This window comes from Rhineura floridana, chromosome 7 (assembly GCF_030035675.1).
Source record: "Rhineura floridana isolate rRhiFlo1 chromosome 7, rRhiFlo1.hap2, whole genome shotgun sequence".
NCBI lineage: Eukaryota > Metazoa > Chordata > Lepidosauria > Squamata > Rhineuridae > Rhineura > Rhineura floridana.
Genome location: NC_084486.1, coordinates 8,983,184 through 9,055,272, shown reverse-complemented (window position 1 = coordinate 9,055,272; position 72,089 = coordinate 8,983,184). Strand labels below are relative to the sequence as shown.

Below are 72,089 nucleotides of genomic sequence, written 5' to 3'. Positions count from 1 at the left end.
TGATCCTTAGTGTAGCAGCACCCACACTTTGGAACTCCCTGCCTGTTGACATTAGGCAGACACCTGCATTGTACTGTTTTCGGCACCTGCTAAAAATAATTTTGTTTAGGCAAGCCTAGCCAGGCATGTGGAAGCTATTATGTTTTTATCTGTTTTTAACTCATGGTTGGTTTTATTATTTTGCATGTTTTTAAATACCTGTCTGTAATTGTTTTTGCCAATAATTTTGTGTTTTAATTTCCTTCTGTAAATCGCTTTGGGGTTTTAACAATAAAGCAGTATATAAATGTTATAAGTAAAAGACATAAATAAATTTCGGAGTCACTGTGGCCCTTGGGTCTCTTCCCACTTTTAGGAACAAAGGAATCTGCCTTATACTGTCTCAGGCCATTTGGTACCATCTAGCTCAGTACTGATGACATGGACTAGCATTGGCTCTCCGGGATTCCAGGCAATAGTCTTTTCCAGAGATTGGATTTTGGACTTTTGCATGCAAAGCATGTGCCATAACACTGAGTTACAGCCCTTCCGTTGTTAAAAAATTATCTCAATGCACAACTTTTAAAGATACAGAAGACCTCTTGGTTGCCAGGCCCAGCCTCCCAGAGGTCTTCTGTATCTTTAAAAGTTGTGGAGGGGGGAGGGAGAATTCCACCTTGTGGTTTTTCCCGTTACAGAGTTGCAAGAACACCTGCACTTGGCTGACTTCCTCTTCTCCTAAAGATACAGAATCAGTCTCAGGCCATGAACCTGGCAACCTTAATATATATATATCCCTGAAAAATAAGTGGCTTTTAAAAAAACACTGAAAATATACCAAACAAACATATTAAAGTTATGCTCATAATCTCTTAACTTTGCCTGTAGTTCTCCATCAAATTGGGCCAGAACTAGCCAAAGTTAAGCCCTTCTACATCCCAGTGATTTAAGGGATATATAAATACATACTTCACTCTTCCGTTTAAATCAATAGAATTTAGCCTGCTTTTCTGTGTAAAAGAACAAACTGAGGCAAAAACATGAGTGTTGAGGTTAAGTATTATAAATAAGACACAATAAATCATGTATTTATTATTATTATTTATTTATTTATTTAATTTAATTTATATACCGCCCTAAGCCCAAGGGCTCTCTGGGCGGTGTACATAATAATAAAACAATCAGAGAATATCAGAGAATATATAAATACAATAAATACAATACTGTATTTATTACTGTGCAGCTTATGAATACATAGTCTGTCAACCGAACAGTATGAACATTTATTTTCCATATGCTGGAGAAATACTGTTCTGCCTTGTAACTAGTAGAACCCTTGCTTTGGGGATGTTCTGGGGACAGAGTCTTCAAGTGAGTGATTTTGCTTAGTGCATGGACTGGAAAGCAGAATGCCTTAATTTAATAATTGCTACCCTAAAGATATATACTGTAGATCAGCCTTTCCCAACTAGTGGGCCACCAGATGTTGTTGGACCACAACTCCCATCTTTCCTGACCATTGGCCACCAGATGTTGTTGGACCACAACTCCCATCTTTCCTGACCATTGGCAACACTGGCTGAGGCTGATGGGAGTTGTGGTCCAACAACATCTGGTGGCCCACTAGTTGCGAAAGGCTGCTGTAGATTGTAACATAAGAACTGAGAGGGGGCTGCATGACCAGAAGTTTGGGGGCCCACTCCTGGGGAGTATAAAGGATCCATTCAGATTCCAGTTGGTATGTATACATCTTCAAGACATATATGGAATAGAAAGTTGGAAACCTGATTTTAGCCAATAATTTTAATTAGATCTTGGTGATCTAAGTTATTATTTCAATTGTTATTTCAGTTAATCCATCCGGTGTCTCACATGCAACCAGTGATTAGGGATGAAAAGAAAGATGTGTCAACTTCGGTTCTCTTGGCTTCTAGTTTTTCCAATCTTACAGAGTAATCCAACTCAGGGGTAAGTGGTGTGGGCACAAGAGATGCCGGTGTAAAGTTCCGCCACATCCAACTCCTGTTCAGGAGCCTCTGGGTTGGCTAAACACCAGCTCAGCTGGGAGCAGTGTGCAGGGACCGGAAAATAAAAACCTGCTTTCTCAAATACCCCTACCAGGGAGTAAGCCCTCTGCATAGATTTCTATTGTATTAATTTTCTTAGACCGACCTTTTTCCCAGCGTAAATTTTGCCAGAACTGGGACCTGCGGGAGCGCTCTGAACATGAGTTGGAAGTGGCCTAAGTCCCCTCACTTCGGCCCCTCCCCAACACACCCCTGGAATGCCCCTTTTTGGGGACTTATGCTGGCTTCACTTACGTTGGTCTCAGCTGAGCTGGGACTTAGCTGGCTCAGCTGGAGATCCACTGCATCCATCTCCCCACAGCCCAGAGTAAATGCAAGTTGGAGTGCACATTTCAGTTAAATACAATTCTCCACATTTCTGCAGCAATTTGTGGTTTTTTAAAAAGGAATCATGAAAATTCTCCAGCATTTTGGGGAGAATTTCTCCTACTAAACATATTTGTATGCAATTTTAACTAACGTACAAATTTTTACAAGCAGCTTGTCCTAATATAATACATTTTTGCATGTTATTGTTACCAATATATTAACGTCTATGTACACATTCTCCTAATTTTTGTAAATATTGTTTCATTGGAGAATGGCATTGCAACATTTGGATAAGTGCGGATTTTGAAGGGTAGCTGTGTTCTAATTCTTCTATTGCTTCTGAGAGCGTGAATTTGATAGATTTGGTTTTAAATGTAAACTGAATCAACTTTCTGATCTTTGAAATGAGGAGGAAATGAACTGAGATTGTGGAAGTGAACATCCAAAACGGTAAGCCTTCTCCCAAAACTAGTGAGCTTAACAAAAATGTGTGCATGTTCCCCAATGTTTGAAACAATCCCCACACACACATACGCACAAACACTTTTCAAGCCCAGCCACACCATCAGTGATGCTACTGGGCTGCCTATGCCACCATGTGGGAGAGTGTGTGGCCTCAGTCCTGTTCTACTGGCCTGAGAGCCTGCAGGGCGCTGGCCAAGGTCTGAGAGGCAACTCAGCAGAGAAGGCACAGCATCAAGGTGTTGGCTGGGGGTCTGGAGGCAGTCCAGCCAGGAAGCTGTTGAGCAGATAAGGAGGGCAAGGCCATCCCAGGACACTTCTGGTTGAAATAATGCCTTCTAAAGTGGCCATCCTGTATAGAGGGGGAGGGGAGAGAAATTTGATTTTGTTTACATTTTCATGAGAAACTACCTAATTTGCACTTCTTGAACCAATAGGCAAACCAAAACACAGCTATCCTTTGAAGATTGCACTTCTCCAAATTTTACAGTGCATCTCTCCAGCCAATCAGTACGTACAAAAATGTGTATACTGGGGAAAGTGTGCATTAAAATGCATATATGAAAATAGTACACAAAATGCATCATATTGGTGAAAAATGTGTGCAACAATATGTATATTGGTCAAAACTGCATACAAAAAATGTGTACATTAGGAGAAATATACACTAAAATGCTAGTGAGGGTTTTTTCTAAAAAAAAGAATCCTGAAATTGCTATGGAAAACTATATTTCAGGTTGGAAAAATGAGAAACTGAAACAAACATTTACAGATTTGACCATCCCTAATCCTGTAACTGGGTTGTGCCATTGTGAACTACATGTAAATATCCTGCCATTATGTGAGTGAGCCCCCACCCACAGTATGAAGTGGTGACGCCCAGATACAAGCTTGACACCTTAAGGGCGAGAGAACTGGGCAGTTGCTCAGACTGAGCAGCTAGGCCAAGCACAGGAGCTTTACAAGATGGGGTGGAATGCTATTAGTCTGATCTCTGCTAAGCTGGTTGCTGCAATATCAACTTCTGGCCATCAGCAGTGATAATGCTGAAGCACAGCAGAGAGCAGAACAACCGCTGGCAAGCCATTGTGGTGACACATTGTTTATTTGTGTATTTCAGGGGTGGGGAACCTGTGACCCTCCAGATATTGTTGGACTCCAACTCCTGTCAGTCCCAGCCAACATGGTCAACAGTCCATGATGATGCTTAATCCAAGGATGATGGTTGGCACACCAACATCTGGAGGGCCACTGGTTCCCCATCTCTGGTATATTTCATCAGGGACTATTAGGGTTCAACTAGCCCTGTAGCTAGCTACACACTCTGTCCTGGTTCCTTGCTCAGAGTAACTTCTCACTAAGGGACAGGCTGGCCCTGCTTGCTTGCTTGCTTGCTTGAGAGCATGGTGCCTTAAATCCCATGGTTTGAGTCTCTGATTTGAGAAACCTGCCATCTTACACAATGAACAGGAAGCTGATTACTGAAACTTAGTTGCACCACTAGACACTGTTCTTCAACCTTGGGTCCCCAGATGTTGATGGACTACAACTCCCATCAGCCCTGACCATTGACCATGCAGGACCTGAGAATGTCACTGAAGACTTAAGAATGAAACATAGCGGCTCCAATACACACACCATATGATTGTCAGACAAGACTCACTAATGAAGGAAATTTTAGATAAAAATGAACTTGATTGGGCTGACTATTTATTTTGATGTGGAGTGAAATCTAGGACCAGAAACATATTTCAGGACCGTGTAAATTTAAGTTGCATCATCAGGCTATTTAAAAGCAAAATGTTATGAAAGCTGTTGTTTTTTAATTACATGGTAGGAATTCGTTAATTGAGGGGGAGATATCTTGCACAGTGACGGTGAGACCCACAGGTTATAAGACATTTCAAAGCCAGTTACTGCAGTAGTAATATCTTCTGTAGGCAAGTTGTCCCCATGATCAAATTTTCCTGGAGCAACTGCTGCCTTCACAACTGACCTCTGTGGGCAGAGCCATTAATTAGATTTCATCATGGCAATCACACAGTTGAAGCCAAGATTGTTTGGTGATCATTTTGGAATGAAAGGCCAGCTGAAAGATGCTGAGCCACAGTTGTATCCCTTGTAATTTTCTGTTGTGTGGGATATCACCCCAAACTCTTCTCTCTCCCCCCCATCTTTTTGCATAGAGACTTACTGCAAAATAGATCTCATGCAGGGCAAGAAGGGTCATTTGCTGCTGTAGTTAAACATTAAAGACCATGCTGGACTGTCACTTGCAATTTGGATTTACAAACAACTATACTGGAATCATCTATGTCCAGCAATAAAGCTTTCTCCTTTGCACACATACAAAAACTGTTCATCCAATTAGCAATGAATTATCTAGACTTAACTTCATTAGTGAGCAGCATTTTTTTTCCCTGACCCAAAGGGCTAGGAAAGCAGAAATTAAATCCTAGTCCAGCCAGGCTGCTATGGATGCAACAATTACAGAAAAAGGGATGTGATCTACATTTATCTTTATATATAAATTGTGGATATTTATTAGTAGTGATGACAACGACGACAATAATAATAACAATCATATAGCACCATCAGTGTATAAGGTGTTTTTTGGAGTAACATAAACAAAAGGCCGAGAAACTTCATTCTAATTTTTTAACACTATTTTTAATTGCATTTTCTCATATTACCTGTTCTCATTACACAGATTTTCCGTGCAGAATAACAAGAACAACAATATCAAAAACAAACAAAACAAAACAAACTAAAATCATGAGAATGTGCAATCTTCCAAGAGCATACAAAGTTTTCAGAGAGCTCAGATACCTCAAACAGCAAAACTGCATAAAAAGACTGCTGTTTCTTGGCCAAGGGGCTTTCAGGGAGGATTCAATCAAATACCAGCAAATTCAGGTTGCACAATTATAGCTGACTGGAAGGTCTTGAGCAACAAAGCAGCTTCTCCGAAAGATGGGACTTTTTGTAATAAGGAAAGTGACAGGAAAATGCACTGGAAAAAGTGAAATAACACTTGCTTGACATATCATCTAACCTCCCCACAAATAAATTAGATGCTCAATAAATAATCAATATTGTCTAATCTCCTTGCAAAAAAAATCAGCAATAAGCAGGTTGTCTGGAAGTACCCAAACAAAAGAGGAAAGAAGAAAGGAATAGACTAATGTAACAAGGAGTCCAGAATAGATATGTGCACAGCACAGGAAGCTTGTTTCTGTTCTGGTGAGGCCTAAGGTGGCCAGCTGGAGAAAGAAGACAGGGCTCCCGCACCTTTAATATTTGTGCAGAAGAGAGGATTTCAGCAGAGGTGGCTTTCATGACAAGTTACACTTACAGAAATTCTGTGCTCTGCCCAACTATTAAAGGTGCAGGAGCTCTGTCCTCTTTTTCCCACCCTACGGAGGAGACGAAAAGATGGAGCCCCAGGTTTCTTGGAAGAGGATGGCTTTGAAGGTCACTCTTACCGTTATTATTTGTACACCACCATTAGTGTGCCTGGCCATTAGAGACATCACATAAGCTACAAAGCCAGGTCTATTCCCTAACAAGCTTTCAATACTGACAGCAGAAGAGACATAGACAAGTTTCAGATTAGCTTTTTTTTACCAGCATTGCTCTCACTGCATGCAACACGCACCCCCATCTGTGTTAACGCTGCTGCTTCTGACCCTTTATTGAGATGGTTCAGATGGTTTTAAGGTGACTTTTTTAAAAACATTGCATTTGACTTCTCTTGCGCCTCGTATGTGAGCCAGCAGGGTGGCATTGCAGCTCCAGCCCTGCAGAACTGGTTCAGTCTCCTCCCGCCCCCCATCTTTTACCTCAGGACAGAGGGGAGGGAGGGAATCTGTGGGAAGGAAATTCTATCCTTCATTTTACACTCAGTGACTGAGTGGTGTTATTTATTTAGTCGGGCGCTACTCCTCAATGCACACAGATGTGCTTAACTTTAAAGTCCTTTTCTCCTTCCTCACCTTTTTCCTCTCCTTTTTCTCACTGAGAGAGCAATCCTTCCACTGACTGGGAGTGGGGGGAGAACATGGATCTCCAAGAATGACTTGGGTAGGAAAGAAGTCACACAAAACCCAACAAGGACCCTGTTACCCTAAATGTTCATGATGAGGCGTTGGCTTTTCCTCCCACCATACATTTTCAGGTGACTATTCTGTTCCGCATGCACGCACACACGCGCACGCGCTAATAGACAAATTGCTTTTGCATTAACTTACACAGGAAGGGGGGAGGAAAGGAAGAGTGTGCTCCATAAATGGGTGATGGGGGGAAATATACCCCCTCCCTGAAAGGAACCAGGAAACCAGCATTTCCCCCTATGCAAGTTAATGAGAAATCACTCTCTCAATTAACTTGCATTAATTAACCAGCACAGGTGTGCATGCATTTTCTGGAGTAAAAAAAGTGACATTTAATGCACCACTCATTTACCATGCAATTACAACTAATTACAGTTATGTTTGCCACAGATCTGTGTGATAAACAAAGACAATGACTGAGAATCATAGAATAGTAGAATTGGAAGGGGCCTATAAATCCATTGCGCCAATCCCTGGCTCAATGAAGGACTCCAACTTAAAGCATACCGACAGGTGGCTGTCTAGCTACATCTTGAAGGCATCCAGCATTGGAGACCCTACCACCTCCCTAGGTAATTGGTTCCTTTGTCCTACCGCTCTAACTGTTAGGAAGGTTTTTCTGATGCTCAGTAGAAATATAGCCTCCTGTAACTTGAGCCCATTGTTCCATGTCCTGCACTCTGGGATGATCAAGAAGAGATCCTGGCCCTCCTCTGTGTGACAACCTTTCAAGTACTTGAAGAGTGCTATCATATCTTTCATCAGTCTTCTCTTCTCAAGGCTAAACATGCTCAGTTCTTTCAGACTTTCCTCATAGGGCTTTGTTTCCAGTCCCCTGATCATCTTTGTTGCCCTCCTCTGAACCTGTTCCAGTTTGGCTGCATCTTTCTTAAAGTGTGGTGTCCAGAACTAGATGCAGTATTCAAGATGAGGCCTGACCAATGCTGAATAGAAGGGGAACTAGTACTTCATGCAGTTTCAAAGCTATGCTTCTGGTAACGCAAGTTAAATACCATTTGCCTTTTTTGCAGCCACATTACATTGTTGGCTCATATTCAGCTTGTGATCAATAACAATTCCAAGATCCTTCTTGCAAGAAGTATTGCTAAGCCAAGTATTCCCCATCTTATAACTGTGAATTTGGTTTCTTTTTCCTAGGTGTAGAACTTTGCACTTATCCCTGTTAAATTTCATTCTGTTGTTTTCTGCCCAATGCTCCAGCCTATCAAGATCACTTTGAATTTTGTTTCTGTCTTCCAAGGGCGCTATCCCTCCCAATTTTGTATCATCTGCAAATTTGATAAGCATTCCATGCACCTTCTCATCCAAGTCATTAATAAAAATGTTCAAGAGCACTGGGCTCAGGACTGAGCTCTGTGGTACCTCGCTCATTACCTCCCCCCACTTTGAGAAAGTACCATTGATAAGCACTACTTGAGAACAATTCTGAAGCCAACTGTGAATCTACCTGAGAGTTGTTATTTATTTATTTATTTATTTATTTATTTAATTGCATTTCTAAACCGCCCTATAGCTAACAGCTCCCAGGGCGGTGTACAACACGATAAAACCACAATATTTAAAATACAAGCAAGTGTGTATTGCGCATACAATTATAAAACATATTTAAAAACAGAGTAAAAGAAAATAAACATAAGATTAAATTAAAATAAAAAGCTTAAAATGCCTGGGTGAAGAGGTGGGTTTTTACCTGGCGCCGAAAAGTTGACAGAGAAGGTGCCAGGCATATCTCATCTGGGAGGGCATTCCATAATTCAGGGGCCACCACCGAAAAGGCCCTAGATCTTGTTACTGTTCTCCGGGCCTCTGTATGAGTTGGGACCCGGAGAAGGGCCTTAGACGTCGAGCGGAGTGAACGGGTAGGAACATAGCGAGAGAGGCATTCCATCAGATATAGCGGTCCAGTGCCGTTAAGGGCTTTATAGGTAAGGACCAACACTTTGAATCTGGCCCGGAAACGTATTGGAAGCCAGTGCAGTTGGGCCAGAATAGGTGTTATGTGGTCAAATTTCTTCGTCCCAGTAAGAACTCTGGCCGCGGCATTCTGCATTAGCTGAAGTTTCCAAATCGTTTTCAAAGGTAACCCTATGTAGAGAGCATTACAGTAATCCAATCTAGAGGTTACCAGAGCGTGAATAACTGAGGCTAGGTTCTCCCTGTCCAGATAGGGTCGTAGTTGGGCTACCATCCGAAGCTGGTAGAACGCATTTCGTGCCACCGAGGCTACTTGGGCCTCGAGTGACAGAAGCGGATCTAATAAGATCCCCAAACTACGGACCTGTTCCTTTAGGGGGAGTGTAACCCCATCTAGGGCAGGTCTGACATCAACCATCTGAGCAGAGGGCCGCCCGACCAACAGCATCTCAGTCTTGTCTGGATTGAGCTTCAGTTTGTTAGCTCTCATCCAGTCCATTATCGCGGCCAGGCAGCGGTTCAGTACAGCAACAGCCTCACCTGAAGAAGATGAGAAGGAGAAATAGAGCTGCGTATCATCAGCATATTGCTGGAAGCGCACTCCAAAACTCCTGATGACCTCGCCCAGCGGCTTCATATAGATATTAAAAAGCATGGGGGACAGAACTGAGCCCTGCGGGACCCCATATTGTAGCACCCAGGGACTCGAGTAATGTTCCCCAAGCATCACCCTCTGGAGACGATTCCCAAGATAGGAGCACAGCCACCGCCAAGCAGTGCCTCCAACTCCTAAATCTGCGAGTCGCCCCAGAAGGATACCATGGTCGATGGTATCAAAAGCCGCCAAGAGATCAAGGAGAACCAACAGAGTTACACTCCCTCTGTCTTTCTCCCGACAGAGGTCATCATACAGGGCGACCAAGGCTGTTTCTGTACCAAACCCCGGCCGAAAGCCGGATTGAAATGGATCCAGATAATCAGTTTCATCCAAAAGGGCCTGGAGTTGGCGAGCGACCATGCGCTCTAGAACCTTGCCCAGAAATGGAACATTTGCTACCGGCCTATAGTTGTTAAAATTGTCAGGGTCCAAGGAGGGCTTTTTTAGGAGCGGTCTCACTACCGCCTGTTTCAGGCAAAGTGGGACCACTCCCTCTCGTAAGGAGGCATTAATCACCTCCTTGGCCCAGCTGGCCGTTCCATTTCTGCTAGCTTTTATTAGCCACGAGGGGCAAGGGTTCAGAGCGGAAGTGGTCGCCCGTACCTGTCCAAGCACCTTGTCCACATCCTCGAGCTGTACCAACTGAAACTCATCCAATAAAACAGGACAAGACTGTGTTCTGGACACCTCATTAGATTCAACTGTTGCAATATTGGAGTCAAGGTCCCGACGGATGTTTATGATCTTATCTTGGAAGTGCCTCGCAAACTCATTACAGCGGGCTATTGATGGTAATATTGCGTCTGGAGGACCAGAGTGTAAAAGTCTCCGGACAACTTTGTAAAGTTCCGCTGGGCGGTTACAAGATGACTGAATAGAGGTAGCAAAGTATTGCTTCTTCGCCATCCTCACCGCCCTCACATAACGTTTAGTGGAGGCCTTCACAAGTGCATAATTACAGCCGTCAGGAGTTCGTCTCCATTTGCCCTCCAACCGTCTCCTTTCTTGCTTCATCACTCTTAGCTCCTCGGTAAACCAAGGAGCCAATTGAGCTCTGCAATGGAGAGGGCGCACCGGGGCGATTGTGTCAACTGCCCGGGTCATTTCCGTATTCCACAGAGTGACCAGGGTTTCTTTTTTTTTTTTTTTCAATAATTTTTATTCAAATTTTCATAAAACATACAAGACAAAATCATAAAACATTCAAAGACAAAAAACAAAATCAAAAACAGTCAAACAAAAAGAAAAAAAGAAAAAAAAAAAAACAAAAAGAAAAAATAAAGAGTAAAATATTGACTTCCCATTTGTCAAAGATCAAATCAGTTATAAGTCTATAATATATAGCAATCCTGTCTCTTAAGTCATATTATAAAATCACTTTCCTCCAGTAGTTATCTTACTTAATCATCAAATCTCATAAACATTACTTTATTCTTTCCACAAAAAGTCAAAGAGAGATTTCAATTCTTTAAGAAATATATCTATCAATTTTTTTTTCCAGATAAGCATATCGATTAATCCATCTCATTACTAATTATGATAATCTTATTGTCATAACCATAGTCAAAATAAACATTTCAATTAATCCATCACATCAGAATCTGTTAGGTTCAGTAATTTCAGTAGCCATTGTTCTATTATCTCTATTAGTTCCATTTTCCATCTTCCATCTTCAGTAGTCTTGTTAAGTCCAGTAATTTCAATATCCAATCTTCCATTATCAGTATTCCATAATAATCTTGCTGTCAAAGCCATAGTCATATAGTAAGAGTCTGATGGGAATTACCTCTATCCCAAATATTTTCTTGCCATCCATTCTGAATAGGTTGCTGAAATACTGCTGTAAAATCATATCTCTGTTCTTTTTTTCAAAATACACTGGGTCATCTCTTAAAAGTTTTTCCATTGTCACATGGCTGCAGTTAATTCCATAGATTTTCTCTATATTGGGCTCCATCACATCATTCCAGTCCAGAAGATAATCCATGCCATTGATAACTTTATCTCTAGAATCTTCATTAATTTCTTCAGAGATAACATTGAGTTCCAAACAATAGATTTTATTTCTAAAGTCCATAGACTCCAAATCTTGTTCCTGTTCCACGTTTGTTCCAATCTCCGGGATCTCCTCTCTCACAGGGACCCCTATTCCAGTCTCCAGGGTCTCCTCTCTCACAGGGACCCCTGTTCCAATCTCCGGGGTCTCCTCTCTCACAGGGACCCCTTCCAGGGTCACCTCTCTCACAGGGACCCTTATATCTTTAATCTCCTGCTTCATTTTACTCAATTCAATTTTCGTTATCTCAATCTCATCCATTATTTTCTGAAACATAGTTATTTCCAGATTCTCAGCCACTTTCTTAATTGCCATTTTAAAAGAAAAATATAGGAAAACCACTTCTTATTTCAGCAACAATTGGGTTAATACTCCAAACTTGGTGACATCACAGTATAAACAGAGCAGACAGCCTTATCTCTCCAATAGTTAAGTAAACAAAATGCAGTTCCCAGGATCGAAACAATTAATGGCAATCGTCAAGAAACAGATTCGTCAAAATAAAATAGACCAAAAAGAGAGTAGTCTCAAAACAGTATAATATTTTTCAAAATAAAAATCTGGAATAGAAATCCCTCTTCTGTGTGTATCTTTAGAATGCAAATCCAGGACAGCTTTTTGCAACAAAAACAGAGATAAGCTATTAATTAGTGCGTAGCAGAGAGAAGTTACGGCTCCCCAGTGAGATGTCAAAAACCGATCAATCTGGCAAATCTCTTTTAAACAGCAACAATTTAAGTCAAGTAAAAGAACAATATAGAAAGAAGGGTGCTTGCCTGTTAATGCGTTCTCTCTTAGAAGATAAGATGAACGTTCGCTTTAACAGATAGAGCTTGCTGTTGAAAATCCGTCCCACCTTCGTCGGCTGGACCTCGTCCCATAAATTAATGAGATCTGGTCGTCCCAACAAAAATAGGCTTTGAGGTTAATCTCTTCGTTTCTCCCTACCCGGGAGAAGTTTAATCAGTCAAAAAAAAAAGAAAAAACTGACTGATATATCTGAATAAGCTTCTTTTGAGGCAGGAGCCCGTCTCAAAAGCAGGCACAGGCTAAGTCACCCTTCCCGGAAGTCCAGAGTGACCAGGGTTTCGACAGAATCGTCAGTTTTATCAGCCGGAAAATCCCCCAGAGCCCTCTGAAATCCTTCAGGATTCATTAGTCTCCGGGGACGGACCATCTTAATTGGTCCTCCACCCTTGCAGAAGGGAGAAGACAATGTGAGTCTAAATCTCAAGAGGCGATGATCTGTCCATGACAAAGGAATAGATGTAAAATTCCTCACTCCCAGATCACCTTCCCCCATTCCAGTGGCAAAAATCAAGTCTAGAGTATGTCCTGACACATGCGTCGGGCCAGTAACAAATTGAGACAGCCCCATGGCTGTCATGGAGGTCATGAAGTCCTGAGCCGCTCCAGACAAGGCGGCCTCGGCATGAATGTTGAGATCCCCCAATACCAAAAGTTTGGGAGATCGCAACACCAAGTCCGAGACCACCTCTGTCAGCTCAGTTAGGGAAGCTGTTGGGCAGCAGGGTGGACGCTACACCAACAGTATTCCCAGTCTGTCTCGCTGACCCAACATAATGTGCAGACACTCCAGGCCATTAGCCACCTGGATGGGGTGCCTAACAAGAGGGATGGAACTTCTATAGACCACAGCGATTCCCCCTCCCCGACTCTCGGATCTACCCAGATGCTGAACCGAATACCCAGGTGGGCACAACTGGGAGAGATTAATACCTCCCAGATCGCTCACCCAGGTTTCGGTAATACATGTCAGATTGGCCACCTCATCCACGATTAAATCATAGATGAGGGAGGTTTTATTATTTACCGATCTGGCATTAAAGAGCAGCAACTGGAGATCCGAGAGTTGGCTGATAGAACTACCAGCAATCCTGTGGATGTGAGGAGGACCGGAACACGGCACAGCCACCAATTGTCTGGGCCGAGTTCCCCTTAAATGGCGTGTCCTCCTCACAACGCCATACCTCCCATTACCTGTCACTGCACTAATTGGGGCCCCCTCTGGTCCTCCCTCCCAACGCCCTATCCTCTCACCCAGGCACATAATAAAAATAAAATAAATAAAAAAACTCATACTCTATACACAATCACACACTCACTTGTTCCATCCAGCGCACATTTAGCTAGCTTGCTAATCAGAATATCATTGATTGATTGATTGATTGATTGATTGATTGATTGATATCTTGCCCTTCCTCCCAGCAGGAGCCCAGGGAAGCAAACAAAAGCACTAAAAACACTTTAAAACATCCAAAAAATGACTTTAAAATACAATAAAAAACTTCTTTTAAAAAAATATCTTGAGTCATTTTGTCAAAAGCTTTGCTGAAGATACAGTATGTTATGTTCATAGCATTCCCACAATCTACCAGGGAGGTTACGCAATCAAAAAATGAGATAAGATTAGTCTGGCAGGATTTGTTCTTGATAAATCCATGTTGGCTTCTAGTAATCATTGCATTGTTTCCAAGGTGCTTGCAGACTGACCACTTTATAATCTGCTCCAGAATTTCCCCAGGGATTGATGTCAGACTGACTAATCTGTAGTTCCCAAGTTTTTCCCTTTTGCCTTTTTTGAAGATAGGGACAACATTAGCCCTCCTCCAATCAACTGGCACTTCACTCATCCTCCATGATTCTGCAAAGATAATAGACAGTGGTTCTTGGAGTTCTTCAGCCAGTTCCTTCATTAGGATGCAGTTCATCAGGCCCTGGAGATTTGAACTCTTTCAAAGTGTTTAGTTATTCCTTGACCATTTGTCTATCAATCTCAAGCTGCAATTCTGCCCCTTCAACTTGTACTTCATAGTTGCCACGAAGGACATAGAGCCTCTTTTGGGAGAAGACTGAGCCAGGGTAGGAATACCCTAACACTTTTTATTCCACTTTGCAGTGGCATGTAGCACAGAATGGTGTTATAAAAAAGGGAGACATAATTTTTCATTCCCTATAGTGTGTCCCTTGAGCAGTAACTGTTTGGGCAAAATATACCTGTACAGCAATGCCTCACAAACAAAAAAGGTCTCTGTGTAGATCTGAATACAGACAGTAGGGAGAGACGAGAGGTTAGGCCGTTAGAGTAATGGAAATGAATCCAGTTACACACACTTGAGCTTCATTTGGTTGTCGGAATGGTTCCTGCACCTTTGTGCATAAGAGGAAAACTAAAAAGTGATGCAGCTATTAAAGGTGCAGGAGTCCTATCCTATTTTCCAACAGGATACTCAATTTAAAAAGTCTGTGTCCATGCTAAGAATTAGTAGCCAGATTATTTAAAAAGTTTAAATGACAATTTCAACACAAAATTATAGGCACTTAAACATTTTTGTTCACTCACTTCTATCCATTTCAGTGAGACTGACACAGAGAAAGTCCCTGGAGGATTGTACCCAATGAGTTTACATCTAGATACCAGAATGAGTAGGCTTGCCACACACATTACATGAGTAGATTAACTCACTTTTCCTGTAACACAACTATTGAAGGAAAGAGCTCTCTTGAGAAACATCTTTTAAGCCTCTGATCAGCTTTTCCAAGTCCATGCCAGTTTCCTCATCAGTTTCAAGCTGATAACTTCGCAATTCCCCTTCCAGAAAGTCAGTTATATGCCAAGGCAGCCAGGGAAATTTTAAAAGGCCCTCTCTGAAAAGACAAAGTATGTTCTATTTTGTAGAAATGGGAGTGGTGTCAAATATAGAGCTTAATGCAGCCTGTTGATATTGCAGCATATACCAGGCAAAATTATTTTCTGTATCATGTAAGGTTGGAATATTGTTGCAAAGGTCAGATCCTAAATGTGAGCTGGTATCTCCAAATGGATTGTCTCAGCTCTGCCTGTTGTGCACTATGATATTTAGTAAGCACCCTGAGAAATCCAGGAAGATCCAGGGAATTCTTTACACATAAAGCCCATCATTCTCTGAACTGCCTCCCTGCCCCCTTCCTGGATCAACCACTTAGATGCAATGTTGTCACTTTTTACTTGAAAAGAAAATTTACTTAGTTATTGACTGGACATTTTAAATGGCTTTGTCAAATTGGCACATGCTTTCTACAATGTAATTTTGCCAATGTCTACAAAGATGGTAGTGATGATCATATCATGAAGCAACATCTAAAGAGCAACGTATGAATTAGAAGCTCATCTTTGAGAAAGTACTATGCCTATAAATATTTATAAATAGAATCTGCTTGGATTCATCCCATCTCAGTAGATTATTTCCAAAACCAGTAATAACATTTACAGTAATGTTCAGCTACACTGAAAATTCTCCCGTTTCAGGAAAAAGTGAACATTTCTCCCCCTCCCAATAAACACACAGCTTGCATGAATATTCATCTGTATTTATCTTGTCCAGAGAAATCAGATGGGTAATCCTATTTAATCAGGGATTGCCGTGACCGGAATGATATCACAGTGTTACATGGCCAATAGAATTTGTCTATGTAATGAATTCACTGAGGACAATGTAAATGGTTAATTTGAAAGGGACACTGAAAAATAATCAAATTGGGGATTGGATGGATGGGGCACTTAAAGTATTTTCAGTTTGTTGTTGTTGTTATGTGCCTTCAGGTCGATTACGACTTATGGCAACCCTATGAATCAGTGACCTCCAAGAGCATCTGTCATGAACCACCCTGTTCAGAGGTTGTAAGTTCAGGTTTGTGACTTCCTTTATGGAATCAATCCATCTCTTGTTCGGCCTTCCTCTTTTTCTACTCCCTTCTGTTTTTCCCAGCATTATGGTCCTTTCTAGGGAATCATGTCTTCTCATGATGTGTCCAAAGTATGATAATCTCAGTTTCATCATTTTAGCTTCTAGTGACAGTTCTGGTTTAATTTGTTCTAACACCCAAGTATTTGTCTTTTTCGCAGGGTATGCGCAAAGCTCTCCTCCAACACCACATTTCACATGAGTTGATTTTTCTCTTATCCACTTTTTTCACTGTCCAACTTTCACATCCATACATAGAGATCGGGAATACCATGGTCTGAATGATCCTGACTTTGGTGTTCAGTGATACATCTTTGTATCTGAGGACCTTTTCTAGTTCTCTCATTGCGCCCCTCCCCAGTCCTAGCCTTCTTCTGATTTCTTGACTATTGTCTCCATATTTAAAACCTATTCTTGGATCTATTTAACCCCTCCTGTTATCTCCTTGAAGATTGTTGGTGTTCCTGGGACCTTGGCTTCTTCTGCAACTATGGACAGTAATCAATGCTAGTCCTACTCAGAGCAGACCCATTAAAGTTAATAGACATGACTAACTTGGGTTCATTAATTTCAGTGGGTCTACTCTGAGCAGACTACAACCCTATGTGAGGTTTGGGTGGTGTCCTGTCACCTTATGGTACCAGTCCCAATTCTAACCTAATTCTAATAATTGCAACTATTATGTCATTTTCTCTCCTCCATTCCCATTTCAGGCAAGATACAAAACAGCAAAATCACCATTCCATCTTTCTAGGGAAACTTGGGAACTATGGTCCAATGAGAAGGACTAAGCACCTGTAGCATAATCCTCAGTGCCTTCACCAAACTGCAATTCCCAGAATTCCTTGAGGGTAGCCACGGCAATCAAAAACTACTGGTATAAAACTGATATAAGTTTTGGTAGCATAGATAAGTTCTGCACTCTTCAGATGAGGGCATTCCAGATAGTCACACCCAGGTATGCTCAAGTTTTAACAGGATGTCATGAGCACACTAGTTGCATGGAGACTCTTCTCGCTTTGTTGATTGCTGTAAAGTCCAAAGGCAGCTTCATGTGCCAGGTGCTCTCACAGCCCCTCCCAAGCATCTGTATGCTAGGGAGAAAGTCCCTGGTATATGAAGTTGCCTCCTGACTCTAGGATAATCCACAAAGACAGAAAGGTCCCCATGCAAGCAGTGTGCTCAGATTTGACCTAAACAGTCAAAGTGGCTGCAAATGATAGCTATTAAATTTTTGTGGAAAATGCACTCTTAGGGTAGAAACACACTCACTGTTCTGCCAATTCCAGTACGTCTCCACCTCTCTCTTCTGAAAACAGGGGCACACAACTCTAGTCAAATCCCACCCCCTTTTACTGTAAGACCTGGTGGGAGCCACTTGAGTGTGTTTTTTTTAAATTTAGCTTCAAAGAGATTTTGTAGCTGATTGGCAGATCAGCCCATTCCCCCTCCAAGGGTGGCTAATGGAAACACTTTGATCTGGTGACTAGTGTGTTTACAGCCTTACTCAGGGAGTGGGGAAATCTGTGAGACTGCAAATGTTGTTTGACTCCAACTCCCATCAGCCCCAGGTAGCATAGCCAATAGTCAGAGATGATGGGAGTTGAGGTCCAACAACATCTGGAGGGCCATAGGTTCCCTGTCCCTTCTCTAAATGATCTCTGGCACCTTAGAGACCAACTGGCTTCTTGTTTCTCACCGCTTGATAAGGTGTACATCTAATGAACTCAGGAGTGGCTCACCTGGTGGGGAGAAGTTGCAGCAATAGCCTCCCAGCAACAGCAGCACTGCCACATACCGGGGGGGGGAGGGAAGATGGGTCAGCTGTGAGGTTGGGGTTGTGTAGATTCACCAGCAGAGCCAACCTGCCCTCCCCCCAACCCAGTGCATCCACAGAGAGCCGGCCTTGCCACCTCCTCACCGTTCCCATTCCTGGTCCATGGCAGTGACATTTTTGCCGAGGTGCTATTGTTGCAGCTCTGCCCCACCAGGCAAGTTACTCCTGGATGAACTGGGCTGTTTAGGTGGGTCAGGAAGGTGGTAGATTTATGTGCATACAGGCTGAGAAATGCAATGAAAGATAAGCAGCAAAACAGGATAAGAACTAAAAAGGTGATATAGTGTAGTGGCTAACAGACTGCACTATGAATCAGGAGATCCTCTTCCAACTCTCACCTAAGCCGTGAAATCACTACTAGCCTTAGACAAGTTGCCCACAACTTCAGCCCACATCTGCAATATGGGAATAACGACAGCAATTACCTTACATGGCTGCGTGTATTAAAATAAAATGTAGTGTATATGAAACACTTTTTAACTGTCTAAACTGCAGTATAAGTAACTAAGAATTATATTATTAACTCCTCACAACGAGAGGGTATGGTCAGTTACGTAGTACAAAAGTAAGGTATAATAGTGGCACAGGTGTACTGTCATAAGCTGTAAAAATGTTAAATGTTGGACGAGGTTCTCAACATGAAAGCAAGACTGAATTCCTCAGAATAAGAGAGGTGCCTTGTGGGAGCTCAACTGCCTACTCTGCAAGAAAGCTCTGCTTCTCAAATTCTAAATATGTGGGGGTTGCTCAGAGGTATTCTTTAATTCTGACACGTGTTATCTTACTTCATCCATGTTCTTTTACAGTTGCGGTATGTCCAGAGACAGCAGACATAATGGCCACGGTTAAAGGTAAGACTACACAACTAGCTATATCTAGCAAGATCATTTTTTTCTCCTTCCACCATTATAGGTAATGAACCAAATCTAAGTGTCTTCACTCTCCTTAATTATGGAACAGCTAGAGAATTTACCATTCAAAATATATTAAAAGATGCCAGTGCCACACCATGCTTCCTGCTTCACTAATGGGCATTACGAATTTAGGTAACTGTCATGGCTTCTTTTTCCTTTAGCTGCCCCCCCCCCAGCCACATTTTTACAGGTTGACAAAAGGAGACTAGACTACAAAGAAGCTTCTGCTTTTGGAATTTGGATTTTCAGCCAGTTGAAAGGAAGTACAGAACACCTGACAACATCCTCAGGTTTCTAAAGCTCACCCATTCTACATGGGTAACTGACAGCCCTTTCAAGGAAGAAGCTCCTGAGTACTTAATAATAGAGAATTAACAACCTGACAATAGGCAAGGCACTTGTTCAAGCATTAGTAAGAAAACAGAGTGACACCTTACATGAAAAGCTACTTGAATGCCATTTAAACTTGTCACATTGCAGAAAATAGAGCTGCAAATTGATAAAAAAAATCAGCGTTGTTCATTATGCAAGCTAAATGTCTAATTTTCTTAAATTGCATCCATTTTTCACATGTTAAAACAAGAGACCTTCTTTGACTGAAGAAATAATGACAAGGAAGAATTTTGGGTGGCCTCTGTCAGTTAACCCACTCGGGACAATAAGGATTGCAAGGGTTAAGGCCTAAGTACTTTGAGGGTGTGGGGAGTTGCTGCAACAAACATTTTACTGCAACACAGAAAATTATTTGGGCATAGCATGGTGTAATTTTTAAAAATTGTCAAGTTAATAACTGGGATAAAGATCCCATAAGTAAATATTAGAGACACCTTCTATTTCCATTGGAATGTTCATCCAAAGATGTTTTAATGTAGGCCTAGTCTGTACATTCTGTGGAACCAAAAGGTAATGCAGTTTTTGGGCTGTACCACTAAAGGTAAGTATTTGCAGGTTTGCATGTTCCTGCATGGAGCAAAATTTCTTGCACACCTGTATGACATGCCAGAATTCTCCTTGCAGAGATGCCCCCTGCCCTACCAGTGGGAGAACATTCAAACATGTCACACATGCAAAGTCTGAAGTGTTTCATCCAGGAAAATCTTTGTCATTTGATTTTACTAAATGTATGTACCAAGCCTTGAGGCCAAATTACACATTTGCTTAAAACTAATGTGATGTCGGAGAATTCTGACAAAAACTGAAATGGGAGCAGAAATTGCCAATGTTGGCTTGTTCAACCCATGTCCAGAAGGGAAATCAATCCAGTGAACACAATCACTACTCACTGTTGTTGTTGCTTTCAGTCCACAAACAATACATAATTGTTTACTCCGCCCCCCCACACGTGTTTCCTTCGCATTGAAATGAATGGGTTGGAATAACATGATGACAATGTAATTTATGTAATCACTTACGTAAATTACATGTTATGTAAATTACACAGGAGAGCCAGTGTGGTGTAGTGGTTAAGGTGTTGGACTATGACCCGGGAGACCAGGATTCGAATCCCCACACAGCCATGAAGCTCACTGGGTGACCTTGGGCCAGTCGCTGCCTCTCAGCCTCAGAGGAAGGCAATGGTAAACCACCTCTGAATATCGTTTACCATGAAAACCCTATTCATAGGGTCACCATAAGTTGGGATCGACTTGAAGGCAGCACATTTCCATTTTTCAAATTAAGCAGATAACATAATCTTGCCACAGTGGACAGCAAGATGAATAACATAGTTTTTGACAGAAGACAAACTGTAGTGGAACAGAAACAGTACTGCTGTCATGGCCCCGTCAGAGGACTCCTCAGATGAGGATGACTCGGGAGTAACAGCAGCAGACCCAGGAGCAGCAGGAGACATGGAGGAGCCTCCTGAGAATCCAGCTCCTTCTGCCCCTCAGCTGCAGAGCACCCCAGGGACAGCAGAGGCCCTGCAGCCAGACACAGACAGTGAACAGGATACTCCCCCCTCACCTGCAGAACGTAGACAGCAGAAGGTAAGGCAGAAGAGAGGCAGGCCTGTCTCCTTAAGGCCCAAACGCTGAGGGCTCACATCTGCTGTCCATCCTGCTCTTTATAAGGCACACCTTGGCTGCAGCTTGTTGCTGACTGCAACGTCAGGCATGGTTTTGTGTAGACCTAGTTTCCCTGCAGCATCTCTTTGACTGACCTCCTTGGCAATTGATCCCGGACCTCCACTGACCTCGCTTCTGGACTTCTGACTTGGCAAGTATGCTTCGGATAGGCCTGGCAGATTTACAACCCGACTGCTGGCTAAGGACTTTCCTTCCCTGCCAGAGACCCAGGAATTTCCAGCCCCCCCTGACACTGCTGATGCAGTGTAGAGCTGACAGTTTGCAGTCAGCCCAAACAAAGCAGGCAACAAAGGAGTGGGGGAAGTGCTGACCATGGAGCAACTCCAGCAGGAAAACTTGCTCCTGCGCTCACAAGTAGACCAGCTGCTGTTGGCCGTCCAAGGCTTGCAAACCCAGCTAGCAGCAGCCCCACCCCCTCTCCCTACAGGGAGAGCCATGTGCCCTGTGACTCTCCCAGAGAAATTTACTGGGGCTTCCGACCAGCTCTCAGCCTTCTTGGCCCAGGCCCAGCTCTTCCTGGAGTTACGCCCAGAGGCCTTCCCAGATGATAACACCCGGGTGGGATTCTTGATTAACCTCTGCACCGGGGCGGCAGCTAGATGGGCCACGCCCCTGCTCCTCAAGCGGAGCCCCGTGCTCAACGACCTAGCCGCCTTCACCAGAGAACTGAAGGCTATGTTCGAGGACCCAGTCCAATCTGCCACAGCCAACCGCCGGATACGCAAGCTGCGGCAAGGCCGACGCCCCTTGGGGGAATATGTAACAGACTTTCATCTATTGCAACAAACCCTGGGCTGGAACGAAGCCGCTCTCATGGACCAGTTTCAGGAGGGGCTGTCGGATGAGCTCCTGGATGAGCTAGCTAGGGTGGAGCGCCCTGGAACTCTGCAAGCCCTCATACGCCTGTGTCTCCAGATTGATGGGAGGCTGGAAAGCAGGCGTGCTGCCAACCGACCCCGGCCAGTCTACAGAGCATCAGCCCCAGTGGCTGGGCCCTTGGAGCCTGTCGGCAAGGACCCTACACCCCTGGCAGAACCGATGCAGCTGGGAGGGGCTCGGCCACATCTCTCTGCGGCCGAAAAGCTGCGACGCCGGCAACAGGGCCTCTGCCTGTATTGCGGGGCCCCTGGACATTTTGCAGCCCAGTGTTCCACGAAACGACCCACAGCCCCTGCCTCGGGAAACGCCCATGCCCTGGCCTTCACAGGCCCCTGAGCCGGGGCACCCTCATGGTTCAAGGGGCCTGCCACCTCAGTTCCTCACCGCCCAAGCATCTGACCGTGTTGATCACACTGACAGTCCCCGGAAGGGGGACCCTACAAGTACCCGCCATGCTGGACTCAGGATCCACCAGCAATTTTATGGACGTGTCCTTTGCCAAGCTCCACCGGGTTCCTAGTCAACCCATTCACCGCCCCCTCCTGGTGGAGACTATTGATGGCCGGCTTCTCGCCTCGGGCCCTGTAGTACAGGAGACAGTGCTGCTCGACATGGCCCTGGGGGAGCACGAGGAAAGCCTCCAGTTCTACCTGGCTGCCGCACCCCACTTCCCGGTCGTGCTGGGCCTGGCATGGCTACAGCAGCATGACCCCATCATCCAGTGGTCCACGGGCCGACTGACCCTCGGATCCCCCCATTGCCAAGCCAACTGCTGGAGGCTGAAGGAGCGCATCCTGATGACCCAGGAGGCAAGCTCCATGCCCGAGGCCTTACCGGAACAGTACCGGGAGTTCGCGGATGTGTTTGGGAAGCAAGAGGCAGACCAGTTGCCGCTCCATCATCCTTACGACTGTCCCATTGATCTGCTCCCCGCAGCCAAGATTCCCGTGGGCCGGCTTTATTCCCTGTCAGAACCCGAACTGGCAGCCCTCAGAGTTCCTCGACAAGAACCTGCGCTGAGGGTTCATTCGCCCTTCCACGTCCCCTGCAGCCGCCCCTGTCCTCTTTGTCAAAAAGAAATGTGGGGAACTCCGGCTGTGCAATGACTACCGCGCCCTCAACCAGATTACAGTTCGGAATCACTACCCTTTGCCCCTGATCCCAGAACTGTTAGAGCGTCTGCGGGGCGCTCGCATTTTCACCAAGCTAGACCTGAGAGGGGCCTACAACCTGGTGCATATGCAGGAGGGCGATGAGTGGAAGACGGCCTTCCGCACCCGTTATGGGCACTTTGAGTACACCGTGATGCCGTTTGGCTTGTGCAACGCTCCTGCCGTCTTCCAGCACTTCATGAACGACATCTTCTGGGACCTCCTAGACCGCTTCCTGGTGATCTACTTGGATGACATCCTGATCTACTCGCGGAACCCCTCAGAACATAAGGAGCACGTTCGAGTGGTGCTGCAGCGCCTGCGGGAGCACCGCCTCTTTGCCAAGCTTGAAAAATGCGCCTTTGACCTCACGACCATGGATTTCCTAGGCCATCGGATCTCGCCCTCGGGTATCCAGATGGATCCTGCCAAAATTGAGACCATCCTCCACTGGGCCGCTCCGCGAAGCCCCAAAGATGTGCAGCGCTTCTTGGGCTTCACCAACTATTACCGCTGGTTCATCTCCCACTTCTCTGAACTCACCACGCCCATATCAGACCTGCTTCGAGGCAAAGAGAAGTTTGTTTGGACCGAGGCCGCTCAACAGGCCTTCCGGCGCCTCCAACACGCCTTTACATTTGAACCCATCCTCCAGCAACCCGACCCTACCCGACCTTACATAGTGGAGGCCGATGCATCGGATAAGGCAGTGGCAGTGGTCCTACTTCAGCCGGTGGGGAGCAAGCAGTCCCTGCTCCCCTGTGCGTTCCACTCCCGGAAACTCAACGCTTCGGAACAGAACTACACCATTTGGGAGAAGGAGTTACTGGCCATCAAAGTAGCCTTCGAGACCTGGCGTCATCTCCTGGAAGGGGCACGCCATCCGGTCCAGGTACGAACAGACCACCGAAACCTGGAGCACCTGCAAAGCGCCCGACGGCTGAACCAACGCCAGATCCGGTGGTCCCTGTTTTTCTCCCGGTTCCAGTTCACGGTCACCTACCTCCCTGGCCGCTGAAACACCCTAGCAGACGCGCTCTCTCGCAAGCCAGAATACCGAGCCGAGCAGGTCGATCACCCCCTCGCCCAATTCTTCGCCCAGAGAACTTCGCCGCTACCCACCAGCCACAACCCCTCCTGGACCGGGTGCAGGAACAGCAGCAAAAGGACCCCTACGCCCTGGCCCAGCAGTGAGAGCTCCAGTCAGGGATGCCCGCCCGGGACAGCCCCTTTTCCTTGCAGCAGGGCCTCTTGTATCACCGGAACCGGTTGTACGTTCCCCTGGGAGCTCTGCGGGGAGAGGTGCTCCACCTCTGCCATGACAGCCAGCCGGCAGGGCATTTTGGAATGTATAAAACCCTCCATCTGGTCCTACGGGATTTCTGGTGGCCCCGGGTCCAAGCAGACGTCAAGGACTATGTAGCGGCCTGTGATACCTGCCAGTGAGCCAAGAGCCACCCCAGCAAGTCCCCGGGGCTCCTGCTCCCACTGCCTACCCCCCCGGGCCCTGGCGCTCGGTCTCCCTGGATTTTATCACGAACTTACCGGCCTCCCGGGGAATGACCACCATCCTCGTAGTCGTAGACCTGTTCACCAAGATGGCCCATTTTGTCCCCTGTGCCAGCCTACCCTCTGCCCCAGAAACTGCGCGACTGTTCTTGACCCAGGTTTTCTGGTTACACGGCCTCCCCGACCACCTGATCTCTGACCGAGGAGCCCAGTTCACCGCCCAGTTCTGGCAGGCCCTGTTTCGGGCCCTGAACGTCCAGATCCACTTGTCCTCTGCCCACCACCCTCAATCAGATGGACAAACAGAACGTACCAACGCCACCGTCGAACAATACCTGCGGTGTTACACCTGCTTCCAACAGGACAATTGGGTGGATCTGTTACCGCTGGCAGAGTTTGCATATAATAACTCCGTGCATGCCTCCACGCGCCAGACCCCGTTCTTTGCCTCTTACGGCTACCACCCCCGATACTTCCCCTCAGTGCGACCCCCATCGCCGGTCCCCGCTGTGGATGTCATGCTGCAGGAGTTGCAAGCCCTGCAGGCAGTCCTGAAGGAGCAGCTGGAGCAGGCCAAGGACACGTATAAGCGCTTTGCTGACCACCACCGCCAATCAGGCCCGCCGCTGAAGGTAGGCGACCGGGTATGGCTCTCAACCAAATTCCTGCGTTCGCAACGGCCGTCTCACAAGCTGGAGGCTCGGAATGCAGGTCCCTTCCGGATCACCCAGCAAATTAACCCGGTGGCGTTCCGGCTCCAACTCCCTGCCTCCTTCCGCATTCACCCTGTCTTCCATAGATCACTGCTGACTCCCGCTCTCCCGCCTCACCCCTTGGGTAGTCAACCACGGCCCCCACCACCGATACAAGTCAACGGGGAAGAGGAATTCGAAGTGGCGCAGATCCTGGACTCCCAGAGGCATCGTGGCCGCCTCCAGTACCTCATAGACTGGCAGGGGTACGGCCCTGAGGAACGCTCATGGGAAGAGGCGACGAAGGTTCATGCCCCTCGTCTGGTCTGGTGCTTCCACCAGCGCTACCCGGATAAGCCGGGCCCCGGTGGGAGGCGGAGGGTTGGTCGTGGGGCGGGGGATAGTGTCATGGCCCCGTCAGAGGACTCCTCAGATGAGGACGACTCGGGAGTAACAGCAGCAGACCCAGGAGCAGCAGGAGACACGGAGGAGCCTCTTGAGAATCCGGCTCCTTCTGCCCCTCAGCTGCAGAGCACCCCAGGGACAGCAGAGGCCCTGCAGCCAGACACAGACAGTGAACAGGATACTCCCCCCTCACCTGCAGAACGTAGACAGCAGAAGGTAAGGCAGAAGAGAGGCAGGCCTGTCTCCTTAAGGCCCAAACACTGAGGGCTCACACCTGCTGTCCATCCTGCTCTTTATAAGGCACACCTTGGCTGCAGCTTGTTGCTGACTGCAACGCCAGGCGTAGCTTTGTGTAGACCTAGTTTCCCTGCAGCATCTCTTTGACTGACCTCCTTGGCAATTGATCCCGGACCTCCACTGACCTTGCTTCTGGACTTCTGACTTGGCAAGTACGCTTCGGATAGGCCTGGCAGATTTACAACCCGACTGCTGGCTAAGGACTTTCCTTCCCTGCCAGAGACCCAGGAATTTCCAGCCCCCCCTGACACTGCTGATGCAGTGTAGAGCTGACAACTGCATGCAGTGAATACAGAGCAGAATGGAAAACAATGCCTTCTTACATTGCTAACATGGTCACTTTTATTTTGGAGAGAAGGCAGCTATGGGGCCCAAATCGGTAATGTGCTCCCATTCCAGACTGTTTTCTGCTGAAAATTCCCTACCTGCCTGCTACTTGCCCCCAAAGCTGCTGATTGTAGCAAATAGTGCTTTTGGAAGCAAAAAGCAGACAGGTAGGAGATGCTTTTCAGCAAACAACATGGGACCTAATCTAGACTGGGGCACGTTTTGGATTGGGCCTCTGCAGCTGCTTGTTCTCCAAGGCAGCAGTGCTCCAGTTAAGTAGGCTGCTGGTCATGTGACCAGTGTCATGTGTAGTTTGGTCCTTAGTCAAGGCAACCTTGCCTTTCAACCTAAGCACAGGGCCCCAGCTTTGAATTGGCTCATAACACAATAAAAAAACAGATTACAAAATCCTAACCGCATGTAACTAGCTAGATGGGCCAATGGTCTGGCTTGGTATTCAAAATAAATATTTGCACAATTTACTGTGATTGAAAACTTTGTTTCCTTGGCATGCAAGGTGGTCAAGTGTGGAAGAGAGTAAGTGCAAGCATCATGGGGAGAAAGCTACACACAGGAAAATGCAGGGCAGACAATGCCATGGACAGGCAGCATGTGACCAAATCAGACAGCGCCCAAAACATACTTGTTATGAAAGTAGGTTAGAAGAAATGCAAGCAGATGAAACAAAATGTATACAAATAATACACCTAGAGTACATGGAGGTGCGAGAGCCAGTGTGGTGTAGTGGTTAAGGTTTTGGACTACAACCTTGGAGACCAGGGTTCAAATCCCCACATAGCCATGAAGCTCACTGGGTGACCTTGGGCCAGTCACTGCCTCTCAGCCTCATGAAAACCCTGTTCATAGGGTCTCCATAAGTCGGAATCGACTTGAAGGCAGTACATTTACTTTACATGCAGGTGCAGGCTTTTACCTAATTCAGTAATTCTCCAACTGTGTCCCGAAGCTCACAAATGGAGATGAGTGAGAAATTCATTTGTATTTGCATCTTAATGTGAACCCAGCTAATTCACACTTGCAGAACCACTACATGGACCGAAACACAGCTTTCCTTTAAATGTGCATTTCTCTGATGTTTGCAATGCAGCTCTGCAACCGAAACTCCCAGTACAAAGAAGCAGCAGAATTCCCTAACCTTCAGAGGGTTCAGAAGAGGGCGACGAGGATGATAGCCGGTATGGAGAACAAGTCTTATGAGGAAAGGTTGAAGGAACTTGGCATGTTCAGTCTGGTGAAGAGAAGGCTGAGGGGTGACATGATTGCACTCTTTAAGTACCTGAAGGGCTGTCACATAGAGGAGGGTACAGATTTGTTCTCTGCTGCCCCAGAGAGTAGGACTAGGTCTAATGGTTTTAAGTTGCAGGAGCGTAGATTCATATTGGACATTAGAAGGAACTTCTTGACAGTAAGGGCGGTTCGGCAATGGAACCGACTGCTGGACAGCTATCTGCGGGAGATGCTCTAGCTGTGGATTTCCTGCTGTGAGCAGGGGGTTGGACTCGATGGCCTACAAGGCCCCTTCCAACTGTATGACTCTATGATTCTATTCTATTATTCTATGATACCTGTTGCATCTATATAAGTCACTGCCCTGGCCTCCTTCCCAGGGATGGGATCTTTTGAGGATGGACATTTGAGGGGGGTGGATTTTTATTCCTAACAAAGTTTGGCATAGTCAGCTATCAGAAGCTGGAGAAACTCTGCTCTCCCATCTGCCAGTATTAAGTTGGGCCGTCTAAAAATATAATCAGCTTCAGTCCTGAGCACCATTTTACCTGCAGTGTCCCACACTGGCACACATACGTTTTAAGGCCAAACACACACACACACAAACAACCACCTTATTTTAAATCTCATCTTAGCACCATTTAACACTCCACTTATTTTTATTGCCCTTCTCAACCTCGACTATGTAGCTTCACATAAAAGATCTATAAGACAGGACTGGCCTTAAAGATAGCGGAATGAAAAGCAGACTGACCTATCCCACCACGGAACACAGCTCACTTTGAGTTTTCTGCCTGAGCCCTATGCTGCCCTGTATCTCCCGTTCATTTCAACAACACAAGTGTGTCCCATGTTGCTAGCTGGAGCTGGGGGGATCTCATCTCTGCTAAGAAGCATAGAAATGTTAACTACTGTTATTCAAAATATACCCAGAAGGTGGCAGCACTGGGCCCCATTAAAGCTTGATTTCCAAAACCTATAATGTGAAATTTTCTGTTGGACTTTGGACTGGATCATTTTCAGCAAGACGCTCCCCTCCTCTCTTTCTCTACACACACACACACACACACACACACACACACACACACACACACACACTGCTGTTTTCAGATCCTGAGATGTTCGACTCTCTGTTTAGAACCACAGACGATGTGCCTTGTTGCACTTCATCTGACAAGAAGTAGCCCAGCACGCAGCTGACAGGTAATACTGTCTAGATGCTTCCACTTTGCTTTCCAAAGCTGTATGGCATTGGTGCTTTTTCCTACTTGAGAATGTATTCTCATTCCCTTAATGTGTTTTTGCATTGCACAAATTGCTACTGCATGGGCAAATCTATAAATGTCAAGGTGTAAAGCCTTTACTTGATGTCCCTCAGCCCTGCAACCCTTGGCCAGGAGAAGACTGGAATCATGCAACACACACACACATTTTTTCCTACAGTAGAATATTGATGCCACTTCAATAACCCACTGGGGCATGGTGACTAAATATGTGGCTTGGAACCCAAAATTGTTTCCACAAAATATATGAAGGGTAACAAATAGGCATGCCTACGGTGAACTTGGATTAACACACACTAGGAAATGCAACATCTACGGGCACCAAAAGATCCACCAGCTCTCTATTGCAACCGCAAAAGGTCTCAGTAAATATCCCCTCAAAAATTCATAATGCATGAGAAACTCTTTGCTTTTCTGGCTCGGTTCCTGTCTGCACACCACCACCACCCCAGCAGCCATTTTCTGACTGGCACACACGGCAGTTTCCCAAAATTTCAAATTTGCTCACTGGTGACTTCTGAATTAGAACATATTTAAACTGCAGGGTTAATGTGGTTTAACAGCCATTTCCTCTCCCCAGTGAACGCTAGGAAATGTAGTTCTATGCAGAAGTGACTAGGGCTATTTTAAAAAAGGATTCTCAGCACCCTCACCACTCTACAATTCCCAGGGTTCATTGTGAGAAGCCATGGGCTCCTTCTGGAAGGAAGGGCAGATAGATAGATAGATAGATAGATAGATAGATAGATAGATAGATAGATAGATAGATAGATAGATAGATAGATAGATAGATAGATAGATAGATACTCAGGTGCACAACACACACTCCCTTTCAAAATGTTTATTTTTAAAGATGCCATGATACAGAAAGAGGGCAATTAGAACAGACTGGCAACTATTGCCTCATTCTCTGCTTTCCACAACAGACCCCTGGAGCTCAGGGCAGAGAGGCAGGGGCAGCCCTGACATGCAGCAGACTGAATCTTCAGGCCCCACTATGAGGAGAGCAGAAATGGAGGCAGAAAATTGTGTTTGTATTGGGCAGAAAGTTGTGGGTTTTTTAACTGTTGACAGTGGGAGTGGAGGAAATGCAATTTGGACTCGGCAATTCTCTCTTGGGTCATACATGGAGCGTAGGGGAATATCAAGTACCCTTTGTTCTTCATTTCATTTCTGTATCTCCCTTCAGTTCAGGGCAGAGCTGCAGGGGATTTCTCCTACTTCCTGTCCTTTTTATCATAAGAACATAAGAAGAGCCTGCTGGATCAGGCCAGTGGCCCATCTAGTCCAGCATCCTGTTCTCACAGTGGCCAACCAGGTGCCTGGGGGAAGCCCGCAAGCAGGACCCGAGTGCAAGAACACTCTCCCCTCCTGAGGCTTCCGGCAACTGGTTTTCAGAAGCATGCTGCCTCTGACTAGGGTGGCACAGCACAGCCATCACGGCTAGTAGCCATTGATAGCCCTGTCCTCCATGAATTTGTCTAATCTTCTTTTAAAGCCGTCCAAGCTGGTGGCCATTACTGCATCTTGTGGGAGCAAATTCCATAGTTTAACTATGCGCTGAGTAAAGAAGTACTTCCTTTTGTCTGTCCTGAATCTTCCAACATTCAGCTTCTTTGAATGTCCACGAGTTCTAGTATTATGAGAGAGGGAGAAGAACTTTTCTCTATCCACTTTCTCAATGCCATGCATAATTTTATACACTTCTATCATGTCTCCTCTGACCCGCCTTTTCTCTAAACTAAAAAGCCCCAAATGCTGCAACCTTTCCTCGTAAGGGAGTCGCTCCATCCCCTTGATCATTCTGGTTGCCCTCTTCTGAACCTTTTCCAACTCTAGAATATCCTTTTTGAGATGAGGCGACCAGAACTGTACACAGTATTCCAAATGCGGCCGCACCATAGATTTATACAATGGCATGATGATATCGGCTGTTTTATTTTCAATACCTTTCCTAATTATCGCTAGCATGGAATTTGCCTTTTTCACAGCTGTCGCACACTGGGTCGACATTTTCATCGTGCTGTCCACTACAACCCCGAGGTCTCTCTCCTGGTCGGTCACCGCCAGTTCAGACCCCATGAGCGTATATGTGAAATTAAGATTTTTTGCTCCAATATGCATAATTTTACACTTGTTTATATTGAATTGCATTTGCCATTTTTCCGCCCATTCACTCAGTTTGGAGAGATCTTTTTGGAGCTCTTCACAATCCCTTTTTGTTTTAACAACCCTGAACAATTTAGTGTCGTCAGCAAACTTGGCCACTTCACTGCTCACTCCTAATTCTAGGTCATTAATGAACAAGTTGAAAAGTACAGGTGCCAATACCGATCCTTGAGGGACTCCACTTTCTACAGCCCTCCATTGGGAGAACTGTCCGTTGATTCCTACTCTCTGCTTTCTGCTTCTTAACCAATTCCTTATCCACAAGAGGACCTCTCCTCTTATTCCATGACTGCTAAGCTTCCTCAGAAGTCTTTGGTGAGGTACCTTGTCAAACGCTTTTTGAAAGTCTAAGTACACTATGTCCACTGGATCACCTCTATCTATATGCTGGTTGACACTCTCAAAGAATTCTAATAGGTTACTGAGACAGGACTTTCCCTTGCAGAAGCCATGCTGGCTCTGCTTCAGCAAGGCTTGTTCTTCTATGTGCTTAGTTAATCTAGCTTTAATAATACTTTCTACCAGTTTTCCAGGGACAGAAGTTAAGCTAACTGGCCTGTAATTTCCGGGATCCCCTCTGGATCCCTTTTTGAAGATTGGCGTTACATTTGCCACTTTCCAGTCCTCAGGCACGGAGGAGGACCCGAGGGACAAGTTACATATTTTAGTTAGCAGATCAGCAATTTCACCTTTGAGTTCTTTGAGAACTCTCGGGTGGATGCCATCCGGGCCCGGTGATTTGTCAGTTTTTATATTGTCCATTAAGACTAGAACTTCCTCTCTCGTTACCACTATTTGTCTCAGTTCCTCAGAATCCCTTCCTGCAAATGTTAGTTCAGGTTCAGGGATCTGCCCTATATCTTCCACTGTGAAGACAGATGCAAAGAATTCATTTAGCTTCTCTGCAATCTCCTTATCGTTCTTTAGTACACCTTTGACTCCCTTATCATCCAAGGGTCCAATCGCCTCCCTAGATGGTCTCCTGCTTTGAATGTATTTATAGAATTTTTTGTTGTTGGTTTTTATGTTCTTAGCAATGTGCTCCTCAAATTCTTTTTAGCATCCCTTATTGTCTTCTTGCATTTCTTTTGCCAGAGTTTGTGTTCTTTTTTATTTTCTTCATTCGGACAAGATTTCCATTTTCTGAAGGAAGACTTTTTGCCTCTAAGAGCTTCCTTGACTTTGCTCGTTAACCATGCTGGCATCTTCTTGGTCCTGGCGGTACCTTTTCTGATCTGCGGTATGCACTCCAGTTGAGCTTCTAATATAGTGTTTTTAAACAACTTCCAAGCATTTTCGAGTGATGTGACCCTCTGGACTTTGTTTTTCAGCTTTCTTTTTACCAATCCCCTCATTTTTGTGAAGTTTCCTCTTTTGAAGTCAAATGTGACTGTGTTGGATTTTCTTGGCAATTGGCCATTTACATGTATGTTTAATTTAATAGCACTGTGGTCACTGCTCCCAATCGGTTCAACAACACTTACATCTCGCACCAGGTCCCGGTCCCCACTGAGGATTAAGTCCAGGGTTGCCATCCCTCTGGTCGGTTCCATGACCAACTGGTCTAGGGAATAGTCATTTAGAATATCTAGAAACTTTGCTTCTTTGTCATGACTGGAACACATATGCGGCCAGTCTATGTCCGGGTAGTTGAAGTCACCCATTACTACCACATTTCCTAGTTTGGATGCTTCCTCAATTTCATATCTCATCTCAAGGTCTCCCTGAGCATTTTGATCAGGGGGACGATAGATCGTTCCCAGTATTAAGTCCCTCCTGGGGCATGGTATCACCACCCACAACGATTCTGTGGAGGAGTCTGCCTCTTTTGGGGTTTCGAGCTTGCTGGATTCAATGCCTTCTTTCACGTATAGAGCGACTCCGCCACCAATACGTCCTTCCCTGTCCTTCCGATATAGTTTATATCCAGGGATAACCGTATCCCACTGGTTTTCTCCATTCCACCAGGTCTCCATTATGCTCACTATATCAATGCTCTCCTCTAAGACCAAGCACTCCAGTTCTCCCATCTTGGTTCGGAGGCTCCTAGCATTAGCGTACAGGCACTTGTAAGCAGTGTCTCTCTTCAAGTGTCTTTGGCACTTGTGGTTTGGCCTGTGGTAATTTTGCTCTTCTGAATTTATATCCTGTGGCCCTGCTCTCACAATGCCTACTTCTAGGCCTACCCCTTTTAAAATTTCATCATTTCTTTGGTTTTTATCCCAGCGGGGAGGTTTATTCCGAATCAGACCTTTCTCAGCTCCTGTCGGGTTTCCCCCCTCAGTCAGTTTAAAAGCTGCTCTGCTACCTTTTTAATTTTAAGTGCCAGCAGTCTGGTTCCATTCTGGTTCAAGTGGAGCCCGTCCCTTTTGTACAGGCCCGGCTTGTCCCAGAATGTTCCCCAGTGCCTAACAAATCCAAACCCTTCCACCCGACACCATCGTCTCATCCACGCATTGAGACTGAGAAGCTGGGCCTGTCTGGCTGGTCCTGCGCGTGGAACTGGTAGCATTTCAGAGAAAGCCACCTTGGAGGTCCTGGCTTTCAGCATCCTACCTAGCAACCTAAATTTTGCTTCCAGGACCTCACGGCTGCATTTCCCCATGTCGTTGGTGCCAACGTGCACCATGACCACTGACTCCTCCCCAGCACTGTCTACCAAACTATCGAAATGACGGGCTCCCAGGCTGTGGCCAGTTCCTGGTTCCCTTTCCTCAAAAGTAGCCAGAGCTTCTCAGCGAAGCTGTCCACCATTCTCTTCTTCAGTATGTCCAAACAACAACAACGATGATGATGATTATTTTAGATCACCCTTCAAATGATATTCTTAGGCTGATATACAAAGTATATAGGAAAATACAACATAAAATCAACAATAAAATGATCCAACACACAGCTCAATTACAAAATGGCAATACAGAAGTCACAGTGAAGAGGAACCAGCCAACCATATCTTCATTCCCCCAAAAGTCAGATGAAACACACATGTCTAACAGATGCCCCAAATATATCAACAGGGGGTAGAAGGACAACCATATCGCTAAAGGCAGGGGAAAGTGTTCCATGGCTGGGGTGCCACAACCAAGAAGGTCCTGCTACAACTTGCAGGGGAGCATGCTGTGGTTACATGTGCTCACCTCTTGTGAACCTTTTGGCTCTCAACCCCATCCCAGCTCCTCCACTGAGGCAGGGCTGCTCTCCTACAAAAGTTTCAAATTTTATTGTCAACTTAATTGTCATATAATTACTGTTTTTAAAAGATATACTAAGGAAAGAAGAAAGCAATGCAGAAACAGAATCATGTCTCATTGTTAAAAGATTCAACTATATTATCATCAGAGAATCTTAAACATCTGATTATGGTATCTGCAAAAGCAGCTAGTTTCACAGTTTAAAACCCCTATTGAAAGTACACAATATTATCTTGAATTGGTCAACATTTAAATGATGTAAATATTGGGCTTAGGTATTTAACTCTAATGTCTTCATAAATGGGGCAATCAAACAAGTAATGAAGGAGGTCTGCCACTACTTTATGTCAATAGATACATGGTGCCTTAACTCCTACTGTTAAGACCATTCTGTATATTGCAATTTGCTGAAGGCATCAGTTGGATCTTTAAATTTCTTTTGCAGCCATGCTTGTAATGTCTCTAACGGCACGCTCTTTAAAGATGATGAGCTCACACAAACAAATTACAGCTTGTTAAATAGTTCCAGGCTATGCCAAGAGAAAGGCAAGACTGCAGATCAGGTTGTCGATCCAAGAACAGTAGAGAGAATTGCAGGCAGTGAACTGAAATGATAACTTTCAGTTAATAGACTTGTAGGCAGCCCAGGTATTTGACCGATCCACCAGCCAGCAAAAAGCGTCGTTCTGCTGTCCTTCCCATCTGAGTTCAGAAGGGTAGGAGCAGGAAGGTCACAGCTGCCAAAACAGCCTTCTGCTATCCAAAAAGGCCTATTTGGTTGCTTGTCAACAGAGCAGATGTGAAAACCAGCATCTTCCTTTCAGGTGTGACCTCTTTCAAGGGCAGCAAGAGCTTGAGCAAATCAAAGCCCTATTTTACTTGTTTTAAATGAAGATGCTTGGAGAAAAGATCCGTCATGTGTAGCTTCTAAAGCATCTTTTGAGTCTATCCCATTAATAGATTTTTCTTTTTAACTGGGGGGTTGGAAACCCTTCTGCCAGAGGGCATTGTTAGGGAGTGACCCAGAGAGAGGGTGGTGGTGTTTTTTTGCAGTGGGCCCCAGGTCTCCTGCCTCCTCCGCCTCCTCCTTTTTAAGCCCCCTTTCCTTATAGGGTGGCTTGGCACACTGCAAAGTTCTGTGCTGGTGAGACCCCACCCACCCTCTTCATTCCCCATCCATGGCATGCACATTACCCTCATCATTATTATTAACAGTAGGAATTTTTTAAGCGTTCCTGTTCACCCAGGCATTTGATGGCTGAAAGATACTGCATCCGGCCATCCTGAAATGATTAGCTGTGAGGGTGTGTAACTGTTTTTTAATGTTTTTAGATGTTTTTAATTGGTTTTTAAATGCTTTAAATGTGTAGTTTTATTTATTCGTTGTATTGTTTTACTACTTTGGTGTTTGCCGCCCTGGACTCCTTTGGGAGGAAAGGCGGGGCAGAAATGAAATAAATAATCATAAATTAATAATAATAAGCAAGTTTTATGCAAATTTGTTCCAGTGCCCCAAGTCCTTTAAGTACCTAGCAACTCCTCTATCTTCTGCTATACAGTCTGAGAGGATACAGTTATCTGAGGAAGTGTTGGAGCACATTCATCCGAATGAAGTTAGATTCATCCAAATGAAGTTAGGGATGGTGAAACGGAGCAGAGCTTGGAAAAGTTACTTTTTTTGAACTACAACTCCCATCACCCCCAGCCAGCATGGCCACTGGATTGGGCTGATGGGAGTTGTAGTTCAAAAAAGTAACTTTTCCAAGCTCTGAGGTAGCAAAAGTCGAGGGAAAGAAAAGTGGAGGAAAGCCAGCTGGGGAGAGAAGACATGGCTGTCACTAACACACACACACCCATCTACAGCCACATTTCTGTACACATCCCAACCCTTTGGGTGGGCACCTCACTAGTAACCACTCAGAAACAAAACATTCATTTGTGAACTTGGCTGCAGCTTCACTCAGAAGAAGAGTTACTAACCCCATTTGGTTACAGGGGAAATGGCCTCAGCCTCCAACTGAACAAATAGCCTTGATGGTCCAAAAAGGCAGTTCATCTGGAAGGTATACGGGTACACAATAAGACCTCAAATCCTGTGAGACATGAGACCAGCTGCCTCCTTCTCCACCTCCTGGCACATGTTTCCCAGTTCTCTGGCTCTTGCCACTGTTGCTCAGGTGAAACAGGGCCAAAGACAAAAGGTCTAAGCACCAGCAATATTCTCCTCCTGCCAGCCAGGCCTTGTTTAGGTGGATGTAAGTATCCCAGCATGGTTATAACATTTCTTTACAGTGTGCTTTCCAAAAGCTTACTTATGATTATTATGGCTTTCAACAGACTGTTCAGTACCACTTAAATGCTAATGAGCTAGGGAAATAGATGAACATATGAAGCTGGGACTAGATCAATATTCAGAACATATGAAGGAAGGAGGCTAGATCCATATTTGGAATAAGGTGGCCGCTTGCACATCACTAAACAGCAAGAAATACATCCCCACCACAAAAAAGGGAGAAAAATTGGGTGCCAATTTGGAAAGAAATTTGTATGCTAATATATATCTGTAGATACAATTTTAGAAATTGGTATAGAAAAAAATCTCAAAGTGACTTACAACAAGGAAAGAATATAAAGATACTATAAAATAGCCAAAAGCAAAAAACCAAACATTGTTCATCCATCAGTAATCAGTAACATGGAAAATATATTTCTCCACCCAAAAGATGAATACCAAGAACAGGCCAAAAACCAAGCCACATCAAACTCCAAATGCCTGGGAAAGGAATTATTTAGTCACATTGACAACATATATTTAAAGCACACTGAAAGCACATGGCTTCCCCCAAAGAATCCTGGGAACTGATGTTTACCTATTCAGAATAGTCTAGACCTACTGAAATGAATGAACCTTAATCATGTCCATTAACTTCAGTGGGTCTACTCTGAGTAGAATTGGCATGGAATAACACCCACAGTTCCCAGAATTCTTGGGGGAAGCCATGTGCTTTCAATATATGGTATAGATGTGACCGCTTAAAAGCCAACAACGTTGGTGCTAGATGCTCCTCCTTGGGGTTCTGCTGCCTAAGGCAGCCACCTCACCCTGTCTGGTAGTACAGCTGGCCCTGCTCCCTGAATTCAGTGCATCTGATAAATGGAGCATGTTGCCCTGTGCATGCTCCATGGAAATGAACAACAAAACCATGGAGTTACACAGTTCCCATTCAATTCATTGAGGCTTGTTTAGTCACATTTGCCCACCAGATTGAGTTTTGGGGCTCTGAAAAAACACACACATCGGTAATACAGTTAGGAGTCTAAGAGTGACGTATGCAGAGTTGATCGAAGGCAAACAGGCTAGTTTTACAGCCCGCAGGGAAAACAACCCATCGTATATTCTCCCAGTGACAAACAACCGAGAAAGTAATTGAGAGCCTTGCAGAAACCAATGTTGTTACCTCAGCATTATCGATTTTCGTCAGACATCTTAATCTAGCACATGACAAAACTTTGGCCATTGCAGTAAGATATAGCTTTCAAGGAAAAAATGGTATTTATAAAACAAGTTTATGGTCCAAGTTAGAGATTCTTTTGAAGCCAGGCTCCAGCTATAAATGAAGAAAGGAAACAGGACTTTTCCATCAAATTTCTTTTCTATTTTCTTTCTTTTTTTAGATTTTATTTCTTTGAGAAAAACTGTGGGGGCGACATCTTAGGTGATTAAAGTGCCTATATAGGGACGCAGAAGAAGAAGAAAAATCAGGGTTATTAAAATCCCCTGCCCCAATTCAACTTAAATCCAGATTGTACAAATGCAAATGTAGCTTTATGCATAGTCGATGGCTGAAACTACATTTTATAGAGCTCGTATGTAAGTGCACTCCTCTCTTCCCTGGAAGGTGTGAATTCAAGCTGGGGATGCAAAGTCACAATCTTCCTTTGTGGGGGCCACACCAGCCACGGCTGCAAGAAGAATGAAGAGCATACTCCTTATGTGTGCTCCCAATTCTTCCTTGGTGGCCAAAGGTCTACACTTTTTGAATCTGGCACCTTTTCCTGTCATTGTGCAGGGTGACAGACAGAAGGCACCAAATTCAAAAAGTGGCAATTTCTGGCTGCAAGGGAAGAATCACGAGCACACTTTGAGTGCCCTCCTGATACTTCTTCTTTTTAACCACTCGATGTCATATATGCCATCAGGCCAAGGAAAAGTGCTGATGGTTTGTCCAAAGTAGCCTACTGGGCCTGTGGGCTGGAGGTTCCCCACTGATAGATTAGAATGTTGGACTAGGACTAGGAAGACCTGGGTTCAAATCCGTGCTTCATTATAAAGCCCAGAGGGTGGCCTTGGGGCCGGTTTCACCGCCTAACCTATCTCACAGTTTGGTTTTGAGGATAAAATAGTGTGTGTGCAGGGTGGAGGGTGCAGGAGGAAGACCCATATAGCCCTGAGCTCCTTGAAGAAAAGACAAGAGATAAATGAAACAGATAAACGAAAAGTCACATGTCTGAGTTTACTAGACTTTATTCTGGGAGAGAATATGCTGCTGCTAAATATTCTCAAAATTTTTGCTATCAAAATTCATAGAGGAATTTTGCAGTTCATTTATCATATCATGAAATCCAGCCTTTGCCAGCCTGGTGCTCTCCAGCTGTTTTGAACTACAACTTTCATGAGTCCCAGCCCACCCACCCTCATTGGCAGTAGCAGTATCAATGTCAGCATATGGGTAGCAATTTCCTATTTCAGTTTCAATAAATAACAGTGATGTGGCACTTCATACTGTCCCAAAATTGGTGCCACTTACCAAAGTATGTTCCCATACATTATTCCAGACCATTCCTAGAGATATTGGCACTAGAGATACATTGCAGTAGCTTTGGCAAGTATCATTTCATTTCAACTAATGCTCACAGATGTTTTTAAATTTTAAAATGCTCATTCAATATTTGTAAAAAGAAGGCACTATTAATCCAGCAGTCACAGAGTTTATTTATTTATTTATTTATTTATTAAATTTATATACCGCCCGACTAGCGATAGCTCTCTGGGCGGTGAACATAAAATAGTATAAAAATACAATGAATAACAAAATAATATTAAAATACAATCAACAATACAATAAACATTTTTAAAATTAGATCAATGTAACTTAAAATGCTTCAGAGAATAGGAAGGTTTTGACCTGGCGCCGGAAGGAGAGCAGAGTCGGCGCCAGGCGTACTTCCTCAGGGAGACTGTTCCATAGTTCGGGGGCCACCACTGAGAAGGCCCTAGATCTTGTCATCACCCTCCGGGCCTCCCTGTGAGTTGGAACCCGGAGGAGGGCCTTCGTAGCAGAACGTAGTGCACGGGCCGGTTCATATCGGAAGAGGCGTTCTGCAAGGTATCGTGGTCCCGCACCGTATAAGGCTTTATAGGTTAATACCAACACTTTGAATCTAGCCCGGAAACATATTGGCAACCAGTGCAAGCTGGCCAGAACAGGTGTTATATGCTCGGACCGCTTGGTCCTTGTCAGCAATCTGGCCGCCGCATTTTGCACTAGTTGTAGCTTCCGAACTGTCTTCAAAGGTAGCCCTACGTAAAGTGCATTACAGTAATCCAAACGTGAGGTTACCAGAGCATGTACCACTGATGTAAGGTCCTCTTTACTCAAATAGGGACGTAGCTGGGCTACCAACCGAAGTTGGTAAAACGCATTCCTAACCACCGAGGCTACTTGAGCCTCAAGTGAGAGGGAAGAGTCTAAAAAGACTCCCAGACTACGAACCCGGTCCTTTAGGGGGAGTGTAACCCCGTCCAGGACAGGGTATATATCCACCATCCGATCAGAGAACCCGTCCACCAACAGCATCTCAGTCTTGTCTGGATTGAGCTTCAGTTTGTTAACTCTCATCCAGTCCATTGTCGAGGCCAGGCAACGGTTCAGCAAATCGACAGCCTCACCTGAAGAAGATGAAAAGGAGAAGTAGAGCTGCGTGTCATCAGCATACTGATGACAACGCACTCCAAAACTCCTGATGACCTCTCCCAACGGCTTCATGTAGATATTAAAAAGCAGGGGGGACAAAACTGACCCCTGCGGGACCCCATATTGGAGAGCCCGCAGTGTCGAGCAATGTTCCCCAAGCACTACCTTCTGGAGACGACCCGCCAAGTAGGAGCGGAACCACTGCCAAGCAGTACCTCCAACTCCCAACTCCGCGAGCCTCTCCAGAAGGATACCATGGTCAATGGTATCAAAAGCCGCTGAGAGATCAAGGAGAATCAACAGAGTTACACTCCCTCTGTCTCTTTCCCGACATAGGTCATCGTACAGGGCGACCAAGGCTGTCTCAGTGCCAAAACCGGACCTAAAACCCGATTGAAATGGATCTAGATAATCAGTTTCATCCAATAGCGCCTGGAGCTGGCCAGCAACCACCCGTTCCAAGACCTTGCCCAGGAATGGAACATTCGCCACTGGCCTGTAGCTGTTAAAATTGTCTGGGTCCAAGGAAGGCTTTTTCAGGAGTGGTCTCACCACTGCCTCTTTCAGACAGCCCGGGACCACTCCCTCTCGTAAAGAGGCATTTATCACTTCCTTGGCCCAGCTACCTGTTCCATTCCTGCTAGTTTTTATCAGCCAGGAGGGGCAAGGATCCAGTACCGAAGTGGTTGCACGTACCTGTCCAAGCACCTTGTCCACGTCCTCGAGTTGAACCAACTGAAGCTCATCCAACAAAACAGGACAAGACTGTGCTCCGGACACCTCACTAGGATCTACTGCTATAACTTGAGAGTCTAGGTCCCGGCGGATACATGAGATCTTATTCTGGAAGTGATCGGCAAACTGATTACAGCAGGCCTCCGATGATTCCACCGTGTCCGGAGGGTTTGAATGGAGAAGCCCCCGGACAACTCGAAAGAGCTCCACTGGGCGGCAAAGAGATGATTTAATAGTGGCAGCAAAATGATGTTTTTTAGCTGCCTTCACTGCTCCTACATAGAGCTTAGTCGAAGCACTAACCAGCGCATAATTGTATCCGTCGGGAGTTCGTCTCCATTTCCGCTCAAGCCTCCTCCTATCTTGCTTCATCGCTCTCAGCTCCGGAGTATACCATGGAGCTGTATGAGCTCTACACAGGAGAGGGCGTGCAGGAGCGATCGTGTTTACAGCCCGGGTCATCTCCGTATTCCACAGAGCGACCAGGGCTTCAGCAGGAGCGCCAGTCCTATCAGCCGGAAAATCCCCCAGAGCCCTTTGAAAACCTTCAGGATCCATTAGTCTCCGGGGGTGGACCATTTTAATAAGTCCCCCACCCTTGCAGAGGGAAGAGGTTACTGAAAGTCTAAACTTCAGCAAGCAGTGGTCTGTCCATGACAAAGGGAGTGTTGTAAAACTCCCCACATCCAGATCACTTTCCCCATGCTCAGTAGCAAAAACAAGGTCTAGAGTGTGCCCCGATACATGTGTTGGACCACTAACATATTGAGACAGCCCCATGGCTGTCATGGAAGCCATGAAGTCCTGAGCCGCGCCAGACAAAGTGGTCTCGGCATGAATGTTGAAATCCCCCAGTACTATTAGTCTGGGGGACCTCAACAATATATCCGAGACCACTTCCGCCAGCTCAGTTAGGGAAGCCATTGGGCAGCAAGGTGGGGTGTTGCGGAGTATGGCCTAGGGGGCAGTGTTTGTTAACCTTGGGTTGCCAGATGTTGTTGGATTACAACTCCCATCATGCCAAGCTAGCTTAGCCAACGGTCAGGGTCAGTGGGAGCTGTAGCCCAACAACATCTGGGGAGCCAAGGCTGATAACCCTAGTCTACAGAGTGTCGTGACTGCAATCTTCATTGCAGGGGCTTAGAAGTGAAAAGAGAAGAGGACGTATACCATTAAGCTAGGCCTGCACAACTTGTGTGATCCACCATGCCAAACAAAGCCTAACAGCCATGTATGGCAGGTCAACTAGAATCTGATAAACTCTTCTGCTTCTACAGCCTGCCTAAGACTGGGAAAAGGTCAAGTACCCAAGAAGTTATGATACACCACTTGGTAGGTTGTGCAGAAATGTGTTAGAGTAGCCTTCCCCAACCCAGTGCTCACTGTATGTTGTTTCCCATCAGCCCCGGCCAGGATTGCAAATGATCAGGGATGATGGTAGCTGTCATCCAAAACACCTAGAGGGCACCAGGCTGGGGAAGGCTGAGTTAGAAGGATAAACATTCAGCTTTACTGCTCCACATTATTTTATTTTGTTTCACACACGCTTAACTTCAGCCAAGATGACAGCTCTATAAAAACTTGAAAGCAGGGTCACCATAAGTTGTGATCAATTTGAAGGCACATAACAACAACACAACAACATGAAAACTTAATTTGGGGGGAGGATAGAAATATCAAGAAATATCATCCCCATCTTCCTCATTGCCGCCCTCCCCACTGGGCCTCTTGTCGTCCAGCCTGGCCATGAGGCGCTTCGTTGACACCAGCTCCAGAGCCGGGGCCTCCCCCGCAGGCAGACCTGCCTATGCCGAGTGGGCCTCTGCCTTCTTCCTCTGCGAGCCCGTCATCTCCACCCCTGTGGCAGCCTACTGGAGCAGCCTGGCCAGCCAGGGCAAGGAGATTGTGGGCCGGAACATCAATCGCTCCATCCCTGTGACCGAGCTGAAGTACACCGGCTATGCTGGCAAAAAGTTGGGATTCCTCCTGTTCCCTTTCCGGCACCAGGACTGGCAGGTGCAGTAGCAGCAGGACACCCCAGTGGCGCCACGCTTTGATGTCAGCGCAGTGATGTCAGAACTAGGAGACAGCATCAAAACATTAGGAAAGTGCCGGTTTTTATTGTACTGTTATTGAAAGATGTTGCTGTTGCCTTTTGACCAATGTTAACATTTTGTTATTTAATTTTTGTAAACTATGGTTCTTTTCTGATGTGTATTTTGTATTTGTGTTTATTTCTTGTGAGCCGCCTTGAGGGCCTTTTTGGCCAAAAGGCGGTATAGAAGTAAACCGTAACATAACGTAAGTATTTGCACAGTTAACATGTATATCAGGAGTTAATTTATTCCCTTTTTTATTTTATTTTTTTACTGAATGGAAAATTGTCACAACCAGCACTGTATATCCATGTTCATGAAACCGGAGGGTTGTTTTTTGACAAGTGTATGTGCTCTCAGTCCCCTGTCAGAGGCAGGCAGATCATATGAGGAAACCAATGGTCTACAGCAGTGGTTCCCAACCTGGGGGCTGGGACCCCCAGGGGGGCCGCGAAGTAATCCAGAGGGGGCCGTGAACAGTAAAGAAATGAATTATTTATTAATTTTTTTAAAAAAAGTCTTCGCTCCTTCTACACTGTCTGCTTTCCACTGCCGTTGCAGATGACACCTCCCCCTTGCTCCAAATGAGAGGGGAGGCCTTCTACTGAAGCGCCAGAGCATCTTTCAGGCGCACTAAGGGCAGACATCTGCTTATAAAATACATAGCAGATGCCAAAGGAGGCTGAGGGTAGAGCTACCAGGAAGAAGAGGGGATTACTATCACTGATTCCCTTCTCCTTGAACTGCCGCTATTGGCAACGCCCTTCCTTAGAATGAGAGGGGAGGGCTTCTTGTGAAACAAAAAGAAACAAGCCTGCAAAGAAAGGCTGCTTTCCCCCTTCCTTCCTGGCAGCCAGCCTGCCTCCCTGGGGCAAGGGGGTCACAAAAAATGTTCAGCTTATAAAGGGGGTCCTGTGCTCATAAAGGTTGGGAACCACTGGTCTACAGTAGTAGTGAAATTTCTAGTGAAATCGGGAGTGTGGACTTAATGAATCTGTGTAGCACTGGAGCTCTAACACAAACATATTCCACAATGTGATAAGATGCAAAGCAATTATTGTGTATATAAAAGCCACTTCCTGAGAGGGATGGGGGAGAACTTCAATTCAGTTCGCATTTCAAGCTGTATCTATCAAATCTGCACTTTCCAAAACAATGTGAGAACCAAAACACAGGCATCCTTCAAAATTCACACTTTTCCGAATTTTGCAATGCAGTTCTCCCACCAAACAATGTTTACAAAAAAAGTATATATTAGAGGAAAGTGTGCTTATAAGGCTGGAATCTCCAGTGTAGCACCCATGGCCACCACGGCACTTTCAGGCACCCCTCTTTGCACTCACCAAGGCCCTCTGCCTCTGCACATTTTATTTTTATTGGTTTTTTTGTTGATTGCAGTGGGTTGCCTGCTTTTTTTGTCTGTGTTTATTTGTTGGGGACTGACTTGCCTGTTTTAGGGAAAACATCACCCATTTTCCTTCTGTGAAATGGGTATTTTGAGGTGTCCACAACAGTTTCCTAGACTTGCAAATGTGTCCTGGAGGCCAAATAGGCTTAGGACCCCTGCTCTATAGTAAACCAGTATTATTATTCCCCATATTTTACAGGGGAGGGGGTACCAAGACTGATAGACCACCTTACTGAGTTGATAAGAAAAATTGTGATTCCAACTGGGGTCTTTTAACCACCACTTAAGACACCCTTCATTATTCTTGACTCCAGGCCAGGTTACAAAAGTATAAAAACAATAAAGACAATGCATATCATCATCACCATACACAAAAATGAACATATAAATCCAATATTCAAAAATCAATTTAAATTCATAAAACCAACAAATATAGATGGTTCCATAAAATCTGAACACATAAAAAGCTTGGAGGAAATAAATAAGTTTGAAGCAGATGCTGAAAGGATAACACTTGTGCTGCCTACATAAATTTTCACCGCACAGTTTCTTCACTATTGTGCTATACTAGCTTTCATAATAAAATAAGCAGAAATAAAATAATGCTTGTTTAATTATCTTGCACTTGATCTATAAAAGCAATTATGCCAAGTATTAAAAACATATACAGTAATACCTCCTTTGACAAAGTAAATGTGTTCCTGGACATTACTTCTTGAACAGAAACTTTGTTACCAGAGGTAGGAATAACATGGAGAGAAGAGGGATAGTTTCCTACAGCACAAAAAAAGAAGAGCAATTCAACATATTTCAACAAACCTTTTATTTAAAGCTAACAATACGCATGTCTGAAGAGAAATAATCAGGTAAGCCTTGCATACAGACCACTTGAAGGCTTCTTCCAAAATGCATCCCGGGATGCCTGCCTTGCCTTTTTTCTTTTATCATGTGGCATCTTCCTGTAACAATCTAAAGCTGTGAGCACAGTTCTCCGCTCTGTACACTTGAGCAGGCAGGTAAGGGGCAGCCGTCGCCACCACCCTGTGCTTGGTCTCTCTCTCGCTCTCTCGCTGCGATCCTCCCCAACACTCCAGCAGATGCGTCTGCAGTAAACAGTGCTTCCAGGGCACCACTGTGCACCACCTGGTAAGGAGCACCATTCCAGCCATGTGTGAGAGTTGCAACCCAGTAGACAAGGAGCCACATTCTGACTATGTCAGAGTGCATGTCCCGCACACCCAAAAAAGACTTTGTTAAAAGGAGTTTCCTTTCTGGAGAATTTGTTAACTGGTATTACTGTAATAGTATTTTGTGTGCTCTCTCTCATGGTTACTCAGAGTTACCACCAGATGGAGCCAGATAGTTACAAATCTGATTTATGATATTCACTGGCATGCTATCACTTGCACCCCACTTTTCTTTAATCCTTTCCCTCCCTCCACCCATCTCAAATCCATGTCTGGAGCAACTCATTCTAAAGCCCCACAAATAGATGGAGACTTGGATCGATTCTGCAGTTATTTTGACTGATACAAACTAAATGTAAAGTCATTTATGGAACACTCAAGACTTTTGCCTGTTATGCACCCCCCAAAGCAAGCTTCACAACTTACGCACTCTTAACGGATTTCCTACAGCTATCATAGCAAAACTTATACAGAGAGTAATCTGAGTAAGTGTGTATTGCTGGATATCACCAGTTATGGACCTGGCTGTCCTGATACATGCCATGGTAACCTCCAGGATGGATTACTATGATGTGCTTTATGTGGGATTATTTTTAAAAGCTTCCAGAAACTACAACTTATGCAGAATGCAGTAGCTGGGCTCTTGAGGTATGTCAGCCAGAGGGCGCACATTGCACCTATACCCAAAGAACTGTACTGAGTCCTGGTGTTGACTTTGAAGGCCTGCAATGGTTCAGATCCAGCTTAACTGAAGCAACACCTTCTCCCACATGCTTCCCACAGCAACAGACCTTGCTTTGTGTGGGTGAGGATTCTAGGAAGAGGAGTTACTGCCAGAAGCAGTATGAAAAGCAGTTGCTGGTAATCACTCATGGGGAGAGTGCTGATGCACTCTGGCCCTGGTTGTGGGTTTCCCTTAGGCATCTGGTTGGCTTGATCCAGGAGGGCTTTTGTTATGTTCTAGGGGGCTTTCTCTTGAGACTTCCTCCCCAGTGAAGCCTGTGGCCACTGTAATAGCTTGATTGGGCAGGGTGAAAACACAGTCACTCAGACTCTGGGCTGGTTCACACGGGAGCTGAAATCCATATTGAATATGAAGCTTTTCCCATTGCAACAGAACTGCAACGTTCACACGTTTTCCACAACCTTTCAACCCGCTGTTTCCCATTCACATTGTTGGTGTTCCTATCAAAAGGGTTAGTATCGCTGTTTCCTTGTGGCCCCACCCCCAAATCTGCATGTTTACTCTCTCTGGCGTATTGCTAATAGAGAAGGGGAGGTGGGTTTTATTTCATTGTTTCTTGTCAATTGCATGCTGAAGCGGGGAGAGCGTTGGAGGCAACCCCTATTTTTAAGTACTTATGAAATCAATTTTTAGTGGAGAGAGGGAGGGAGGGGGAGAGAGGGAGAGAGAGAGAGGGAAGGAGAGAGAGAGAGAGAGGGAGAGAGAGAGAGAGAGAGCCTTCTACAGCCTCAAGCAACTACCTGGTCCTTATTTACTCAAACGTAAGCCTCCACAGGGCTTACCCTCCGCTCAGGGTTCATCACTGATAACCATAGAGAGGTTCCTCTTGACAGATAGACCGTCACAGTTGTTAGCTGTTATGCACTGTGGGCTCCCTCGAAGCTGGGAGAGCGGGGGGGGGAGGGTTGCGGTGCAATTGACACAAAAAACTTTTTCACGCCATGGTGTCCAGTGGGATTTACTCCCCTGCATACGCATGCAGGCTGCAGCCTCAAATTACTACCTGGTCCTTCCCTCCCTCCCTCCCTCCCTCCACTCACCTGTTTCCCCCAACTGCTCCCTTTACTCCCAGCCATTTCTACTTGTGTAAGGAAGAGGGATGTTGTTGTACACGCACTCACACATACACTCCAGCTGTGTTTTCAAAAATGTTCTTTTTCTCCACAGTTATTTTATTTTTATATCTAAGGCTGCAATCCAAAACATGTCTACTCAGAAGGGGGAGGGGAAGAGGGGGAGGGGGAGAGAGGGGGAGGGGGGAGGGGGAGAGAGGGAGAGTGTTCTTTTCCTCCCAGCCTGAAACAACTCAGACATTTGTTTTGTTTACACTTGGGGTGGGGGGCATTAACGTTGCTGTTTTGCACATCCACAAACGTGCATTAATATTAACAGGGGGGAAGGAAGGCTAGAGCGGCTGGTTAAGATGGAAGCAAATGGAATTCTTGGGAAGTTAAGTGGGCGGAGAAAAGGGAGTATCCACAAGTTACAATCCACCACCACCCCAGCAGCAAACATCAGAGTAGGGCGACTACATGGGTGGAACGTTGCAAAGCAGAGATTTTTTCCCCTTATCAGATTTTCAGCGAGTTGCTTTGATTCACATTTAAAGGGGAATGCAGCAACACACCTTCCCTTTCCAAAGAAATGTGATTAAGCAAGGATGCAGGGAATTAAGCGATTCCTCATCACTGCAAATTAAGCAAGGATGCAGGGAGGCTCGTTCTCACATTAAACTGCCATGTAAATGAGCCCTCTTTTGAAGGGTTTTCTGTGAGACCCAAACACAGATCCATCATTTGGGATTCTTCCCACAGAATTCTATGGAATCGGCATGTTCAAAGTAAGGGACACTTATCGGACTTCTTACAACACTGCTCATCCAATAAGAAACATGGCTTCACATCTTAGCAAGCTCATGCCAGGTCTGTGCAAGTGTTGGCTCTCTTCTGTAAACTTCCTTCTCCCTGCATAACTTTTAAAGATACAGAAGACCTCTTGGTTGCCAGGCCCAGGGGGGAAGGGAGAATTCCACCTTGTGGTTTTTCTCATTACAGTGTTGCCAGAACATCTGCACTTGGCTGACTTTCTCTTCTCCTAAAGATACAGGATCATTCTCAGGCCATGAACCTGGCAACCCTAGCTGCATTGCTGATCCGATCCCCCTCCCCCAGAGCTGCTTTTAAAAGATATTTATAGCTCAACCCTATTCATGTTAGCATGCAAAGAATTGCAGTTTTAAAGACAAGGGAGTTCCAATTACAGATCTCCAGTATTTCACCTAATTTGGCAGTCACTAAATGTAAAGGAATCTCTTTTTTTTTTACCTGGTCCCATTATAGCAGTGGTTCTTAACCTGGGGTGCACGCAACCCCTGGGGTGCACGCAACCCCTGGGGTGCACGCAACCCCTGGGGTGCACGCAACCCCTGGGGTGCACGCAACCCCTGGGGTGCACGCAACCCCTGGGGTGCACGCAACCCCTGGGGTGCAAGACACTTTTTCTAGGGGTGCAAGGTGTTGTTCAAGAGATTTTGGATTTAGCTAAGTTAGGCTAAAACTCACATTAAAATAAAATAAAAAATGAACAGTATTTTTTCAGGGGGTGCAAGAGCATATTTTGGAAATCCAAGGGGTGCTGGCAGTGGAAAAGGTTAAGAACCACTGCTTTATAGTATAACACTCTTTCTGTGCTAGAAATCCTCAAATGTATTGAGCAATCCAAACTCTACTTCTCTCACCCTCTGTCATAGCTATGGTATGCTTGCACAAACTTGTGGAAGAGGAAAACTTCTCCTAAAGGTTGACCAGCCAGATGCTACTATTAACAAAGCTCGTGTGCCTTTAATAGTTGCAAAAGAAGGAATTTCTGCAAGTTCACCTTTTCTCATGCCTCTATGACTAGCTGCATTCACTTCCTTTTCTGCACAATCAGGAACTCGCTCCTCCTCGGTTGCATTCGGTTTTCCCCATTGTGTGAACGCTTAAAAGATATCTCACTTGAACTCTTTGACCCCTTGAATAGGAAAGGAAGAAATACAATGTAGCAAAGCAAGCTATGTAACATCCTATAAAAGGGTAAGTGGTGGAACATGAAACCTTGAACCCAGCCGGCTTGTTAGCAGCCTGGCTTCACTGCTGTTTATTACCTACCAAAGAATACATAGCCACTTTCTTTCTCAGAGGATTTCTGCTCCCTTAAACAACTGCATGATGAGCAGCAATTTCAACAAGCTCTTGACCCTATAAAGTTCACAGCCCAGCGAGTGATGGGGAAAACTTAACCTGCTGAATTTCTGTCCATCATACTGCCTTAAAAGCAGAGGTGCCCTGCAAAAACAAAGACAGACAGCAACCCTAGTTGTAGGTCAACATGAAGACTTCTCAGTAACATCTGATGTAAGAGCACAATCTGTTTGGTTTTCTACCTTTATCTGCTCTAGGTTTGAGAGGGCTTATCTGGCAGCAGCCAACAGCATCCTACAAAACAACCACTTTAATTTCCCACAATGAGCCCAATGTTGTATTGCTTTGCATCCCATGTGGGAAATTCAAATAGCAGTCCTGCAACTGCCCAAAGATGCTATGTATTGACACCAGGCCTGAGAGCTGAGGTGCCCTTTAGATATGCCAACAGCTATGTGGGAGGCTGTTTTCCTATGCAATTGGCTCCACCCACATGGTTGCATCCCTCAGACCATATTCACACCATATTTACTCCACTTTAAACAGTTAGGGCTTCGCCCAAAGAATCCTGGGAAGTGTAGTTTGTTATGAGAGTTGTTAGGAGACCCATTCCCCTCACAAAACTGCAATCATCAGAGTAGTTTAACAACCAATCCCTCTTGCCAGAAAACTCTAAGAACTGTAGCTGTGTGAGGTGAATAGGGCTGTCCTAACAGCTCTCAGCACCCTTAAACTACGCTTCCCAGGATTCTTTAGGGAAAGCCATGATTGAAGTGAAATAAATGTGTGGTGTGAATGAGGCCTAAGAATGTGGTGCCCACTGAGGCACGCCCCTGTCCCATGTTTGTGTGGTCACTCACTATTCCGGACATGCCTTTGGGTTGGATAGAAGCAAACCCTATGTCATCATTCATGCAACCTAACAGTGATCTCAGCTCTGAGCATTGCATCAGCCACCCACCTGGTGGGTTTACATTGGGCTCACTTGGGCCTTTAATGATTTCATTTCTGGTGATAAACTAGCCTAGGAAAATTAGAAGTTGCCTTACACTGTGTGAGACCATTGACCTACCTCAGTATTACCTACACTGGCTGGCAGTGACTGGCCAGAGTTTTCAGTAGTCTTTTCCAAGCCGTACCCAGAGATATTGGGAATTGAACCTGGGACCTAGATGCTCTACCACTGAGCTAGGTCCTTCCCCAGTCCTGGCACAACACAGAGGCAGCTTTGTAATTGTCCACACGTTGTGATTCCCAGAGCTTGGAAAAGTTACTTTTTTGAACTACAACTCCCATCAGCCCCAGCCAGCATGGCCACTGGATTGGGCTGATGGGAGTTGTAGTTCAAAAAAGTAACTTTTCCAAGCTCTGGACTGATTCCACGCTGGGGTGGACGTCCCCTCCGTCTTCTAATGCACCCCCCCCTTCGAAATGACATGACTACAGCGGGCCTGTCGAGTCGTGCCTGTAGGTGTTGCTCTCGCACCGCAATCGCCTTACAGCCGTCACGTGACCCAGTTGCTGTTTTTCAGACCTTGAACGAGAGCACGTGACTGTCAGGCGTCAGAGGTGAAACTTCGCTCTGAAAGCGACAGCCGTCTCTCTCCTAGTACTAGGCAAAAATGCCTGTTTTCACTATCTCCAAAGAAGCAGCAATTGGGACTGCAGCCCTTGGGGTCGCTGTCGTTGCCGGATTCTTAGCAGGTAGGATCCGGAATTATTCAGTTCTGCCTCTCAGCCCCCGACTTGTGTATCTGAGACTGAGCAATGCCCGTCTCTCCTTGGAAGTGGAGGTATAATAACCTGCCTAAACCGGAGATGAGCGGGCAGGCACGGCTCCGCAGCGTTTTATCCGACCACAACGTTGGCGTGGCGTTCAGTCGCTTATGCTGAGGGAAAGGAGCGCGGGTGCTGGAGTTAAAGCTCAACGCTCTCTGGTGGATGCTGTAATTCATACACTTCGGTAGGAATCCAGCTTGAGAGAGCAAGCCGTGGAAAACGTATTCTTAATGGTAAAAAAGAAAAAGCTAGCGGCAACAGAAGCGTGTAGCAGCAGGCAGTTCCACAGCTGCTGTTTCATCCTTCCTGGATGAGCTGCGTTGCACCCAATGAACGTCTTCCTTTTTTGCAACTGGCCCCATCCCAGTGGCTGGAAGGCAGCAGAACCATTGTTCCTTCTAATGCCAAGGGGGGTGGCTCAGCTAGTAGAAAAACGTCAAGCGGGGCTACCTGCTGGCATGGGTGGAGTCTGGCATACCCAGAAGATACCCAGGTGTGCAGAAAAATACTGTCTTTTGAGAAAAATGAAAAGGGAGGTGTTAGAAACTCCAAGGCTGCATGTGAGTGCCGTTGTTTTTTCAGTAGCGGAACTAAATTGTGAACATTCAGAAAGTTTACACCAGTTGCTGGGAATCACAGGCAGGGAGAATGCTGTTGCACTCTGGGCCTGCTTCCTGCAGGCATCTGGTTGGCCACTGTGAGATTAGGATGCTGGACTAGGTGGGCCATTGGCGTGACCCAGCTGGGCTCTAATTGTTTGTTTGTTTGTTTGTTTATTACATTTATACCCCGCCTTTCTTTTCATCAAAGAAACCCAAGGTGGCTTACGTATGGTTCCCAGGCAGTCTCCCATCCAGGCGCTGACCAGACCTGACCCTGCTTAACTTCAGCAGGAAGCTGGCTTTATGTGCCTTCAGACCATAACCTGGGACCTTGTTATGTTCTTAGAACCCTGATAATACAAAGGGCAGTGCCCCAGTGAAAGTGGGCTAGGGGGCAAAAGGGGCCACGTAAGTCCTAATGAGGGGAGAAAAATTGGGTTGGGGCCAATATAGGAACATAAGAAGATCAGGCCCATCTAGACCAGCATCCTCTTCTCACAGGTGCCAACATATACCTGATGGCACATACCACACAACTGCAATTCTTTCCAAACTTTCCAAGACCCCTTGAGCTACTAGGGGATCTGCCCTCCCTTTTAGCTAAAAGAACTCTATTGGGGTTGTTAAGTAGGCTTGGAAACAAAGCACCCTAACCACTTCTGGTATCCTTGAGGAGGAGGGGGTTAGGGTTGAGTGATGGGTGCTGTTGAGTGCATATCCCTCAATCTTGTTTTTTTCTAGAACATTCCCATATAACAGGAGGTAAAAATACCCCCATTCAGTGCCATAACACAAACCTATACACTTGGGAGACAGAACAAATATTTCTCTTCCTCATTCACCCTCACCCGGGTTTGAGGCTGGGAACCAGCTCACATCTCACTTTTAACACTACAGACAGGTGTGGCGCCAAAGGGGGGCAAGGGGGCAAACACCCCCCAGGCAAAGATCTCCCCCCAGTATATTTTGCTTACCTAGAAACATGCTGTTATGGGCTTGGGGGTTGAGATAAATGATTTCTATGAGTCCCCTTCCAGCCTCTGATTTGGAACCCTGCCCCTGGAGGTGGGCCCTGCAGCTGAGAAACCTGCTCTGTTGGTCAGAAGAGTCTCCTTTATTAATCTAATAGAGTGGCCAGTGGGCTAATAGGTCTGCCAAGTGCCCATTAACTGGTGACTAGGCCAAGGAGATCCCATTGTTGTTGAAATTCTTCAGGAGAGCCCACCACCCCCAGGGTCTGAGAGAGGCTTGTGTTTTGAGTTGAGTGAAGGAAAGGCTGGCTCCTTGCGCCATGGCTTTAGGATGCCTCTTGTAAGCCTGATGGAAAAGCAAGATCTATAGGACTGCCAATGCTTTGAACCCCTCCATCTTAAGCTCAGGTTGGAATATGTATAAATAAATAAACCATATTTTATAAAGACACCACAGTCTCTGCTGACTTTCTTTCCAAGGAAACCAAACCGCTGGGTAAGTGCAAGGACCCCTGGAGATCTCTCACCGCTTGGAGACTGGGGTGGCGTGCAACAATACTTCACTGCTTCTGTCCCCCTCCCCAATTATTTCTGAATTCTGTGCCCCCCTCCCCAATTATTTCTGGTGCCGTTGCTGATTCTACAGATTGAGAGAGTTCAGGTCTCGCTCGGGCTCCAAGCAGGACTGCTGTAGTATTAGTGCTATATAGCACCCAGTTATGAGGCTGTCGGCAAATCTTGAATGAGCGTTGTATAGTGAACTCCTGTTCTATGCTCAGGCCAGCCTCAAGCAGGGGTGTGGCTGCATCATGTAGTGCTCAAGTTCAGAGATGGCTGTGCAGCAAACATAGAATGACCTGTACTATATCATATAATAGCACTCTTGTTCAGGGCTAGGTGGAACCTGGAAGAAAAGCACTGTAGTATACTACAGCAGTTTCACTATAGCGCTACAGTGCTCTGTTGAGGGATCATTACTGAACCAGCTCCAAAGAGAAGCAATGCAGTTTAACACTCAGGATCAGTTTGGGGACTGTAATAAATTAACATCATTCCTAATAGCCTACTTCCAGTCCTACAGTGACGTCTTCTAAAGATAAGAGAGGGGATCCTGGCCTTGAGCTGCGGACATCCCAACAGCTGCAATTTCCTAGGCAATTAGTCCTGTGCACGTGGTTGCATCCTTGCTTTGTTATGGTGATGCCCTCAGTTTAATATTGCCGTTCCCATGGGTGCCAACAGGATTTTCTCATATGTAGATTGGGCCCTATGCCGATCTCACCAAGGAAGATACATATTTACATACACTTTATGTCACATGCAAATTTGTAGCCTCTCTTGCAGATGGGGATGGAGCACCAAAAATAAAGTGGGGTTCACACACAAGAAATAATGTATCCAACATGCAGCTTTCAGCAGGTGAAGCTTTCTACATAACTGTAGTTCCATACTACAAAAGGGCTTAAACCATTTAATATCTGTTTCTCTGACAAATAGCTGTAAAAGTCATGACAGCCCTTTTCTCTTCCAATGCCAACCCTAAACCATGCAAAGAACTCAAGTTTCTATTTCTGTAAATGAGTTATGTTACTGTAGGTCTCTCACTGCTCATCTTAAGTTGACAATGCTCCATCAGCGCAAGATCAGGTGTGGTATTGCAGATGGAGGGGGTCAAAAGTGAGTTAGGATTTTCAGCAGTTCTGTGCAGATACCCATGCTGGGATAAATCCAAGATTTAAATAGTTAAAAAGCAAACACTGTATTCATTTGTTGTGGTTATTTATTAATACTTAGGAGTAAATACATCAATTTTTTTCTTTTTCATTTTTAACCAAAAAGAATTTGGAATCCCCACTCAGCCATGAAGCTTACTTGGTGCCCTTGGGCCAGTTACTATCTCTTAGGGCTCAGTCCAACTTGCATTTACACTGGGCTGAGGGGAGCTGGCTGTGGCAGGGTCCCAGCTCCTCCAGGCTTTGCCGCCAGAAGCCCTTCACCCCAGTTCAGCTGTCCGGCGGAAGGGGTCCTGGTGGTAGCCTGCAGAAGACCAGAAAAAGAGGCGTTCTTGGGGGGGGTATTGGAGGAGGGGCTGAGGGGGACTTACATGACATCTAACTTCCATTTGGAGTGCTCCTGTGGATCCTGATCCAGGCCAACGTCATGCTGAGAAAAAGGCCAGTGTAAGAAAATAATAATGGAAGTCAGTTGTGAGCACTTGCTTGCCAGTAGGGGTATTCATGAGAGACGGCTTTTTCTTTTCTGTTCACGTGTGCAGCTCTCCGCTGAGCCAATGTTCCGGCAGCCCAGCAGCTCCCAAAAGGCAAATGGATGCCGTGGAGCTTCCAGCCAGTTCCTCCTCTGCCGGCACTCCTTCCTTTGGCTTCCCTGAGTTGAATTGCTCTCTCTGCCTAACCTACCTCACAGACCTGTTGTGAGGATAAAATGGAAAGGGGGAGAGCCATGTACAGCATCTTGATCTTGTTAGGTCCAAACCCAACACGCAAGTCGCCCTGTCAACCCCAACTCGCTTATTACACCCGGGAAGAGTGCGGAGTTGAGTGCAAATGAACCCACTATCAGAGATCAAGTAACACGAGACAAAAACCTTTGCAAAGGGGACCCAATACTTACAAGCCGAAGCAGGCCAGCATGGGAACCTCGTTTATTGGTGTTCAATGGTTTATATAGGCTTACCCCGAAGTTTACAATATCGGGTTCACGTCACAAAATACAAAAGAAGCAGTTGCCAACTGTCATAGCTTTGGGGCATATGTAAGGAGGTAAAGGGGTACAGGGGGAAGTAGGGAAGTTTCCAGCTTAAACCGGCTTTTATTATGCGAGCCACTGGAATGTAGGTAAGGGTCAGGTCACCAGGAAATAAACCGACATTTTATATCAAGAGTCATATAAAGGCCACTTTGGTTCTATTTCCCATGAAGCCCAAGCTGGTTTAGGTAAGACAAGTGAATTATAGTTTTACAGGCACTGGGGGTTTCAATTTATCCCTAACAATCTCTTCCTATTTAAGTGTTTATACTGCAGCACCACCCCACCCCCAGGAACCCCCATATTCCCCCCATGGGTGTGACAGCAGCATATTGCTGCTACAATCAACTTAACCAGTCCTACCCTCCATCCCACTGATGCATTTCCCTAGAAAAAACAACATGCCAAGAGAATGGACAAGAACCCCACTCCAGTTATGAAGCACACAGTGAACATTTCTCTCCACTCCTCGATTGCACTGCCCATGCTCTAAAAACAATAGCAACAAACTTTTGGGCAACTTGATATATATTAAAAATTAACACCTGTAACTGTATCATCTTTAATACAGCACAGGCAAAGAAAGAGATGCTGAGATACTAGAAATAAACACACACACAAAGCCAGGAAAGCAGGCATCCCCCATCCTTTGATTGCTACATTCCACTCCTGATTTTTTACAGCAAACAAACATTGTACTCTGAACATGAACAATCACTTAATTAATCATTGCTTTGCTCACTTCCTGCCTTGGATCAGTAAAAACTCTCATCTGAACCTATCTCACATGGCTGTTGTGAAGATATAGAAGGAGGTATGAAATGGCTGCCAAGAGGGACTAGGTGCTTGGATCATAGGCATCACATTGTGCATCCTTTAAACAAGTGATGCATCTTTGCTAAGAGACATGCTTTGTTCTCCCCCCCCATTAGTACACCTCCAGGCTTCAGCCAATGATTAATTGGGTTTAGATGCATAAATGTTGTGCTGAACAAACCCTCTCACCATGAACTTTTTTCTGCCCTTTCTCGCAAGAAAGCCTAGGCTACAATCCTGTACTCACTCACCTGGGAGTAAGTCCCATTAAACAGAAAGAGACTTAGTTCTGAGTAGATATATATACCATGGGATCCTTTAACATCCACCCAAATTTAATAAACTTAATCTTCAGAAAATAACTTATAAGGAGTACCTGACCTTAAACAGAGATTACAAGGCGGCAGAAGCCACAAGCCAGGAAAAAAGTGCAGAGGAGGGGGAAACAACAGCTCTTTAGGACCCCAAGATTTCCTGGTGTCTAAATAACTCACTTGCCAATCACAGCTGTGACTTCACTCATGGGCTAAAAACACTGAAAGACGGGAGTAGCCAAGCTGGCTCATCTCACAGAAATTGCAGCGATGAGAGCACAAGTTTTGCTTCATAACTTGCTTTTCTGGAGGGCAAGAGACTTACTTTTATAAAAAAATGACAGTCTGGATTTCTATTGGCTATGAGGTATATCTGTACTCCTATTGCCCATCTCCCAGCAGCTGTGCCTTTCCCATGATGATTGTACAGGAAAGGGGTTGGAGTTCTTGGGGGTAGTTGCTCTTGGCATAGCCTGTTCACCCTTGGTTATCTTGAAGCATTTCCAAATTTTTTGTTGCAAATATGTGCATGTGTATTTAGATTGAGATGGAAAGTTCTTTTGTATCTTACAGGTTTGTGAGTTTGTTTGTTTGTTTTTCAAAGGTAGACGATATTATTCAGAATTTGGTTTTGGAACTCCAAAAAGTTCATCCTATCTCCTAAGGAAAACCAGCCCATTGCAGCAGTATGTACTGGATCACTCCCTCCGGGAACACCCTGCTCTAAAGAAGCTACGATTGGTTAGTATGTATTTCTGTTGGGTGTGGCTTTTTGACTTCAGCTCAAAGGTAAATGTCCTGTTAGGAGTCCACTTTGGAATTCACTAATGCCCAAAACTGGATTTTGTTTTCTCTGTTTATGGGGACCATATGTGACGTCTTCACATGAGATAATAAAAGCAGATCCCAATAATAATATAACTATTTATTTTACTGTCACAGGGGGTTGGTCATAGACAACATATCCTGGAGTGGAGTCTCCCTTGCTCCTATAAATGCACTGAAGCCTCAAATCTAAATACACTTATGTAGCAGTAAGAGACTGACTTTTAGGTAATTTCTGAGAGCTTGAATGGCAGAACCTCTCTAATCATAGGCCAGAACCTAGTGAGTATTAATTTCTCTAACAGTTTTAAAAATACGTATCCCTGTGACATCTGCCTATCAATTTTGACCCTCCGTGGCGCAGAGTGATAAGGGGCGGTAACGCAGCCGAAGCTCTGCTCACGGCCGGAGTTTGATTCCAACGGAAGGAGGAAGTTGAATCTCCGGTAAAAGAGGTCGAGGCCCACTCAGCCTTCCATCCACCCGTGGTCGGTAAAATGAGTACCCGGCCTATGCTGGGGGGTAAAGAAAGGCCGGGAAAGGAACTGGCAATCCCACCCCATATATACGGTCTGCCTAGTAAACGTCACAAGACGTCACCCTAAGAGTCGGAAATGACTCGCACTATAAGTGCGGGGACACCTTTACCTTTAATTTTGAGTATTAAAATTACACCCCGTAGTATTTAGTGTATAAAATATTTGTTTGTACAATTACTTTCTGCAGAATGTTATTGTTACTCCAAGCATACAAATAGAGAAACAAGACTGGAAGATATTAGCTTTGGGCAAATAGTGAAATCCATGAATAGGGATGGCCTGCATGACCTAGAACACAGACTCCTGCTGAACAGTTTATTCATTATATTTATATATGACCACAATAGCTTTCAGCACACAGTACAAATCAATAAGATAGTAACTTGTTATAAACAAACTTTATTTTCTAGATTACATCAGACCATCCCTATAAAGAGATGTTGGTGTGTTCTAATCAGGCCCAGCTGATGGCAAACCTGGCAAGGGTTATCAAAGCAAAGAAGGTTCTTGAAATAGGTAAGTCACTTTGTCTCTACAGAGATGGTTCTGGGAATATCTGTGGGCTCAGTCCCAGAATATAGGGCAGAATCTGTCATATGGCGATTGCCTATTAACCATGTGGGGAAAATAAGGGATCTTCCATCCATTATGGAAGTCTGGTATCCAGTCACTTTCTAGTTTTTGTTTCTAAAACAGTGGTTCCCAAATGGATCACTTCCACCCCATGGACCATTCAAAAATTCCTGAGGGTCCTGGCGGGTTTTTGAATGATTTTTCTACCTGTTGTAGCAATTGTAATCCCATAGTATTCAAATTGTAACACAATAAGATACAATATAAGAAATAAAAGCAATAAAATACATTAAAAAAATCAACTGAATATTCAATGTGATGGATGTACCATCGCCCATCTTCAACCACAAATCCACAGACGCACCATGGACCACCTGAATGAAATTCACAGACCACTGGCTGTCCAAGGACCACAGTTTGGGCTAGGGCAATAAGTGGAATAAGGTAGCACTTTCTTGAACAGGCTGTGACCTCTTAGGTCAGCTATGAGAACTTTTATTTTTTAAGAAGTGGCTTCTGAATTGCATTGATGCCTATACTAAGACATGTTCCCAGAGCTGCTGCAGCTCCTTCAAATGTATGTTGGCTGCAGTTAGATTGCGCAGCCACAAGGACAAATACTATAAATAAGTAAGCACCAAATAATTGCATTGCAGGGCTTAATCCCCAGGTGACTGTACCAGTCTGAGCTGCTTACGGGAAGGGCATGATGGAGCTAAATGAGAGAGAAGCAAAGCCTAGGCACTGCTTATGTGAAAACAAACTTGGCATGCCGGTTGCAGCCTTCATGCTGCAAGTTGAACCCTCCCTGCCATTGCCTCAACTTCTGCATTAGTTACTGGAGGCTGAGGAGATAACTGGGGTGGGGTGAGAGCAATGTGTCGGTTTTGTAGATGTTGCAAGCTTCCATGTGTGACTGGTCATTGACCAGAGGTCTAAGAGATGCTGGAAGCCTGCTTTCTCCTGCTGTAGCTGTCATTTCCCTTGTGGCTGCAGGTGTGTGGGGAAGGTCTGTTTCTGGTCCCTGTCGCCGGTAAGGGGAGCCAAGGGCTGTATACAGGCACACAGTTTCCTTCCAGTAAAAGGAAGACTGGCCTGGCTACAATGGGATATGAATAACTGTCTTAAAGCTTGCCTCATCACACTTCAACATTCTCAAAATATTACATGGAGGCATTCAAAACTGCATCTTCCATTCAGGAACTTTGCATGCTTGAATTTTTTTAGAATGGGCTTTTCAGAGTGGTCGTCTGAAGAAAAAGTGGATATTCCAGTAAGATATACATGCAGGGAGAGGAGAGGGATGTTCCATGTGGGAGAGTGCAGATGTAATGCTAGCTCCCCCTTAAATGCAGCTTAGAGCCTCAGAAATGAAGAGCGCTCCTTTTTTCACCTCACCCCACCCTTGTCTTAACCATAGTTAAGGATATGTCAGCCCCTATTTTAACAGTAGCTAATACTGTATTGGGCTTCTCTTAACCCATGTCCTAAATGGTTAAATGGGACCTCTGGTTAGCGTTAACTAGTGCTTTTTTTGTGTGTGTGATGGCTGTCACCAGTATGGAGTATCATCACCTCTTTTTGTTTTTTGTTTTGCTGCCAATGTGCTGGCACTCACAACACTTTTATCAAGGTGTGAGTACTGACACCTCATTTTTTTACCAAAGAAAAGGCTGGGGAAGATGTTTTCCTTTGCCTGTGGTTAAGACGAGAAAGGGGAAATCACTGCAAAGTGGGTGGGGGATGGTAGAAAAGTATGTGAAGATTTTTTTTATATAAAAAGCCCATGGTTAAGAAGGAGCCAGACTTGCATCTTCACTGGTCCACTAGTCTATCACCCAATTCAAAAAGCAAAGCCAGGCTTTTGCAACAGGGATTGGGGAACCTGGTGCCCTCTAGATATTGCTGGATTCCAGTTCCCATCAACCCCAGGCAACACGGCCAACGGTCAGGGTTGATGGGAGGTATAGTCCAGCAACATCCAAAGGGCCACGGGATCCCCCTTCCTGCTTTACAAGAGGAGGCCAAGAAATTATTTCCCTCTCTGAAAACAAATATTTAAGAACCATTGTTCCTTAAGACATTAGGAACCTAGCTATTTGGGAAGAATTTGTATTAATATACCATTAAGAATGGGATCTAAAAAACTCTTGTATTCTCTGTTTCGTGGAAATAAGAGCCAGGTTTTAACAACAGCATGTGTGTTTTTGTGTGTATGTTTTAGGTGTTTTTACAGGGTATAACACTTTAAACATGGCTCTAGTCATACCACAAGATGGCAGAGTTGTTGCCTGTGACATAAATGAAGATTTTGTCGATATTGGAAAGCCACTGTGGAAAGAGGTAAATCAGATGCATTGGTACTCCCAAAAATTGGGAGAGTTGAGAGTTGGAGCTAAACCACACATTATATGGGAGATCTGTGGCTTCACTTCCTAGCATTGGGTGTGTTAGTTTTTTAACTTTAAAGGAGGGTCAGGGCACTATGACACTAGACTGGAACAGCAGCACTGGGCTATAGGAGTACTTTAACCTTTGCCCTCTAAAGAGGTTCCTTCTATCTGAATCCCTCCTCCAAAGCTGCTGTTAGCCCTGCAGAAGGAGAAATATAGGTATAGAAGTGGTATTAGGCCCTTATTCAAGTAACTACTTGGGAGATAAAGTTGCATTCTCTCCCAGGCAGTAATAAATGCTTTATCATTGGCTGATCTTGGCACCATTAGCCTAGTATCTAGGTATTTGGAAGTGTATTTACCCTTTCAACAAGGTATAGAATGTCTACGATCACAATGCTACATATGGGGAAGGATTTTCACACTCTGTCAGGGGTCTTTATACTCAGCAGCTGTGGCACATTTTTTTGAAATTGTTGCTGAAGGTAGTGCTTCTACTGAATGCAGTCTCATGGCACCAGGCACAGTCCTGCCTAACGTAAGCACTTTAACTCCTTCCTATTAACTTTAATGGGAAAGATTGAAGCATATCCTCAATACCTCTCTTGAAATACAGGATTTTAAAACAGCTTAACTTTGGGACGATCATACACAATCCTAACATTGTTTTCCATCTAGGACATTTCCATTCCCCCCCCTCCTCCGCAAGGCTATGGTGGTTGCCACTGTGGAATATGATTGTATGGCATGGATGCCTGTAGGGCAAGGATGGTTAATCTGGTGCTCTTCAGTTGTGCCAGACTTCAACTCCCTCAGCCAGGATGGCAATGGTCAGGGATGAGGGAGCTGACACCAGGCATTGCCTCTGACAGGAATGCTGACCAGCAACATAATTTTGCTGCGCTATTTTTGTGAATTTGTTGTATGTTTTTAGTAATTTGAAAGCTGAGCATTCCCATTCTGTACCACGGTGAAGGAAAAACACTTCTCTAGCCTTTGGAGGTTAGTGTCTGTATTTTTCAAAAGGAAAAAAAAGCAAACATAAAGAAGGCAGTCCGTTCCTTGCTCAGTAAGTGCCCCCCCTTTCCAAATTTTCTGGGTTTTTTATAAGGGAAAAACTGGACATAACATTTGTAAACTATCAGTGATTCTGGTATTGGAGAAACTGCCTTCCCTTTTGTAGAATTCTATGCTTTTGGCAACCATCCTTGAAACAAAATGATTTCAGAATTTGTGGAGTTATTTGTTAGACAGTCTGCCTAAGATCACAAGATTGACTGTTGGGGGAAAACAACTAGGAGGAAATGCACTGTGGCTTCCAGCTGAGCCATGGGTTTGTGCCTGAACCGCTGGACCACTAGACTTTTATCCTTCCCTTCGCTCTCACTCTCACTCTCTGCTTTGCCAAATCCAAGGTTTTAGTACAGCTGTAAACAGCCACTCACCTAAAAAAGAAACTTTACAAAATCTTTTAGGCTGCATATGATGACTATAGGTGGACTACTAAAGCTTGCTTTGGGCTAGTAACTCTTGTGGATTTAATGCTTCAGAAAGTAAACATTGTCTTCTTGTTACTGAAATTCACAGACTGGGATGAAGACCTCTCAACCTTGGTCTTTCAAGCAGAGCAAATGATATCCTGACTCCAGAAAAATAGAGAAATTACATATGAAAAGGCATTAATTTGGTCAAGCCCTCTTGTCTTAAAATAGTTTGTCACCTTTGCCTACAAGGTGCCTTTGATGGGAAATAACTTTTTTCTCTTCAGGCAGGAATGGAGCATAAAATTGACCTAAGGATAAAGCCTGCCATCCAAACTCTAGGTAGGTAAAGAATGCATAAAAATGAAAATGTAAAGATCAAAAGTGTTCAGGTGATGCATAATACGAGTCAAGTAGGATGACCAAGTGACATGCAGAATTGATAACAAAGTGGGTTCACCAGTTCAGTGGTGTGCTGAAATGGGGGGAGCGGTGTTTCACAAAACCAGCTGTGGACAAAGGTAAACCCCTCTGTGGAAACTCCCTTGCCAAGAGACTAGGAGGGATTGTGGTTTGCATTGTTCGGTGCAAAAAGTGTTGTGTTTTTCATAAGGTGTGGCTTGTTTTTTGGTAGGATCTTCACCTCCTGTGAAATGGCAACTTGCACAAAATCAAACTCCAATGAAAATTATAGCATAGTGCTCTTGTATATTAATCAAAGTTAATGCGAGGAGTCTGCCAATTTCACAAAAAAAGTTTAGCTGCCCTTGGATTCTTACAGATGCTTTGCTGAGCAGAATCTGCCAAATTGAGTCCTTCCGTATGATGTGAATGAGATTTGGAAAATTCAAGAGAACTACTTAAAACACACACTCCAGCATTTGACACACACATACTTACGCACCTCTGATGTACCTATCTCTAAATCTTGGAATGGTAAAATTTCTTGAAGCTCCTCCTTGATAAATGAAGAGTAGTTGCTGGTCTTCCTTTCCTAGCTATGTTGGGTAATTTCTTCCTGCTGTCTGCTTGCATTTAGTTTATTAAGCAGTTACGTTGGCTGCTTTCGTACCAAACAAAGCAGATTAAGCTGGATTAATGTGACAGGGACAGACGTCCCTGTTGTACCCAAAGTACTACCTTTCCATATAATCTTCCATACATACTGAAATGTACAGTTGACTTTTTTCATTTGTTGCATAGGATCCCTGGTTGTTTATTAAGCTTATCCCCACTTTTCCATCAGGAAGCTCAGAATAGCTTTTATGGGATTTTCAGAGAATATCCCATCCAAGCTGAGACCTGTTTAGCTTCAGCAATGTCACAGCCTCATGTGCCTGGAGCCCAATTCTTGAATCTTCCTTCAAGACAGCATCTGTTGAGTGTATATATCATTTTCCAAGAACTCAAAGTACAACAATTTTCACCTGAGAAAGTGTAACATTCCTCTCTTCCCTCCCTCCCACCACCCATGCAACTGTTGCCACAAGTATGTGGAATGTTGTTTGTATAAGTGGTGTCATGGCATGTTATACAGATCCCGGCTGGGATTTTGTTTATTTGTTTAATATCATGTCATGTCACTTTAAAAAAAAGAAGAGAGGACCACTCCTCACCCCAAGGGGCTTACAGTCCAAAACTAGATTTGAAGTAAATGCAGAATGGAATACAGCAGATAACGAATCTGCAGTTATTTCGCTTGTTCATGCTTAGGGTATAGAAACTAGGCATTTATTCCAAAGGGTTTTTTGGACAAACTGAGTTTCCAAAAGTAGCTTCTCAAAGGCAAGGCATGAAGGCAACAGCTCTTGGCCTTAGTTTGTCCCCCAGCAAATGGTGCTCAGTGTCATAGTACTGCCTCTGATCCTGAAAGTTCCTTCTAGCTATCATGCTAATATTTCTGGACAATGGGCCTATCAATGGCTTTGTCTATGCTGTGGGTAGTGATCCAGACTCTGGGTGCTCCTGGTTCCTTGCTAATGAGAGGCAACATTTTAGAAGAAAAGATGGGACAGGATAGGATGAAAAGGCACCTCCAGGAAGTGGATCATGTCTCTGGGATGCTGCCCTGAATAAGTGGAGACTTGCTGGTAAAGGTTTGCCTTTAAAATGAGGGAGAAACAACTTGTGCTTGTTCAGTGCCTGTAGGAGCATATGAAGCTGCCATAAGCTGAGTCAAACTGTTTGTACATCTAGGCAGGAGTGCAGTGCCATAGAGCCAGTCTCCCAACATCTGTATCACTGCCACTTTACTTGGGGGGGATGTTGCACAAACACACTAGTTGAGCCAGTCCAGCACTTTCACCAATGCATCCATGCAGCTCTTGACTTCTCTGCTGACCTCTCCCACCCAGGCACCATCCTGGTAAGTGGCAGTGATGCTGGTGTCGGGATGGTGGCTCTGCAGCGCCACACCACCAAATTAGCTACTCCTTCATCTAGCTCAGCATTATGTACACTGACAGGCAGTGGCTCTTGGTTTCAAATCGGAGTCTTTCCCAGCCCTACTTGAAGATTGAACCTGGACCTTCTGCTTGCAAGCAACATGCTCTGCAGCCCTTCTTTACATGCACACAGCATGCATCAGGGAGCTATAAGAATGCCACTTAACATTGGGATATTCTGTTCACAAAACTAAAAATCATTGCCACAGCTCCATAGTAATCTGCAGCTAAATATATTGGCATTTTACTGTAACTCTTTTTTGCATGCGGTACAGCCTACATGCCCTGGGAACCTGACAGTGTGTCTGACTGTCTTGCCTGTCGGCCCACCAGATATCTGCACATTAGATGTTGCATTCGGGTAGGGGCCTTTATACATACAGCCAAGTGTGGGTAAGCCAGTATGCTTAACAGTTGCCCTTCGAGCTTTACTTGGTATAGTGTGTATCAGGCTTACGTATATTTGGGCTCTATGTGCATAGGCCACTATTCCCAATGTGACATTTAACACACCAGTGTCAGGTGGAGGGGTGGGGCAGTGACATAGTCCAAATCTCTTGACACGCACCAAGCTCTTTCTTCATAAGTAAAGCCATGAATGAATAGGGCTTGTGTATTTTGTCTAAGGCAGAAGAAGAAGATAGGACTTCATCTCCCCTTGGTGGCTTCTTATTTTTGGTGATCCGTCTATTTTCTTCACCTGAAAATTTCATTCCTGTTCAGTCGATGTAGGGGTGTTAAACATGAACAAATCCTTCACATTTTAAATAAAATTGTTCTTTTTTATGTCTAGATGAGCTTTTGGCAAATGGTGAAGCTGGAACATTTGATTTTGCTTTCATAGATGCTAATAAAGAGAGTTACAATGATTACTATGAAAAATGTTTACAGCTCATAAGAAAAGGAGGAATAATAGCTATTGACAATGTAAGTGCTACAAAGTGTTTTTTTTAAGTCTTATGGGGCCTTAAACGTTTTAACAGATATATTGGTGTATAAGCTTTTGTTGATCCTGTTTTGTCAGATGTATGAAGTTATCTGTACATAGCAGATATGGATGTGTGCTCACACACAAACGTGTGTACAGAGAAAGACAACTATAACTGATGGGTGCAAAAGGTCATGAAAGATGACAGCAGTTCTTTTGGCCCAACTAGTTCCATCTGTCAACAGAGGACACTTGTGTATCCGAAGAAGGAAGCTGTGGTCCACAAAAGTTTATGCCACAGTAAACCTGTCTAATCTTTTGCAGTGCAAAAAAAAAAATGTTTAAGGCACCTTAGCTAACACGGCTATTCCTCTGTGGTAGGTGCTAGAGTTTATATATTTTTGGGTGTTTGTAGTTTGCCTGACTACTGGTTCCTTTAGGCCAGTGTGGTACTCTCTAGCTGTTGCAACTCCCAACTCCATCACTGCCAGCAGCATCGCCAATGGTCAGAGATTATGGGAGCTGGAGTCCAGCAACATCCGGAGAATGCCACATTAACCATACCTGCTTTAGGGCCTTCTCCGCCTCTCTCAGGGAAGAACTAAAAGCTGACCATAGAACACATTTGGGAAACCTGTGATTTTACTGCAGTTTTCATTGGTCATCAGCTTGTCCCACTGGCCTGCCTCAAAAAAAGGCATCAGTTGAGATGGCAGCGCCTGTGCTCGACTGTCATGTGAATCCAGAAGCTATGAGATGGCTTACTCCAACTTTTCTTAAATATGCCTTCAGCATGCTGGAAGCTCACAGGTGGTTCTAGGGTAATTTTGGTAGTGTTTTTTTTAAAGTGTACAAATGCCTGTACAGGGTATACTCTGAGTATATAGAAGCTGCTCCCTTCTTTTTGGGTGGCATCATTCCCCTTCAAATGGGGAGACACTCGATTACCCGGGTGTATTTTTAGAGGGGATGATTATTACAATAATGCTTGTCCGAGCTGGATTCAAGGTGCTGGTTTTAACCTATAAAGCCTTACACAGCTTAGGACCACAATACCTGATGGACCGCCTCTCCCGACATGAACTCACCCGTACACTACGCTCAACATCTAAGGCCCTCCTCCAGGTGCCTACTCCGAGGGAAGCTGGGAGGCTGGTAACAAGGGAGAGGGCCTTCTCCATGGTGGCCCCCAAATTATGGAATGATCTCCCTGACGAGGTGCACCTGGCGCCATCACTGTTATATTTTCGGCACCAGGTCAAGAGTTTCCTCTTCTCCCAGGCATTTTAACATGTGTTTTTAAATTATTATTTTTTAATTGTGTTTTTAAATTGTTTTTTGTGTTTTAAAATTTGTATATTTGTTTTTATTGTTTTTAAGCGCTGTAAACTGCCCAGAGAGCTTCGGCTGTGGGGCGGTATATAAATGTAATAAATAAATAAATTGTGGCAGGGAGGACACAGTATGCTACAGCCCTGCTGAAAGGCTGGTTATCATATGCCCATATAATGCACCAAGAATGGGGGAACATTTAGAATTTGATTGGAAGGAAATTATCTCATGTATTTTTTAAAAAAACTCAGTTTGCTGTTAGTCTGTCTTATCCTGGAGAGAGACTAAGGCTGCAATCAATGTCTACTCAGAAGTAAGCTCCATTGGGTTCAATGGGACTTAATCCCAGGTAAGTGTGTAACTGGATTGCAGCCTAAGGCTGCAATTTTATGTATATTTATTTGGGAGTAAGACCACTTGATTCAACTGTGCTATCTTCTGAGTAAGGATTGCAGTATAGATGGCTTAAATCAGTGGTTCCCAACCAGGGGGTCATGAAGTCATCCCAGAAGAATTGCAAAGAGCCAAGAGAAGAATTATTTATTAATAAAAAAAAATTAATGGCTGGTCTGTGCATCACCAACTTGTGAGCCTGCACTGCATGTGCATACAGTCTCTTCCGCCTCCCCTTCCTTCCTTCCAGCCTGCACAGTCTGTTCCCGCCACATAGAGAACTGAGCAGCACAACACTCAAGCAAGTGTAACAAGAGAAGGGGCCAGCTGGGCTTATTTAAGCTCCTGCGCCTCTCCCCTCTCCCTTTTGTCAACAGCAGTGAGGGAAGATCAGTCGAGTTGATTGACTCTGGCTGTAGAGACACCTGCCAAAAAAGTAACAGGATGGAGTCCCAGAGTGTCCCCCCAAGAATGCACACCTGGTCACTCATTAAAAATTCACTGTATAGTTAATTAATAGTACAATGTATACCTGTGTACACAGAAGTAAGTTCATATTTAATGGGGCTTATTCCCAATGCTTTGAGAGTGTTTTTATACAGTTGTATATGTTCATTTAAAAGATCCTCCGTGGCACAGAGTGGTAAGCGGCGGTAACGCAGCCGAATCTCTGCTCACGGCCGGAGTTCTATTCCAACAGAAGGAGGAAGTCGAATCTCCGGTAAAAGGGGTCGAGGTCCACTCAGCCTTCCATCCATCCGTGGTCAGTAAAATGAGTACCCAGCATATGCTGGAGGGTAAAGAAAGGCCGGGGAAGGAACTGGCAATTCCACCCCATATATACAGTCTGCCTAGTAAACGTCACAAGACATCACCCTAAGAGTCGGAAACGACTCGCACTACAAGTGCGGGGACACCTTTACCTTTTTTTTACTCCCAGATAAATCAAATTGCAGTAATCAGACCAGACTAAGATTCTATTGACGCTTTGAAGCTGTACCACTTTTTTTGAGGGGGGCATGGGGCTTTATAGTACAAAGATGCGTCAGTTTATGTCTAATGGAAGGACTTAGGCTGCATCTTAACCAAGTCTGCTCAGACGTAAATCCAGTGGAGCAACAAGTGTATGAGATTATGCTGACAGTTAATGGCTGACCCAAGGCAGTGAGCAAGAAAGATGGGTAAAGTAAGTTTAAAAAATGTGAAATTGCACATGTCTGGGTGGTTTACTTTTATCTCCTTCCTTTCATTTTCTTTAAAATTTGTTAAAAGTTGTTTATATTGCTGTAACCTGTCCTGGGACCTTCTGGTGAAGGGCAGCTAATAAATATCGCCATCATCATCATATTTGTTTTGTGATGAACAAAAACTGACATTACTTTTAACACTTCATTACAGTTGGGCCCTGCTCATATGGCGGGTTCTGTTCTGGACCCCCGCCATAAAGCGGAAATCACCGTAAAGCGAAACCCATTGACAATAATAGGACGCGTCGCGGGAAAATGACGTCAAAATGGCACGCGATGGGAAAAAACCGCCGTAAAAACGGAACAAGCGCCTTAATGCGGGGACTTTCCCTAATTGAAAGCCGCCGCATTAGCGAATCGCCGTAAAGCGGGGCCCTACTGTATGTATTTGTTCAGTTAACAGACTAAAATTACAGCAACTAGCTGTAGTGAGGGTCACGAAAATGTTTGAGATTACAAAGGGGGTCTTGTACTCATAAAGTTTAGGAACCACTGGCTTCAATCTTAATTCCAATCTTAATTTTAGGGAATATTTTTGGAGAATAGGCTTTTTTTTCCCTCAGATCTGATGGTACACTGGGTAAACTTCCAACTTCAGAACCCAGCCATACATGGAAATGAATATAATGATAAAAGTGTACTGTGTTGTGTGTTCTTGTTAAAGTGAGCATATTTCTCTTCTCTCTCCCCCTCCCCATTTTTTGCTAATAGGTTTTGTGGTCGGGGAGAGTACTTAAGCCAGGAAAGGATGACCTGGTAACTCGTCACCTCCATCAGTTAAATGAAAAGATCTTCCGTGATCCACGAGTTAATATAAGCATGATCCCAATAGGGGATGGGGTGACATTGGCATTTAAGCTACAATAGAGAAGAAAGGCTGTATAGAAGATGGGCTGGGCCCTCCAATCATGGGGACAATGAATATTAAAATTATGTATATTTTTGACTTTGTTTCAATAAAATTGCCTAGACTTGAAATGAACAATCAACATAGATTGTTTCCCTCTCTCTATTGCAGCCACAGCTGAAAATCATGGAGGACACAGGAAAACTATTCTGTATGTTCTCAATATAGAATTGTAATACATGTAGATTTTTACATACAAAATCATACAAACAAAAGAAGCTTCAAAATGTACAAGCCATTCAAATTATTTTATAGAACACAATGAATACCAGTCTCTTAAATTAACAGTTCCCATAGCTGTGTGTGAGTGTGTGTCAGAAAATCATGCACATGCCAGGTGGGGTGGGTGGGGAAGAAAGGAAAGGAAAAGTGTATAGCCTAGCTTGCCCAGTGGCAATAAAGCAAATGCAGCTGGGCAGGAACCCATTTATCCTTTGATGCAACTACTTCCATCTTCATATGATGGAAAGTTGGGGGAGGACTGTAGCTCAATAGTAGGGCATCTGCTTTGTATGCAAAAGGTCCAGGTTCAATCCTCGGCATCTCCAGGTAGGACTGGAAGAGACCTCTGCCTGAAATGCTGGTGTTGGCGTGGAAAATATGAGTGCCTCAAGTAGCAACCCCAAATGGATCTAAACTATCCCCTTGCAGGCTTACGAGTGTTCCAAAATGCATCTCTTCTTAGCCTTTCCAGGCTTGTGCTAAGTATGTGTTAATTCTTTGTAAAGTACTGGCATTTAGAATTTGTTGAAGTTGCCTTTCTGTATCTAGGACAAAGGCAAAGAATGTGTTCCCTGCAGAGGAACAAACTTGTTTGTTCTTTTCCAATAAGTCATGAAGGGTGTGAGTCAAAGTGTGATAACTTTAAGAACAGGAAGACAGGAAGAGTGAAAATGCACCTTTTGTTCTCTTATTATGTCTGTTTACAGCTTTGTTTGATGACTCTGTCTTTGATCTGTTTACTGTTCACCATGCCTTGATGATCTATAAAATGTTGGTGCTTCCTAAATAAAGTTGTCCATCTGGCCATTGCTGTCTCCCAGTTGGACCGAGAGCTGCTTTGTGTGGGTGGAACCTTTGGCCAAAGATCTCATTGTGTGTAAATGTGTTTTCCTTCCTAAGCTTGATTCAGGGTCCAATTCAGCTCGTGCCTTACCTGGGGAAGGAGGCACAGTGAGATTCATATTGAATCTCACCCAACACTGGAGGACAATTGCCAATCAGTGTAGACAACAGGGAGCTAGATGGACCAATGGTCTGGCAGTTTCCTCTGTTCCTAGAGTTCTTAAACATAGAAAGGTACATGTTGGGGAATGGGGGGAGGTTCTAGACTAGGAATAATGTTCAACTACCCCGCCAGCACAAGGATTTCCTCTTGGACAACAGGACTTCCCCCTCCCCCTGCACATGCCCTGTGCCCTCCCTGAATCTGCTGCAGAGGGTTGGGGGAACCCCTAGAACCGATTTAGAATGGTGTGGGGGGAGGAGAGGGGGAGAACATTCAATTGCCCAAGGACATTCAGTTGCCCAAGGACAAATTCTAAGGAGAGACTTAACGCTATGTTGAATTCTACCTGGCATGTTTTCTTTGCGCAGGGTATGTTATGCATGTAGGACTGACCATGGCTTACCGTGCATAAGCAAACCACTCCTGTTTCGCTCGGCTGTGTGCCTCCTGGCTCACCTAAGAGGAAATAAACCATGATCCCTGGCTTAGCGTTATACCTGAACTTTCCTCACTTCCCTCCCCTCCTGCAATTATCCTTGCTTGTTGTCAACTATGTAGACAGCAACCTGAGCCTTTAATCAAAGCATCTCTTTTTCAGATCCCATAGCTGCCATTAGGGAAGCTGCAATGCACTGCTAAGCCATAGATTGATGAGCCATCTGTAAACTGACACAAAGGCCAGAAGGAAGTATAATTGAACTGAATGCTGAGAATAATACACTGTCTCTTTTTTACTCAAAGCTTGGATGCCTCCTGAGCTTCTTGGCCTGTGTGGTCTGGCATCATATCTTGATTCTTTCACTGACGCTAACTGCATTTTAATCTTTTCTTCCCTATACCAACTCATGATATCATGGTAGTGAATTAGCTTGTGGGGCTCCAGAAAACTGT

At 44.8% G+C, this 72,089-nt stretch overlaps 1 protein-coding gene and 1 long non-coding RNA gene across 2 annotated transcripts; one reads left to right on the top strand and one right to left on the bottom strand.

The window, feature by feature from the left end:
• Positions 1–49,298: 49,298 nt before the first annotated feature.
• Positions 49,299–49,800, bottom strand: LOC133388319 (uncharacterized). Its single transcript, XR_009763735.1, has 2 exons — positions 49,628–49,800; positions 49,299–49,490 (listed from the first exon to the last, which is right to left on the bottom strand). It is a non-coding gene; the product is annotated as an uncharacterized LOC133388319 (long non-coding RNA).
• Positions 49,801–51,202: 1,402 nt separating this feature from the next.
• Positions 51,203–71,058, top strand: COMTD1 (catechol-O-methyltransferase domain containing 1). The gene is made up of 7 exons (XM_061634873.1): positions 51,203–51,364; positions 57,513–57,649; positions 58,683–58,788; positions 61,070–61,188; positions 63,007–63,061; positions 65,957–66,090; positions 69,775–71,058. Exons 1-7 carry the CDS (start codon positions 51,283–51,285, stop codon positions 69,928–69,930), a joined length of 789 nt encoding a protein of 262 aa, XP_061490857.1. The 5' UTR covers positions 51,203–51,282; the 3' UTR covers positions 69,931–71,058.
• The last annotated feature ends 1,031 nt before the right edge of the window (positions 71,059–72,089 follow it).

Bases quoted from the DNA above. Each gene is read 5' to 3' on its own strand.
- COMTD1 (XM_061634873.1), top strand. From the start codon at position 51,283: ATGCCTGTTTTCACTATCTCCAAAGAAGCAGCAATTGGGACTGCAGCC. The intron at 57,650-58,682 runs GTTAGTATGTAT...TTTATTTTCTAG, and splicing joins CTCTAAAGAAGCTACGATTG to ATTACATCAGACCATCCCTA. The intron at 63,062-65,956 runs GTAGGTAAAGAA...TTTTATGTCTAG, and splicing joins GCCTGCCATCCAAACTCTAG to ATGAGCTTTTGGCAAATGGT.